Raw genomic sequence first — 72,089 nt, forward strand, 5'->3', positions numbered from 1 at the left:
CGTGCTCCTGCGGTGCAGGGTTTGGTGAAGTATGGTGAGTATGGTGAAGCAGGCGACCGTTCGTCCGCGACATCGCGGATTGCCGCTATCACTGCACGGTTTGACGGGACGCATCCCTGCTACAGTAAATACTCAATAATAATAACAACAATTGCTCTAGAATGGTTTTGTTGCTTTTAGTTCATTGTCCTCCCCCCCCCCCCCCGCACCTCCGATTAACACGGTCGTCTGTGTACGGTACAAAACAGTGCAACATACAAACACGGTCCATTGTTAGCATTTAGTAAAATGCCATTGAGATACATTTGTAGTGGCCTTATTGACGTCGGAGACTGTTCTTTGGAGGCAACACGTATTTATTACAGACACTTCAATTACAGTGGCGAATCTGATACTTTAAGAGGTAACGGCCTCTTCACCCGTACTCTATAGAGGGAACGTGCCCCGAGCTTTAGCCCACGCTAGCTCCCTGGTTCCCTCTATCCTGGTCCTCTCTCAGGAGGCTATCTGACCTGGCACAGCTTCGGCGCAGGTCCCGATCACCAGGCACACGAGTCCGGCCCTCAGAAGGACATCGGCACTCGTGGCTCTGGGGTCGCACCCTGGCTTGCTTTGCCCGGCCCTCAAAAGGACAGCGGGCCAAAGGAGTTCCAGAGTCTAGCTAGTCGATCTTCTTTCTTCACTGGCTCTTCATCTTGCTTGAGTCGAACTGCCCCTCAGCTCCTCGGGTCCCCCCTTTTATACAGTCCCTCTCTGAGGGGCGGGGCTGGGAGTGATCACAGCCTCCCCCACAGTCCCCCAGGGTGGTGGCCGTAGCGGACGTGTTTGTGGCCACCGCCCTACAACCGCGTGTCCCGCTCCCGTAACACCTCTACGCAGTCATCTCAGTGGCGCAGTAGCGACATCATCAACTGTGGCGGTGCGGCAATCGGTCAGGTGGGGCCCCAACACTGCGACTGAAAACAAATCTCGTGGTGGTCGTCAAGGGGGGTCCAGCTCGTAGCTTTGGGGGGGGGGGCACCCCCTGTCCATCGCTCATGACGCCGCTGGTTCATCTACGATCTCAGGGACCTTGCTCGCAATGCCATAAATGTTGTACCAGTTTCCTGAGCAGCTCCATAAACAATTGTCAACCTGTCGTGCCGACAGGTTGTTCCTTTCACCTGAAGAAGGCCACTTGTGTTGTGGCAGAAACGTCGTGAGAATTTTATTGTTTTATTTTATTATTTTATTCTCATTCTACGTGACTTTACCGAAAGAACCAAAGAAGAATTGTCACGTTGCTGTCCAGCAGCATCGCTAATCTCTCACCTCCACCTTGTTCACCTGCACGCGCCTACTCGTCCATTTGACAATTTCATTGTCTGCATTCTCATCTCTCTGGCCTCTCTCCCACTGCAACACAAGAGCTGTTTCCAACACTGCGTGAATATAATCACCACCTTCATCACCGAGCCGCGTGAACGGAAACGTATACGCATGCACAGTATTCTGCTCATGTTTCATGCGATGTGTTTTACATCAGCGTAGTAGAATCCTTTGGCCGACATGGTGACCTACTATTTGGTTGCTAGTCTTTGTCACTGATACGATTCTGCTAGTGGCTCGTATCAGTGACAAAGACGGCGATTGTGTTTGGTTTTGTGTCCTTCCTCTATAAAAGGCGAGGGTGCAGCCCTGCAATTACTCGCTCACTAAATGCTGGCGGGTCTCCACTTGAAGACATTTGGCCTACTCTTCCATGCTGGCCAGATGTCTTGAAAGAGATGGGTGTATTCTAGATTTGAAGCTTTCGTGACTGCAAGGATTCATACTCTTTGGTGTTTTCGGTAAAGTCACGTAGGTAAAATAAAATAAATGAAAACAACTAATATAGGAATAGGTTTTACCCTTTTAACTGCCACAAAAACTGACACCTTTATTCAATGCATCATGTTTGCAATAACCACAACACAAGCAGTCAAAATGCAAACAAAAAAGACAACTCTGATAATTATATGCGCTGTCCTTGAATTTGATTGGTCCACACCCGAGACGGCTTTTCTTAGAGCCTAGTCTCCATTGGTGTTGGACCAGAAGACGCCAAAAGGCGTACAACTCAAAAACAGTGCACTATCAGAGTATTGAGGGCTCGGGGTGAGCATTTACATTATGAGACTTCCTTTGCCAGTAACAAGATATAGGAATAGGTTTTACCATTTTAACTGGCACAAAAACTGACACCTTTATTCAAGGCATCATGTTTGCAATAACCACAACACAAGCAGTCAAAATGCAAACAAAAAAGACAACTCTGATAATAATATGCACTGTCCTTGAATTTGATTGGTCCACACCCGAGATGGCTTTTCTTAGAGCCTAGTCTCCATTGGTGTTGGACCAGAAGACGCCAAAAGGCGTACAACTCAAAAACAGCGCACTATCAGAGTATTGAGGGCTCGGGGTGAGCATTTACATTATGAGACCTCCTTTGCCAGTAACAAGATATAGGAATAGGTTTTACCCTTTTAACTGGCACAAAAACTGACACCTTTATTCAAGGCATCATGTTTGCAATAACCACAACACAAGCAGTCAAAATGCAAACAAAAAAGACAACTCTGATAAAGGTGTCAGTTTTTGTGCCAGTTAAAAGGGTAAAACCTATTCCTATATCTTGTTACTGGCAAAGGAGGTCTCATAATGAAAACAACTAAATTAAATCACGACGTTTCGGAGGCAACACAAGCTTCCGTCTTCAGGTGGAACAGTCACAGCAGAATAGCTGTATCAAGTGGAGAGCTCTGAGACAACCGAGATTATATACAGGTTAAGGGGGGGGGAGGAGCCAAGAAGGGACGTGGGTGGGGGGGAGGGCTGAGTTAAGCCGCCTTTTGTTATGCTGTAGGGAGTTCGGGGGGAGAGATACACGAGTACACGCAACCCACTGAGAGCAATGGAAATGGCTTTACAATTATAAAGCAGCTAAAGTTTGACTTGGTTTATAACATCTTTCCAATGGTTGCTCAATTTGAAACCATCCTCTCGGTTGAAGTTGTGTCTGTGTTTGTATATCTGGATGGCTTCATGGACAAATCTCTGGTAATAACCGGGAGGTTTGCAGATAACTTTGGTATCAGAGAAGACAATGTCATGAGAACCCGCTGTGTTGAAACAATGATCAGCCACGGCCGAATAATTCGTTCTGCCGTGTTTCAAATCTGATTTGTGCTCGCGGAATCGGTCAGAAATATGTCGTTTCGTCTCCCCGATATAGCAGTCACCGCAGGTACAACTCAATTTGTAAACACCGGGGTACTGTAAGTCAGGAATGACATCCTTTACGGATGGGATCAGATCACGGATTTTGTGTACTGTATTGAACCGGACCTGGATCTTGTGTTTGTTTAAAATTTTGGAAATCTTTTTAGTAACGCCTGCTATGTATGGTAACGTGATGATTTTGATTTCGATTTAAAGCTTTCGTGACTGCAGGGATTCATCTTCTTGGTTCTTTCGGTAAAGTCACGTAGAATGAAAATAAAATAATAAAAATAAAACGTAACAAAATAAGATTCTCACGACGTTTCGGCTACAACACAAGTAGCCTTCTTCAGGTGAATAAACAGGACTGTCCAGAAGACAGCGCTTGAGTGAACATTGCCAAGCATGGACCGCGTCTTTTAAGCTGTAAACTGGACTACTATACAGTACAATATTATACCTTCCAATCTAAACTACATGGTATAATATCATATCCATAGACAAAATTCCACCTTTGAATTATACAATGCGTTACTATACACTACCCTATACTTTAGTCTCTAAAATACTAGACTTGTAACATTACACTGTCTTATTATATCAACCCTACTATATACCACACTGCTGTATATTCACTATACAATTACGATACTATATATGTTGCCTTATGAATTATGTTAAACATTACAATGGTATACTATTTATTATTATACCACATGCTATAAACCATACCATTGACCGTCGTGTGAAAGGTATTAAGAGGCAGTGCCAGCGAATGGACTGCGGTCTGAAGATCATCGTAAAATACAATCAATTAAGAACCGAAATGGTTTATAACATCTTTCCAATGGTTACTAAGCCAGAATCCATCTTCTCGGTTGAAATTGTCTCTGTGTTTGTATATGTGGATAGCCTCATGAACGAATCTCTCATGGTAGCCGGATGGCTTGCCGAGAACCTCCGTCTTGGAGAAGTCAATGTCATGTGAGCCCACTGAATTATAACATTGATCTGCCACGGCTGAGGAGTTCGTCCTACCGTGTTTCAAGTCTGCTTTATGTTCACGGATGCGGTCCGAGATATGTCGTTTGGTTTCTCCAATGTAGCTGCTACCAGGTACTGTATGTCTGGAACCACATTTTATAGACTGGTTCCGTCTGTAAAAGATATGTCTGGAACCACATCTTTTACAGACTGCGCTCTTCAATTATTGTTATGGTGTCAGGTACTGGGACCTTGGTAAACAGAGAGACCACATCAAAGCTGACGAGGATATCGTCAGAAGACAGTACAATGTCCTTGCCCATAGCAACCAATTGGGTTGAGTTAAGTACTGCTGAGGTGGTCTTGCCAGTGAAGGGAAGCAGAGTGTCCGATAAAAAACGGGCTAGTTTGTAGGTAGGAGAGTTGATCGTGGACACGATGGGTCGTAGTGGGGTACCTTCTTTATGGATCTTGGGAAGACCATAGAATCTGGGAGGTCTTGCAGCCAAGGGTTTTAGGGAGGGAAGTTTGGATGGTTCGGTCAAGGAAGTCGAACTAGTGATGATCTTGTTGGGTGTATCTTCTTGGGTGTATCTTCAATGCACCCTATCACACACTGCAGAATAGGAATCTTTATTTATCCTGGAGAAATCCGATGAGCTATAAAGCTCTTTTCCACAGATGTCCAGTAGACAGATTGCAAAGTGGAGAGAGGCGGGGGTGGTAATAAACTTGCACCATTCCTTCAAATGTCGTGCCGGAAGATCGAACAGGCGACCTCAGTATTGAAAGCCCAGCGTGCTGACCATGACACCACGGCAGCATCTGAGCGTTCTATTCGCATAGGATGGACAGCAGGAAAGTTAAACGTGCGTTGTTGTTCAGAAAAATGGAGGGAACAGGAAAGAGAGGAAGATCTACCAGAGATTGTCTTGACGACGACGACCTCAGAGATTGGTGCCAGAAAGATGTGGCCACTACTTGAGAATAGTGGCACTGCAAGAGAGAGGAACGTGAACACAACAAGACGAAATGTGCAGTGGACACCTACGGACTATCTGTCCATGGTTCGTGATGAAGATTCCCATAGGAAGAGCGCAACGCAAAACGTTTCCACAACCTCCATAAAAGAGGAGCACCCGTTCACATTTGGCTGGGAAGCCCTCCTGCATGCACAACTTCCCTGGCAGACGCCACTAGCGTGCTGGTTGCGCTCGTTCACCACCAGCGACTGCCGGGGCAAGTCCCTTGATGTACGCGAGGGATGGAAGATCAGTCCGCTTTAATATATCTCAAACGGCAAGGAAGTTAAATAAATTAAGGCTCCGGCAATTACAGTAAATGAGACAAAGGTCTGCACAATAACTCTGCTCGTGCGCTTAATTGGCTCGGACAATCGCGGTTGCTTAGCGGGTAATGCCTCTCGCATCGCCTACTGCAAACCGCACACCATTCATGGCTTGTATCTTAACACAAGACTTCGGTGACAGCAATGAATGAGTCACACCTGCAGCAGCAGCAGCAGCGGCGTCTGGGGCAACATGACCCCATCTGCACGCACTGCGTGCCTTTGAGGAGGGGAGGAACAGCGTGGGGATCACACAAGGCCCGTGGTGCCCGTGCTCTGAATGACCGAGCAGGCTCCACGCATGGATGGCTCACGGGACCACGTGTGCCGCGGGCGGGCGACGTCACTACGGGCTCCGTCAGTCACGCGGGGGGTTGTTTCGTGTCCCGGAGGGATGCCCTCCCGGCACTGAATAACGTGAAGCCAGCAAAGTGCTGCTCATCATTCTCCGACATTCTGCGAAGCCAAACGGCACGCCACACATCCCTACGCGTGCAACATTTGAGGGAGGGAGCGAGAAGGGGTGGCGGGATCAACGCTCCCCCCCGCACCACCGGGCATTGTCAAGGCAGCAGGGGGATGGATTTGGCCCCGTGAACTCTGGATCCATGAGCGAGTGTAATCACAACCGGCCAACCAAATAAGCACAATTAGGGGTATGCGCACCGCCTGGTGAGGCTGCCGGAGCTCAGCGGGAAGGCAGCAAGTGGTGGTGGTTGATGAAGAAGAGCGAGTGGATGGGGTCCAGTTTAGATCATCCGGCATGATCACGACGACTGGCGCAGAACGGCCAGCGAGATTGAGCACCACCAGTGCTCTCAAGGGTACCGGGAGAGATTCTCCACAAAACCTGCGGATAACTTCAATGCATATTCAGTATTCATCAATGTGTTCACAAAGATTGATTAAATATCGTACTATTCGAGCTCACTGGTCTATTACTTTTAATTAAGCATGGCTTTAAAAATACTCTAACCAGCTTTCGTACGCCTCTTTATTTAATCATTTAGTTTCTGCTTCGATTTCAACAGCTGTCCTGGAGGGAAACACATTCATGACGTGCGCATCATACATGTGGTCAACTCATGAGGAAAATAAAAGTTAATTGAAAATGTGCGCACACAAGCATGAAGCGCTTCTTGTAATGACAGACGAGGAACACGAACATTGGAGAGCACACGCAGGACAGAGACAACATTCAAACTGTTAAGAAAGCGGCCTTGGGCAGAACACGTCGCGAGAAGGAATGATGTGGCCGAGGGTCAGGAAAAATGACAGAGTGGCAGCCAAGAGATGTAAAACATCGGAGAGGGTGTCCATCATGGAGATGGAGCGACAAAAATCAGCTCGCGTGCAGCTGCTTGGCGGACGGTTGCATCGCACGATCGCAAGGTATAGCGGCGGCTTGGGAAGGCCTTCATTTCAACAGCGGATTGACCCGATTACGATGACGAACATATTGATGCGTATGCAAATGCGTGCATGGTGCGAGCGATCCATTCAGCGGCTGGGTGTGGTGGCACGCGCCCTGATCCGGCGTCCGTTGGCGGACCTCGTAGCTGCAATGCGCGCAGCATCCCCTCGCCCTTCAATGGCAAGAGCTGACTGGTGGTCACGTGAAGGATCTCAAATCGGCTTCTCACCTTTTCCGTGTTAAGTGACAATCGTCGTCCCCTCGCACGTGTACTGTGCTATGCCACTCGGATGTTTTTTTTTTACCACGTGTAAGATGTTTGTTAAGAAGTTTGCCCAATAGGTTGCTCTTGAAAATACTGCCCTGCGATGCTGTGAACGTTTCCTGGATCAAGAGGTATCTCACAGTGACTTTGTCAATCCAATGCTGGACGAAGGCCACGTCGGTCGCAGGGGATGGTAGACCACAATTGCTCCTCACGCGGGTCAGTGTGGTACTGGTTCAGATATTACTTGCCACCGACGTTGCTGGAAACCAAACTAGGTTCAGAGCGCAGTGCGCAAACCGCACTACTCCCACGTCAATAAAATGAATTATTATGATTATCACCTAAGATAAGTTGCAAGTAAAGCACACATATCATGATCCCAGGTTCCCTTCTGTTAATCATTGGCAAAAAGGAAGTAACGAATGTGGAAAGCATACCATGTGCGGATAGGTCACGCTCATAGATTTTATAAAATAAAAAAATATACCCGACACAGGAAGGCGAAAGTGATTCCACGTGTACAAACCACGAGGCACCTTTAATACGACATTCAACGTTTTATGGTCGACACAAACTTAACACGGGAAGATGTACTTGACCGGAGTAAACTTGTATACGGGGAATACATCCAGCCGATCACGTGCCATTTCTTAAGCAACGTCAAATACACACACCAGACGTACACATAAATACACAATCTCTGCGACGGTAAGTCAACTTTCGACATTTTGTTACGATATCATTTGGGTTCATGTAGCATCAATATAGTCTCTCTGGACATTTTTCATAATACTTTTCTGGCGTCACATAAAAGCGACGTACGTGCAGGATACTTGCTTGTGCTTATACTTGCTACGGCAGGCGGCAACTCTAAAGCATCTCCTACCAGCTCACCGTCACACGCCCACCACGTATCGGGGAGACAAAACGGCTTTGCCCGAGCAAGTACATTTACAAGGAAGGTATCGACATTTGAATACAATCTTGGTTCATTCTAATGGCAAACCCATTATCAAACGTGTCAATGTCACAGAACAAAGTGCTGTAAATGTCTCAAATAGCAGGGAGCTGTTGACATTAGACAAAAGTCAGGACTTGAAAGTGAAAAAAGAAATGCGGCCATGTTAACGTGTTAGTTATTTTTGTGTTTGTGCGTGCGAGTGAGCATTTAAAATAACTTCAGCAATGTCCGTTAATAGGGTTACGTGATTAACATCTGATTTGCAAGATTAACATCGTTGCGCCATTGCACATATCTCAGCACATGGAGCATTGTAAAACAACGGTGCATGCCTCCACGTGTAATTGTTTTACTAGTTTCATCTTTGTTATTTTAACTCGTTAGTAATTTTCTCAGTTTTTCACTGTGATAAATCAACTTTACAGCTTTAAAGCAACAATCGTTCCCCATCCACATCTTGCTCCATCTGCCCCTTGGTTCAGTGGTCTGTCACTAGTTCTATTCATTATTTGCCATCTCTTCCAGTGGATGAGTGCTGCTCAAAGCACTTTTCTCAAAGCCGGAGGAACAACGTCCCAGGCTCTTGTTTGTTCTCCAACCCATGCGTTTCTTTTCCGGCTTCTTCGAGCGATTCCACACGTGAACTCTACCACGCTGCCTTGACGGCTATTTATCTTTTGTTCCAATGCGCCAGTGACCACGTAATTCACGAAATAAATAATACATAGACGAGGGGCTTCGAGGGGGGAATAAATAACGTGTAAGAATAATAACAACAAAAAGGCTCTCTTTCAAGTACGGCCCAAAATCTGGCTCAGAACGACAAAAGTAAAACTCGAGGACAAACACACCCTTCACAACAAATCTAATATCACACAGACACATTAAGATAATGTTAATTTAAGACAATGTATTGCACGCCTTAAATGTGAACCTCGCACCTTGTTCAATTAGCTGAATCCCTTCAATTAGCACATCCGTGAGCACCTACCACCTTGTTGTACGTTACATGACTGGGTTCCCTCTGCCTTCAACTAAACTCCTGGACTACATTTTAATGAGGTTGCTTGTGCTTGTACAATAGTTGCTCTTTTCACAGTCACTGCAGAAACATGCCTCCTGTCCTACCCAAATTCCTCTTATCAATGTCAAACGGGACAGGACATTTTTTTCGAGAGCCGTACAAGTGCTGTGCATTGTCTGCCAACCCCACATCAGCCGGTGCGCGAGCGAGACAGAAGGCAATCACGCTGCCCAGGAAGTGACAACACCGATGCTGCCTTGGCACGACGCATCCGTCAATGCAGCCCACGGCAAGCAGGCCTCTCCAACATTACCGCCGCCGCCACCGCCGCCGCCATCACATCCCACAAGTCCAGTGTCCTGCGAGCCGGGCCCTCCGACCTCCGCGATGGACGACGACAACGAGGAGGAAGATGAAGACGACGACGAAGTGGCGGTGGCGGCCGGTTCGGCGCTGCCGCCGAGCGCGCCCATTGCCTCCTGCAGGCTGTCCCAGGCGGAGGGCTCGGGCGAGCGGGCCGCCCTGCAGAAGAGGCGCGCCAGCTGACGAAGGTGCTCGAGCTCGCGCTGCGCCTGCCCGTTGCGTCGCAGCAGGTCCTTGGTGCGCATCGTGATGTCGAGCAGCCCCGAGCGGCTCAGAATGGACACCGTGTTGTGGAAGCGCTGCTCGTGACCTCCGGCGGAGAAGCCGTCGCTGCTGCCGCCGCCGCCGCCCTGGTCGGCGCCGGCGGCATCCCCCGATCCGTTGCTCCCTCGACTCTGCTCCTCCCCTCCTGAGTCATTGAGAGCGACGGGCAGCACGTCATTACTGCTTTGTAGATTTACGTCGCACCTCGGATTAGTGCGGTTGGCTACGTACGGTGCAAAAGAAGTTAAACATACATACGTGGTTGTGCTGTACTGTATAGCTCTCTGATGTGTAAAGCCGGAAAATACAGTACATCACAGAAATATTTTTACAGAATTTATGATACATAAGCAGGCAGTATCTTTTTTTTTATCATACAGATTACAACAAATATTGAATGCTTGGAACACTTGTGGCACAAACCTCTAGTCCAGCGCTTTGGAATCAAGGGATGGGTGGACTACTCAACCATTTGTGTTGCGAGGTGGTCGGTTGACAGTACAGAACAAGCGAGTTAGAGAACCCGTCTGTGTGGACTTTGGCACGCATGGGTTTTCTTCAAACGCTCAAGTTTCCTCCCACATGCAAAATAATCATTAAACAAGAACCGGCTAAAGATCCCAAAGAGCCTTCATACAAACTGATGCTTTTTATTGTCAATAAATTACATTATTCAAGCATCCCAGTAGGATTTCTTAAAACTCGGGGTCCAGAAAGCTTAGTGGACGAGGGAAATTTTATTTTATTTTGGCGAGGAAGCCAATACCTTGCGTGTTTATTTTTATAAGTACTTTCAACCTACTGGGGCCACAGCACAATTATTGTTTTAATGATTTCACCAGCTATATCCCAACAGAGCTATTGGTAATCAAGTATGTGTTGAAAGCATTTACACTGCTAATCTCCCTACAGACATTGCGCAATAACCTGAAAATTATATCTCGAGCCTGCGCAGTGCATCGACTTAACGGTCTATCTCACACAATCACAAAACTGTGTGCTCTTACTTGTGAAGACGCATTCAATGCTTTCTGTGTAAAATACAAAGAGGAGCAGTGGCTCTAAGTAGGAGCTCCGTGACCCCGAGTTCAAATCCTGGGCACAGCTAAACTGGACTGGCTCATCCCCACTTGAGCAACCCTGCACTGACTGTGATGGTGAAGTATGGTCAAACAACCCCCCATGATCAAAACAGTGCAGGGGGACGTTCATCCAGGAGTGGATGACTGATAAAGGACTGTTATTAATTATATTATTATTAATGAACAGTTATATTTTTTTATTTACTATTCTATTTACCAGGTAAAGCCCGCCGAGCTATTTGCTCTTTTGAAAATGATAACTCAAGGAAGTGGCTCATCATGTGGAAATTTATAAAATCCAAATAATTTAAACACATGTTTCTAAATATCGAGGGGAACACCAGAGGACGTTGAGAAAAATTCACATGACGACGGAGAGAGGCGTGCAAACTCAAAATATACAGGTGTCAGGGTCGGAATCAAACCCGCAACCTACTGCATACCAAGTCAGGGAGATAACATCTCGTCACCATGGTGCCCTATACACAAAGGATGTCTCAACACGGGGCTAACTGAATCAAAACCCAAAGCACACGTTTACGATTTTTTTTATGGCTTCACGTAATCAAACCTGCGAAAACTGGCTGAATCTTGGGCGGCTGCCCAACACGCGGTGCTGGCCCTGTGATTCAACACGTGAACCCGTAAATCTACGTGGTGCTGGCCCTGTGATCCAACACGTGCACAGCATCCGCCCCCAGCACCACCTCTCTTTTCCATCTTTATTTATAACCACGCTACTTATCATTCGATGCATATTCCAATCTTGGGCCCTATTCAGTCCCGATGATAGGAATCTTTCCATCTGGTTTAGAATTAAAAAGGCACTGATGTTCGCAGTGCCACAGTTTGTCCCAGACACCATGATCGAGCCACTGTAGGGTATTACGTCGACCGTGCACTTTGAAGCAATATGCGCTGTCCTTAATCTCTCATGCCACTCTATTTCGTATCATATAGAGATGAATAAAACCTTTTTTGCACACATAACAGGAACACTATGGCAAACCCAAGGCCGGTCCTCCATCATCACGACCATTAAACACCCAAACCAATTATACATTTGCAACTACAGCATGACTCGCTGAAGGATTCGTGACTTTTACACCATCACCTGCTTAGCTTTCACGACATTTTTTTTACGTTATGAGCTTTTTTTATGATGTATCTTCACCCAAACTCCAGAGACCATCGCATAAATATAAACCCAACCTTGGCCTCAATAATTCTGATCCTAGGTGTTAAGTTACAGGTCGCAGTGGGATGTCTGATACTGGGGCTGACCAATGTTTGTTAGCGGTTTATCTTACCACTGAAAAACGCAAACTTGGCACTCCTGTCATTCACACAGCACTTGTACAAAGGTTGCAGTCTCTGTGCCAGCGTCAGCAGACTGGATGACTTAACCCCTCGCAGAGTGATTACGTCGATTCCCTCTCCCAGATCCCGATAACACTGCCCCCCCCCTCATCTCACACGCTAGGTGTCGCATGCTGGGCTCACGGCAGTGCAGACAAAGCCTCGAGCAGGGCACACAACAACGAGGAGCCCGAAACCGTTGAGAGGTTGATCACCTGAGAAATAGCCATTGCTTGACAAAAACACACGTACATACATACAGCCTGTTGTCAATCCACTCCAGGATGAGGGCCTCCCCATGTCTGTGGTGCATATGCGACCATACTTCACCACGCTGATGAGTGTGGGTTGGAGAAGGTGGAGGGAGTGCAAAACGATGGATTTTGCCACAATGCCCTCTGCACTATTCAGGTTCAACTTGTTTAACTTCTCAGATATGACAAGATTGGGTTCACCACAGGTGATATTGGTCAGAGAGAGAATAGATGTGGAAAATGTAGTTTGAAGCAAGGTTCAAATGCTGATTGTGAGTACCTATTAAGATACGCTACATCTTCCTGTGTTTGTTAACACAAAGCACCTAACAGGGCGCTGCACACCATAACACCTTCCATTTGCGTTATAGCTTGCGGGAACCAAATGCTGTTAGTCAGCACAGCACAGAAGGGGGTGATACAGACAGCAGCACACCCGGCAGCCTCAGTGCTAATTTTCAAACGTTGCCAGGGCCTGGAACAGGTTCAGATTATGATTGCCACTCATGTGCACTCCGAGACAGGGGGATACTAACAGGAACTACCATAATTTGGCAGGAGGCAAGGTACGATTTGAGGCCAAGAAGGTGGCAAAAGTTGGACAACGGAAGGGGGACACTCAGGTACTGTGGGTTTACAGACAAGGACGAATGACAAATACGTAGACACCATAATCGCACGAACAAATGTACATCCTCAAGGGGGCCAAAGAAAGAATGCGAGTGTTTCTGGGTAAGTGATCCAAAGAACAAATGATAGAGTGAGCGATGGAGTGAGCAAGATTGCGAATAAGCAACTAGGAGTGAAAGAGTGTGAGTGCAATAGTGAATGAGCAAGCGCACGAGTGATTCAGTGAGTGAGTGGGTGAGTGAGTCATGGGCCCTACCGTGCACGTGGCCGCCTGCTGCTGCCCCCATGCCCTCAGGCCCTAGGGGCAGCACCTCATCGAGGAAGTCCATCGTCTGAAGCTCATCCTCGCAGAGCACTGGAACCGGCACACAGGGTGCGATGAATGGAACCATCGCTGCTGGAAGCAGCGGGTCGTCAGCCACTACCTTGCACGGGGCCGGCGAGCACAGGGGCGACACCGCGGGTGAGCGGGGAGGAAACGCCGCGCAGGGAGGGGGCGCTGCTGCCGACACCGCCGTTGCCACCACCGCCACCACCACCTCCTCCTCTGGCGCTCCCGCAGCTCCCGCAGCTCCGGCCATGCCAAGCGCTGCCCCCCGAGGCTCTGCAAGTGGAGCAATCGGGATGGATGGCCCCGCTGAATTGAGGAGAGATACAAGTGTGGTAAACTGCTGACTCAGCGGTGTGCGGTCCCTGTGCGACACCTTCTTCATGTGCCTGTGGCGGCTGCGGCTGTGCTTCTGCCGATGCCTCTGATGCTGCTCCTGCTGCGCTGCATGCTGGTGCTTACTCCGAGGCGTGAGGTGCGTATCACGCATCGTCACAACGCTTCCTTTTTTTTTGCTCTGCTGCTGCTGATGCTGCTGCTGCGGTGGCATCGGGCTCGCAGCACCGGCTGCTGACGCGACAAAAGCTCGGGCTCCTTCACCGTTCGCGAACTGCGGGCGCTTGCTGCTCCACGGCCCCCCGTCCACGCGACTCTGAGGAGGAGGAGGCAGTGGAGGAGGAGGTGACCCCGACGGTAGCAGCGGCGATAGCGGAGACGGTGGCACTACTGACTCGGGAGCGGCGCCCTCGGCCTTGCCGGGTCTCGGCGCAATGCGCTGGTACGAGTTGAAGATGGGCAGGTAGCCGCTCGTCTTGGCCTGCGGCTGGTAGGCGCATGGCTTCGGTTGGGAGGAGGGTGAGGGTGGCAGCAGCTGCTGCTCATGAGGTGTGGCCAGCGGTGGCCCTGGGACCAGGAGGATCTGAGAGTGATCGCCACTCCAGGCCTTCAGCTGTGCGTGCATCACTTGGGGGTCAGAGGTCATGCACAAGGGCTGCTCATGGCAAGGCCGTACATGAACCAGAGAGAGAGGCATGGGGTCAAGAAGGGGGGGGGGAGGTCAGGGTGGAAGGGACAGAGTCGGGAAAAGTGGGGTCAGTGAAAGACAGGTCATGTTTTTGGCAAAGTGTAGTCTGACATTCGCACATTCCCACAATCTCGGTAATTTACTAGAGTTTTATGTTGCGAAGGCTTTTGCGCAAATAAGCCACACCCTAGAAATAAAAAAAATAAGTCAAGAAGGTAATGTTGAATAAACAAAAGATCAAACCAGATTAACAGGATGAAGAACAAGTTTCCAAATTTGCGACAGTTGTATAGATATGAACCTTAAAGTTTAAGACGCACAAGTTCAAAGTGAAATCCATTGTAAATCTGTGTAACAAACACCTGCCTAGTTTGCTGAAAACAATGCTTTATTAAAGATGTATCTGTAGTTGAAGCATTTGGGTTACAAGGAATTATTTGGCACTAACAATGTAAATGTATTCCTAAACATGAAACTCAGCAGGAAATCATATTTCACTGTTTAAACACCAGGCTTGCTATAGACTTAAAACACTCCTGTAGATATTTTAGTGTCACCCCTAAGTATTACATTTACATGCTTACCTTCCAAAAAATAATCATGAAGTGTTGTGTGGAATGTTAAAAACAAAATAATGTCTCCTCCTTCCCAGAAGGCCTGTGTCCAATTCATTATGTGCAGAGACACATTTGGAAGGAGGGCATTTATTTATTTTGCTATCTTCTCCAAAGATTCACAACTGCTTTTTACAATGTATTGCTTTAAAAACTGAGATTTTTACCAGGCTCAAATATGATTGCATTTTTTTACTTCACCATTTTAAATCATTGCCAACTATTCTCAGATGCTCTCGTCTAATGAAGGGGAAAGACTGCAATACTAAAGTGTTTAGCATGTGTGTCAGTTCTGCAATCTAGAATGCATTCTTGTGAATGTTGCTCAGTATAGTTAGAACTGGGAGTATTTGAGACAGCTGGGTTTAATGCGATGTAGGGGAGTGGTTTCTAATTTTTATTCGTAGTTACTGTTAAACCAAAATAACTTTTTTACTTTTTTGCCCAAGTGAGTTGTTTAGCCTATCGGCTACGTATGAGCTCTTTGATGAGAGTGCCTACGTGCGGTGCGTGCAAACGGCTGCTGGTAACGTCGTCAACATACAACTGTAAACACCCCAAGCCGAAGACAGCTATTGGTTCCCCTACAACAGGCCGACGTTGTTTGCAGTATCTCTCAATTTGCATGACACTGCACTCGGGTGAGTTTCTGACACCAGACACAGACGCACAATAATGGGGCAACTTAACACAAAGAAACTTGGAAGGGCTCATGATAATTAAAAGCTGCTGCATTTTACACTCAAAATTTTCCACGCTGCCCATTGATTTGGTCAAGGCTAATTAATTTAGATTTAATACTAATGTATTAGCTAATAACTTTTATGCAGCACCACCCCGCATGCAAGTAAATTTGGTGTGGACACGTAACGCATCCTTTCTGCAGGTGGGAGGCGGGTCGGTGAATAGTACAGAGATCATTGTGTCCGGGACTTGTACAAGCAGGGCAAAGAGGTGGCCACAAAAGAGGCAGTATAGCAAATTGAGCGCTGATGAACATTGTGTGTACGAATGTTTGAATGTTATCCCTCTCAAAGTGTTGGGTGACTCATCTGCTGCCCATTATTTGGGGTCTATGAAAACTGCATGACCACAACCATGAACAAAATGCAACGCATGCCCTTTATGCGGCATCTTTCCCCTTGGGGGGAAAACCTAAACGACTGCTGTGTTGTGCTTTTCTACGGCAGACTTTTGAAGTGGCCTACATTGTCTTGTGCCATCGTCATATTTTGTAAGACAGTTCATATTCTATAAAATGTAACCGTTTGTACACAAATTCCCTGCCTATAACTATGGGTAGGTGGGTAATTAGAGTGGTAGATAGATATAAACAAGAGTAGATGGCAGGAAATTAGGTACTGGCAGGCCATACACCTCCGATTAGCACGGGTGGATACGTACGGTGTGAAAGAAGTTCAACATACATACATACAGCTCGAACATTACTTTTCTAAAATGTCTTCATTATAAACGCAGAGAGAAGGCTACCGATTACTAAAATGTATCAAATTAAATAACAAGGCAAGATGTAACAACAACACAGTTGCGTACACAAACACAATTGTACACATTTGCTCTACTAACACGCCCCAGTTTCAAAGTTGAAATGACCGGTTAAAAGCGTTCATCGTGAGCCCAACGCGCATGAGAAAAAAAAAAGTCTCGTCTGAACACGCCGGTGAACACATGACCGTAGAGGGCAACCAAAGGGTATTTGTCAGACCGGCTGGGAGCCATGAATCCACCACCCCCACTGCCCTTCGGAAATCACACAACAGCACACGCGCTCAGGGGCTACTGCAGTTCACATCTCATTCCTTAGACGCTTACCGGGGCACCCACACATCCATTTTTACATATAGTTACTTCTTAAACAACAAATCTGGTCTATGAACAATGATGATGCACCTGCCATTACTACAAGGCTCTTTACCAACAACAACAAATGTTGACAATGCCTATGAGGATTGCTTGAAATGGAGATGCTAAATACAGAAATAGTTTGTATGTCAGTAGCTAAAACTTATAAAGCCTGCAATGGTGCACCGTGAGCTGGCAGAATGAATGAAAACAAAAATGAAATGCTCATTGAGCATGCTTTAATTGCTTGTTGTAACATACTACGGACTGAAAGGAATTGGTGCCGACTCTCGATGTGCCATTTCATTACCGTGGGGGAACGCAAGTTAAAACATTTATACATGTAAATACCAGTTTAGAATGAAGCTCAAGGACAATCATACAAGTACACACAACGGACAAAGTCAATTCTAATAGGGCTGCGTGAAACTGACAGGTATCACATTCTATAACCTTGATACCAGGGCTGGTAATACTTGGAGTTGTCATTATCCAGATGTCACTGCATAATAAGCAGACAACATTGAAATCCTGGCAAGTGCTACCATCATAATTATGACTGGTGATTCCAGTTTTTAAGTGCGATAAAGGTATTGCTCAATATCACAAGGTTGCATTATTACAGATATAAAATCGGTGAAGAAATCAACTTGTGCCTAAAAAATTCTGCATGCGTCGTATCATATGGAGAAAAAAAACGAATCCATTTGTGAACTGAATCGTGACCCTCAAATCACAATAAATCATCAAACCGTGCACAAGACGCTTTGCGATGATTTCACCTGGTTGATGAAGATGTTCTTGAAGATGTAGAAGGAGTGCAGGCCAGGTTGAGCGAAGGTGCTGGTGGACTGCGCGACCGCCTGGGGCTTGGCTCCCATGCCACCACAAGCCCCGTCGCCGCTGTCCAACCCTTGCCGGCGGACGCCTCCATCTCTGCACTCCACCAGGCTGTGATGCTCCGAGCTCGTGTCTGCCAGGCACCAGGTGGGCAGCGCAGGTTTATTAAAATTATTTTCAGTTGCCGCCCCCCACCCGCCCTCCCCAATCCTGCCACCCACCCAATTATATTCCAATTACCTATGACCAAATCATCTGAAATGCATCTGGGCGCCACGGTGGCGAGACGTTAACTACCTCGCCTGGTATACAGGAGGTCGTGGGTTCGATTCCGATTTTGGTGCCTGTATATATGGAGTTTGCATGTTCTCCCCGTGGTTACGTGGAATTTTCTCCGGTTTTTCTCTCCACATTTAGAAACATGCGATTATGTGTGGCCAGGTCGCTTCTGAAAAAGAGCTAGAAAGCTCAGTGGGCCTTACCTGGTAAAATAAAAAGTTACATTTTTTTAATCTTATCTTGTCAGTTCTCAGAAGATAAGCAGGGTTGAGCCTGGATAGTGCTCGTGTGGGTGACAACAATACACAATCAGGTTGTCCGAAGGTTGTGAAGCTACGTGGTGAGCAACACAGGGACGTGCAGTGAAATCCACTGGGTGTATCGCACGTCTCTGCACCCACGCTTATGCTCCCTGCCTTCACCAACCCACTCTCACCAGCGTGGTGAAAGTCAAATAGCCTCACAGCCGCACGACACGTGGAAGTCCTTATCCAGCAATGGATTGACAAAGGGCTACATATCATTTATAATGTTAATGAGTTACAAGACTTGTACATAAATCGATATGCATAGAACTATTAAAACATACGAAATAGAATTATAATCGGCCATTCTAATCTCCCCTTGTAATTGCAAAATACGTAAGCTAATGCTATATTAGTAAATAAATGTTCGTGTTGTGTTTAGCTCATATCAGTAACAGCGCACGTGTTTCCATTCACCTGTGAGCATGGACATGTGTTGTACAATATTAATGCACACGAAGCCTTCAACAACTCATAAAAAGGTATATATTTTTTGATATACACCCAACTGTTATTCACTCTTCCTGATATCCATGGCCCTTGAATGCATGGGTGGAACTTTCTATTGTATGCCTGCTTAGTCTAACTATTATATGTGTTTACCCACAGATAAGAGAAGTAACCTGGAAGTGAGGCCAAATTCATCCCACTGTGCGTGTATCTACAGACTGCATTGAACTTCCAGACAGCGATAAACTGTGCAATGCATCGCACTTTTCCTATGGTGCCGAATATCTTCATAAGGTATGTTGTGGATCTGAGTGTGAAGGCAAATCTCAAGAGATTCTGCCCCCTCCAGCCCACAACTGACCGAACAAATACCTTACCATCCCTCATTCTACCACCCTCTCATCATACACCCAGGCTCTCTCACCACACACCCTGGCACCACTTACCACACTCCTCAACACCTCATATCGCTCACAATGTCTTGCTTTTACTTACTGTCTTGAAGTAATATACCCAGCACAGCCCTTAACCCCCCAGGCCCACCCCCCATCACCTAGTGAGGGCTTGCAGAGTATACACTCTCTGTCTGCCGCTTTTATCTCTCTGTCTGTCTACCTCTGATTCTGTTTCCCTTTCACCATCTACCTCCTCCCTCTCCGACTTCCTGTCATCCTCTATATCCCTCTTTCTGGCTCCATATCTCCCTTGTTTCTCTCCAGCTTCCATCCCGACCCCTCCACTTCTGCTACCGTTCGCCGCAGCATTCTCGATGCACCACCGTTCCCCGTCCTCCAGCCCCACCCAGCAAGAGCCGCTGGCTGCTGTGGTCATGTGATTACGGCGCTGCACAAAAAATATAAATATCCTCCTTCGAATTACTTATTGATTTTCCATCCGGCCAGATCTGAATGTAAAATGTCTGGCTAGATTCTGGCCATATTCCATATTTGAAGAGAAAATTCAGGACACCCCTACAATAAAGGTCAGCAATAATGGTGGTAGAGGTGAAGGTACGGGTGGTAGTGATGGTGGTGGTGGTACTGGTGATGGTGCTGCGCTGGCCCGGTCAGTAGTGGGTGGTGGCAAGGCTGTTCGTAATAGCTTCCGCACATACGAAAAGCGTGCCGAATTTTTAGTATCATCCTCGGCTTGTCACGGATAAGAGAAGTATTGTGGAAGTTGGTGAAATATTCACCCTAATGCCTATACGTGGGTTTGACCTGACCTGACAGTGACCCAAAAGTTGTCTACTCGAAGTTTAACATTAATTCAATTATTCACGCTCAAGTGAATGTAAGGAGTAACACCATGGGACCTCCAGTTTCAAAGACAATGCATATACTGTCAGAACATGTTTTTTGTTTGTATTTTCACCACAAGTATCTGTGGTTAATGCAGACATGATTCCTTGCAAAAAGTTTCAGTTTGGTGTTTTAACATCTTAACACCTATTCATATTCTTAGTTTTTTCGGTAAAGTCACGTGACTTTACCGAAAAAACTAAGAATATGAATTACTGCAGTCACGAAAGCTTTAAATCAAAATTTAAATCTTAACACCTGTTTTGTTGCCAGAATAAAAAGGAGTAACCCTAAAAATTCAAATTATTGTCCATGCTGCTTTGAGGGGATGAGGTGTTAAATGCGGGAATAAGCACAGATAACTGAATTGACTAAAAAACTCCCCCTGTATCAGTGCGGAGAAGAGGAGTTTCACTGTATTCACAAATAGCTCTCCAGGTATGAATACATTATATTCCCTTTGTTGACAAATTCTGGCTCAAATGATTCTGAATGACAGTCAGAAGGTCACATGACACTTAAAAATATTGGTCAACCAATTTAAAATCATTGGTCAACCAATCTTTTTAATGGTCATGTGACCTGCTATTTATAGGAGAGGCTATTTATAGAGGCTATTTATAGCCTCGACTGAATGCTCTATAACATTAATTTCACGAGTGTGGATGCCTTACAATGGTGATAAAACCACTGTTCACCCATCACATAATGCTCTGTGGGAAATATGGATGGATATTTGTGCAGTCCCAGAGGCGGGACAAGAGAATGGGCTTCAGTCATGCCTGTCCCCTTTGTGGTTGTATTTATAGCAGCGCTCACAGCAACAGGCTGTCGCTGAAGGTCAGTCGCAGCACATAAGCAATCTCTGCAAAGCCACTCGAACATTGTTATTCACAGAGACAAAAAAGAAACACTCGACAGGACTTGACGTGAATTTCGGTGTCGACTGAATTTCACTCGAGTGCTCTTTGAGAGAGTTACATAACAGTATAGGAAATTAAAGTAAAAAAGATGAAGAGTCTGAATTAGGCATTTATTTCAATTTTTTTCGGGCCTACGCGTAGGTACTCTGACGATATGGTAGGTGCACGGTTATGCAGGTATGTAGGTAGATAGAAAACTGGTCTTTAAAATTATTGATGTGAGACCCCATTTAAATTATAAAAGGTGAGACTTCATTTAGACACCATATATAATTTTCAAGGGAAACCTGGGATAAATTTAACAAAAAATGAAATACAATCACAAGGGTTCTGGGATTAACATCACTATACAGGCTATACAAAAAGCAGATGTAATGCAAACAGAACCACATGTGCTGGTCAGTGATTATCACGTGCATTTTTGAATGGAAAGCTACCAGAGAATCCAGAATCCTGCTCAGAAGCAGAGCTGGTAGGAGCTGTGGCCTTGGGCAGCGTGGACCGTGGAGTTCCTTCCTTGTGCACAGCCTCCATCGCGCGTCGCTGCACCGCCCGCACACCTCTGTTGCAACGCCACACAAAGACAGGAGGCAAATACACTCCCTATAGTCGACATGGACTGTTGTAACAAGTGCTGTAAGCGAGTACCTATGAAAACCGGCATGGCACATAAAGGGGTGGTATAGCCCACACCACGCCAGGCTGTTGTTGTCTCCCCTGTGCTGATGTTTTGCATAATGCAACCTGGTACTCATTTAAGGCTGAGTTGACATAGAGGATGTCCAGGACCAGGATAGATATTCGCCACTGACATTAGCCATGGCTGGGGATTAAACCCAGTTCAATGGATTTGTATAGCAGCACTAACCACCATACTACTGCTCCACGATAGCACACCACCTACATTTTAAACATATCATTCAGACATGTATAAGTAAGTGATTTAAATATACATTTTTTTACAGCTGGTTGAAAATGAATTGTTTTATACCCTTGTCATGGCACAGTAAGTGTTTACACATGGGAGCTAAACATGAACCCATTTGACGCGAAGCTCATATTCAGTTTTGAAGGTGTGTTCCAAACACAAGGGGGGAAGACTGTCGACAGGACTGGTTCCTCCTTGGCCAACCAATACCAACTACCTCGCCTGGTATACAGGAGGTCGTGGTTTCAATCCCAACCCTGATGCCTGTATATTTGGAGTTTACATGTTCTCCCCGTGGTTGTGTGCATTTCTCTCTGGGTCCTCCGGTTGTTCCCTCCACATTTAGAATCAACGTCACGCGTTTAGAGTATTTGGCTGCTGCTATAAATTTCCACATGATAATCCACTTTGTTGAGCTGCCATTTGTGGCCAGGATGCTTCTCAAAAATTGTTTAGTTTAGTTTGGAATCTGTAATGCTACTGCATGGGTTTTTGGGGGTTCCGTTGTATAGTACTCTATCTTTGTGATGGGCTCTTGCCTTGTACCAAGTGTTATTCAGAATAATGTAAAACTCTAAAAAGCACCAGAGCAAAATGCATGGAGCATTAATGCATCAGCAGTACCATGCTGAAATATTTAATAACAGAGACGAATTGGATGAGGTTTTCTCCTGCCCAAGGTAAATAAAACAGAGCTAGCTCTGAGGGGGGTCATCTCAGACCAGAATAGGAAATAATCATTAGCATCACTGTGATAAATGTAAGTCACAAAATCAATAATCATGCACTACTTCTCCTTAATGTATCCGTCTCTCCATGTAAAACACAATAACCCATCGGCTGTACATTCTTTTGAGGGAGTGCATCATTTCAGCGGAATTGATTCAGTACGAAAAACTCTGGACCGGCTTTAAAATATGTTGTCTCATCATCATTCAGGCTTGCTTTAATCAATGCTGGAGAATTTCCAGGTGTTACCGACAAGGTCCCTCTTTTTAACATATGACTAGAACAGACTTTAGTACGTGTGTAGCGATATGGAATGGGTCACTACGGCATGTAGCGCTGGCTGCTGGCAAAAAGGAGCTCGGCTGCCATGGCAACACTGTCGGCCAGCAGGTGAGGGGGTAGGCGGGACGAAGGGATGTGGGGAGAAGGTGACGGAGGGGGTATGGGAGAAGCCCGGGAACCTTCTAGGAGATTCTAGAAGGGGGGCGTAGCCAAGGGGGAGCGAGGCTACGCTGGGAGTGGACCCCTGGAGCCTGTCAAGTCCCGTGCCCTTGCGGTTTGGTCGTGCAGACACCGCGGGGGGAGTTCTTTTGACCCCTTCCAACAGAGCGGTTCGGGTCTCACATTGGTGGGGGCCCAAACGATAGTGGATGGGGACCAGGAACCCTTCCTACAGGTGGTACATGTGGGGCTGGGTGCCGCGTTTATCCAGGCAGGTACGGTTCTCGCACACGCGACGGCCGCGTTTTGCCAAGAGACCAGTGATGTGACCACTCAGGTTGTGGCCACGGTGGAGCGGGGAGTCGAGCCGGATGAATCATGGATGGATGCGCTATGCTCAGAGAATCCTGATTTATCCGGCGAGTAGCGAAGCGAGTTGCGTACTTTGCTCCGAGAATTCTCGCATATTTTCAGTCAGGGCAAATATGACATTGGCCGCACGTCCCTGATGCAGCACCACATTTACACAGGTAACGCTGCTCCCATTCACCAAAATTCATATAGGCTTAGCCCTAAAGAAAAGGACCACGTATGCCAGGCAGTTGATGAGATGGTGGCCGCCGACATCATCTTCCCTTCCACCAGTTCGAGGGGAGCTCCCATCACGCCTGTTAAAAAGCATGATGGGAATTTGCGATTTTGCGTTGATTTTCACAAGTTGAACAAAGTCTCCGTGGCGGATGCATACCCGCTCCCACGGATGGATGATTCATTGGATACCCTGTCAGGTGTGCGGTTCTTCTCCACCCTTGACATGTTGTGAGGGTTTTGGCAGTTGCCCTTGGACGAGGGTTCTAAACCAAAGACCGCGTTCCAAACGCCACAGGGATTATTCCATTTTAATTAACTTCCCATGGGATTTCTCGGCCCCGGCCACATTCCAATGACTCATGGAGCTGGTTTTGACGGGCCTCCAATGGGACTCGTGCCTTATTTATCTGGACGTGATCGTCTTTAGACGCAGGTTCCAAGAGCACCGACAGAGGTTGAGGGCAGTGTTCGTCAGAGTACGGGCGGCCTACCTTAAATTAAAACCTCAAAAGTGTCACCTCCTGCACAAATTGGTTTGCGACTTGTGGCACATTGTTAGCGAATCCGGTATAGCCACGGACCCCGACAAAACTGCGTGCGTACGTGGACAGGGAGGACAGAACGGCTGCCTCCAGGTTCCTCTTCTGTCCCTTCATCTTCTTCCCGGGAGGGGCCGCGCCCGTTAGGCCACCTTCATCAAGTTGTCCCCGGGGTCCCCGGGAAACCCGCCCTTGTCCGCCTGGAGGCCCAGCAACGAGGACCCATTCAAAAACTCTACGGTTTAAATAACCACCCCGGTCGTCCTATTTATTCCGCCACCATCTGGCAAGTGGTCACAGACACGAGCCGGGCTGTGGTTGTCAGCTGAACTGGGTCGTTCCTGGGTTCGTGGGCTGTGGCATACCAGCGGTCGTCAGGGTTGTATATAGTCTGGGGGTTGGATTATTACGGTGCGTTCACGAATGTTTTTTTTCTTCTTGTTTTTGTGTTGACTCGCGAGTGGGATGGCGGCTGTTGTTGGTGGTTGTTGTTATTATCCCGCTACGTGAGGTATAGAGGTCAACCGGGACGGCTGTTTTTTTTCACTGGGGGGGGGGCTAATGTAGTGATATAGATTGGGTCACTACGGCATGTAGCACTGGCTGCTGGCAAAAAGGAGCTCGGCTGCCATGGCAACCCTGCCGGCCAGCAGGTGAGGGGGTAGGCGGGAGGAAGGGATGTGGGGAGGTGACGGAGGGGGTATGGGAGAAGCCCGGGAACCTTCTAGGAGGTTCTAGAAAGGGGGCGTAGCCAAGGGGGAGAGAGGCTGCGCTGGGGGGATATATAAGGAGGACCCCAGAGAGGACTCAGGGCCGTTGCTGGAGTGGACCCCTGGAGCCAGTCAAGTCCCATCAAGTCAAGTCTTCGTCATCAACAACATCGTCTTACCCTTGTCTTCAGCGTTGTGTGTCAGGCAGCCCAATGCTGTCCTCACCTTACTGTAGTATTCCCAGTGCCTGCGAAGGCTATAAATAAACGGAGTGCCTCCTGATATAGGGTCTCTCTAGTCTGTCACTACACGTGTAACACCCTGCTGTGAATGCTACTAATGTAGACTTCAGCGGGTCTGGTACAAGCTTTGACACACTACACTTAACGCCCCTTAAATGTGGTGACTTTACTTCACGAAGAAAACGTGATGCATTATGCATTATGCTGGATTAAGGTTGTTTCAATATTGCGCTTTAGGCTAGCCACGTAAATACATTTCTGCTGATTTCACTTTTAATACTGTTAACATGCGGGTTTGGATTATCATCATCAGTTCTAGTTAATCCACTGTTGGATGAAGGTCTCCCCAAGCTTGTGCCACCTCTGGATCCTGCAAACTAATTCAACTTGTGCCTTGCCAACTAACTGATTTCATCATTCCACATTCTCTGTATACATCCTCTTGGACTGTATTCCATTGTTTGGCTAAATATTAGTAGGTTTAACCTAAAGCATAATCGGGTTTTATATAAAGTGGCATTAATGTGTGCACACGTTGTTTTTAATGAACAATACAACCATGTATACATTTTTTTTAATGGTTACACTTTTGAAAACCGAAAATATAAATTGTTTTTTTCTGTAGCAAGTTGGGTCTGCATACAAATTGCTATTGCAATTGCAAAATCTGCCATAATAATACAGAAACCATGTATACTGTTTATGTTGGCTCTTAAGGCAAGAGGACTCGTTTAAGATTTTCTTCTTTGGCATGATTTTAAAGGATGTACCTGTCAAGCTTTATTTTGGGGCTCCTCTAGGGCTGGTAATACACCCGGTGATGTCGCTACATAGCCAATAACCTGACAGACTTTGTGTTTAAAGTTCTTCGCAAGAAACCCTGCAGTGTTGTCACAACATACCTAACGATAGCTGGTTGTGAACCTGTTTTAATGCTGCACTATTGACATTTAGTGCCCATAATGCCACTGATATTTTTCCTTTCAAAGCCCACTTTGACTAAAATTATTCAAATGTATATGAAAGTATATTAAAGGGTAAGACCGAACAGATGAGTGAATTTAGATGCAATTATAGCAAATTTGAGTGACATGTATTTAATATCAAGCATTTAGGCTAATAAATAACTTAAAATCCTTGCTCTAATAGTGTGGTTTATCTATTACAATGTTCCAACAATCATCATAGGTTTCTGTCACAATGGCACAGAGTGAAATATAATACAAATATAGGTCTGCAGAGTTCAGCTAATCTGATTGAGGAGTTGGTGTTGGGAATGTGCAATTAGTTCATTGGGGCACACCAAACTGCACAAAATGTCAGAATTGTATTGACCCATGTGCCCCTTGCAATAGCAGCTTCTTGTGTCAATGCCTTCTTCCCTGGTTTAAAGTCAAAGTGTTCATGATGATGGTAGACTGGCGTGCCAGGACTACACACTGGTTCCTTATTCAAGATTAATTGAAATACTGTATTCTTATGCATCATGATCATGAGGGAGAGCCATGGCCATTGCCATGCCTCGTGCAACAATCCATATAGCTCCTGCACACAAGGTGATATCATTGTTCCATCTCCACAGCTGATGTCATCCAGGGCATAGATTGGACCACCAGCCATATAGCTTTCTCGTAAGTTTAATATTTCTGAAAAAAATATCTCTAATTCATGTTCTTCAATCTGTATCTCAACGGTTATTCCAAACGTGCAATTCTCTATGCTTCTTTGTGGACTTTTCAGATAATTATATAATTGTATTTCTCAATGTCCATGTTTATAATCCATAAAACAATCAAGTATAATGTAGAAATAGCTTGTATTGACAAGAATGAAGGAAAAGTACCTATTGAATAAGTCTCAAAGCATCCCCATTAAAATCAACACAATATAAAAAAAAACATTAAGAGTACAATGTGAGTGAATGGCACGGCTGCTCTAATCTACAAAGGCATCTTGTTCTCCCGTGGAAAAAAAAACACACAAAAGGAGCAGGACTAAGCGTATGTTGCATCAGATCCTCAGAATTTAAAATGTGTGCGTGTGCTTAGTGGTAAATCACTGGCTCCTTGCTACTTAGACACAACAACGGTATCCTGCTTCTGTAAAAGGTTCTATAGCAAAGTGCTAATCCACCTAAAACTTCTGAACTGAACAAATTGTGCTGGATTACTGAACTTATCGAAACCCTAAAACATAACCATTATTTAGATGGCATTGTTAAAGTTTTGCTTTTTGTAAAAAAAACTACATCACCCCTAAGCATGTTATGCTTTCTCAATTGTATCTCTTACCCGTATATATTAGGGCTGAACGATTAATCGATTTCAAATCGAAATCGCAATTTGAAACAATGCGATTAGCTAATCGCAAACGTTGCGATTTATTTCGATTTGAAAAGTCCTATTACTTTCTTATTGGAATTGTTTTTTTTATAATTATAACTTAATTTAACTTAACAATTGTTCTATGTTTGATTGTTCTATTTTATTCATGAGCGTGTGGCATTTTGGTAAAACTATTTTCATATTCAGTATTCATTCTATAGATATAAAACAGGCACAACTTTTACTGCAAAGATATAAACATAACATTAAGAAACTGGATAAAATAGGTGATAATTTTCGAGTAAACACGATAACACGAATTAAAACCAGTACATAATTTTACATAGCAGCCGGTCGGATTAAGGAGATCTTCACAATGGTGGAACAGACTTTCTACTTTAGAATGAAGTGCAAAGCGAATTGAAAATCAGGTCTTGACATTAAATATCACCAATAGCCAGTCATTCTGTGCGAAAATAAATACAAATTTTGTTTTAAACAACACGTGAGACTGAGGTATTTATTATATAAAAAAACTCGCATCTTATTTATTAAAGAGCCATTTTGGCTCCGAGGACTTTCAGCCGATTTGAGGGGTTCATTTTTGTAAACACCGATTAGCTGCGAACGGTGCGAAGGAAGTTCAGTGAATCCGTTTTATGGTTTTAATTATAAACCAAAGCAACAGTTAAGTGGTTTCATACAATACCGTATGCGATGCACTTGTAATCTACAATTATTTTATTTTAAAAATGTAACGCAATCCCAGAACTCAGTTGTAAAAAATTAAACGCGTTAAAGGGATATTGCTGCTTAGATGAGTGGAAGTCGTAAAATACTAAAGCCTCACTTGTGAGTCATTTCGACTCAATAGGCTCAGGGCTGGCTTTAGACACTCAACATAAAAGCTCAAATAAAACACGGCAGTTGTGAAGATTAAACAAAAAAAAATCAGCAAACGTCAACAATGGACAGTTCGCCAAACCATTCACATCAACATCGCCGGGATGAGCACTGGCACCGCGGCGTTGTTTATAAGCAACGCACAGAAACCGCACCCATTTAACAAGCGTCGCATATAGCAGCGAGGCAAAAGGCTCGTGCCGTATGCACAAGCATACAATATTAAATGAAAAATAGTTTTAATTTAAATGAAGCAATGGTGGACGGCACTGTACACACACACACACGTACAGTAGAGCATTAAGATTGCTACTCACCAGCTGGCGCGTTTACACAGCGACCGACTCGCGCGAGTATTCTGTCTTGATTAAACGCAGGCGATTACCTTGACCATTGACTCCGTTCTGTGTTTCGCAATTCTCATTTATATTTACGCTCAATATAAATTAAAAACAAACGCGCCGACTGACAGCGAAGGAGCAACTGGCCTCGTGCCAGGCGGTGCGTGGTGACGTCACGACGCGGCGGCTCATCAAAACGCGGTAACGTACCCGTCAGCGCGATGGCGTCACTTAAACGCGATGGCGTCAGAAATCTACGCACGGAGGTGGTTTGGGGCCCTGTGAGGCCGACGACGCTGATGCCGGAGCGCGTGACGTCATGACGTTGGAAGCGCGGTGACGTCACGACTCGCATGTTTCGCCTCGTGCAGAGTGTGGAGGGTTGGGCAAGGGATTATTTTGAGATTCTTAGGTTTCCAAGCCATACAACTCACAAAGCTGTGATCCCCCTACTAATTAAGTATGGGTTTAACACCAGTTACCCATGTCATCAACAGCAGCAGCAGTCAGGGTCAATCCACTGCTGAATGAAGGTTTATAAAGAAGCTACTTTAAGGACGGCAAATAAACAGTGTTGTACACCAGAAAAAAGGAATGGAAAGCCTCTCTGTCTCATGGGTCCCATGGCTCTGACAAGATTACTCCTGTATCGTGTTTCACAATTGGGGGCCATGATTGTTATGTAAAATCCAATTGAGTAATTTGATCTCAATCGAGGAACATTCACCGGGCACTTTTGCAATACCGTGCAATATAAGTCATAATTACTGGGTAACTAAAGGCATGGGATCAAAGGCTGAAAAGTGGAAAAAGAAGGAATGCATAGACCCATGGGAAGGAGAGGATCACGCCGATAACTGAACATTCGCAGAATTAAGATTCGTGTAAAGTACATATTTTTGTGATACTACGTTGGCAGTGGTGCATAAGCACAAATACAAAAAAAAACTCAACACATTTGGCAATAACAGTGTCCTAAAAATATTTTATTTGAATCATGATCCCTTTCATTTGCAGTCAAAGCGCTAACACCAGTGGCAGGTGATATCTGAAGCAGCCCTCGGTTCCCACCCACCCATTGTCTCCAACACGAACTGGCCAGCGAGGTGAAGTAGAGTAAAATAACCTCTATCACCGAGAAGGCTGGGGAAGGCTTAGATCCAGACATTGATTGGTAAAGGGCCGTAATTAATCTGATTGGTTACAAGGTTTTGTTAGGCAGTTTGATGTCTTCACCAGTTTAAACTTGGTCACAGTTTCTTCATTTTTAAACCGTGAAGTAAGGTAAAGGCGGAGCCCTGCGATATCCTGCTCACAGTACCGCTGGTGAAACAGCCTCGAGTCGAGTGTTCAAGAGCTCCGCTACTAAAGGGAATTTTCCCTGCTCTCCCACGCCGTCCAGGCATCCTGTAAGGGTGGGAGAGTACCCAACACTTTACCCCACCACACATAACCTGCCCATCGACCGTGCTCTACCCATGCACAATACTGCTGGGCCGATAGAGGCGGCGGGATTTAGGTAAATGTGCACCGCCGATGTTGCAGCTGCCGGGGTGGGAGATCGAACCGGTGACCTCTGGCTTTGCCCTGTCCAGTGCGCTCACCATTAGACCACGCCAGCGTCATAAGACGACGTGGAAATTCTACCCAGCACAATCCTACACACAACACATGGAAATACTGAGAGCCAACAAACCCTTCAGTAACAGTCTTCAACATGTTGACGAGAATTCACCGCAACAAAAAAAAGAATAGCGATGTGAGTAAAAAAACATGTGATGTAAATATTGTAATGAAAAGCATAAACGCCGCGTGTTCCTAATCCATACTGGATGTGGGGAGTGTTTCTGTACCCTCCACGTGTCACAGACACGTGTGTGTGTGCGCGTCTGACTTTCACGACGCACGAACTACAACAAACCGAGCCATGTCATGGGGATCTCGCACGTGTTGAACCACAACCCCTTGATATTAAAGCGCCTTTATATAAATAGCAACCCTTTTAAGCCAAACATGTGCTGGCTAACCCAGCCCGCGGTGATGTGTTTTATATTCCTTCCAAGTATGACCCGAAGCCAACTCCAGCCGCCCGATTCCATATCGCGGTCGTCGTCCTACTTTCGGGTGGCCATTTTTCAATATTTGTTCAATGTACTTACGGATTTTTTTTATTATTACAGTAACTTGCAATGCACGTGGGCTATAATTATGTGATTAAGATTTCAACTCCGTTGGTATAGCAGCAAGGCTCCGCAGCTATGAGATTATAAGTTTACATCCTGTCAAGGGTCGACTCAGCCACATCATCAATTATCACCACATTCATCACTGTTATCCACACCATCAATTAAGATCATCATCGCAACCATCATTACCATTATTATAATATGTCCATCATCTATTAATCATCAACATCAATCACTATTATCATACTCATCATCATTACATCAAGTATCACCATCATAATAAACCATCATCAGCATCGAATAATGTGCAGGAGGGATGTGTCGAATACCATAATCTTTAAATAATGCCCCACTTTGTCCTGGAGCCAGCCTTTGTCCTGTAGATAGACAGGTCTCTGCCATACGAACGTGAAATTTCCACCACTGGCGGAGGCCCACCAATTAAGAATAAGTGTTGCTCCACATTCACTTGAGCAGAGATACTTTGATTTGACTTGATCTATTGTGACAATGTGTTTTCAAGATAACGTTACAGTTCTGAGACTTTCGTATAAGCTTCAAATCAAGATTTCGTATAATCATTTACAGTGGGGGAGATGTTAACTACCTCGCCTGGTATGCAGGAGTTATGGGTTCGCTTCCGACCCTGACGCCTTAGAATCTGTATGGTCTCCACGTGGCCGGGTAGATTTTTCTCTGGGTCCTCCGGTTTTCCCCTCCACATTTAGAATCAACGTGCATTTAGAGTATTTGCCTGCTAGTAATATCCACACAATAAGCCAATTTGTTGGCCGATCATTTGTGGTCAGGTCGCTTCTGAAAAAGAGCTATATAGCTCAGTGGGCCTTACCTGGTACAATGGTAAGTTGTTTAGTTTTATTAGCATCCCTTTGCCAATTTACTGCTGGATGAAGAACTCTCCACCACGGCACGTTAGTCATGAAGCTCGTTGTGCCAATGCTTCACAGCGACTGGCAGTGTCGGTGTGGTTGTGTCGCGGTTAGCGCTGCGCTAAGAATCTAGGGACCCGAGTTTGATTCTAGCTCACGGCCAATACCAGTGACGATAATATGAACCAGGAACCAGTTCGGGGCCTCTGCTAAGTAGACTCAGCCTCAAATGAGTACCTGGCATGGTGTGTAAAAACATCGCCATTGGGAAGACAAAGGCGGTCGGGCGCGGTGCTGGTCCCCCACCCCCTGGTGTGCCATGCCGGCCTTCGTAGGTGCTCGCTAACAGCACTTGCCCCAACAGCATATTTTAAGTCTATGCGGGGGATCTTTGTCTTTGGTGAAGGGCGTGCCCAAGGACAAGTTGAGCTAACACATTCCTGCGGAGGGAGCTGGTAGGAACGTTGGGTTACTCGGTCAATGGCCAGGGTCAACGGCGGCGTGGTGTATTCCGCAAATATGCCCGACTGTGAGGGCGGGCACAAGCCGGCGTGAGTAGGTGAAACGTTGAGTTTTATAAGGGCACCACGGGGTGACCAGCCCCTCCCCACCCAGCCCCTCCCCACCCTCCCCACCCAGTCCCACCCTCCCCACCCAGTCCCACCCTCCCCACCCAGTCCCACCCTCCCCACCCAGTCCCACCCTCCCCACCCAGTCCCACCCTCCCCACCCAGTCCCACCCTCCCCACCCAGTCCCACCCTCCCCACCCAGTCCCACCCTCCCCACCCAGTCCCACCCTCCCCACCCAGTCCCACCCTCCCCACCCAGTCCCACCCTCCCCACCCAGTCCCACCCTCCCCACCCAGCCCCTCCCCACCCAGCCCCTCCCCACCCAGCCCCTCCCCACCCAGCCCCTCCCAGCCCCACCCATTTTTGGATGCACGACGGAGGGACACAATAATCCCCTGTGGGCTGATGTAACCAGAGGTTCCTACCAGTATAACTTGCCACTGCTAGCTAAGGCCTCCAGGCTAATAGTACAATACGTGAACTACCGTCTGTGCCACTGCTTCACCACGCCTTAGAATGTCTCTACATACATATACAAGTGTGTTCACTCACAGACATTTGATGTGATATGAAAGATCTGTTGTGTTTTCAGTCGTATCCAATATAATGACCTGCAAAGGCGCTAAACCCTGGAGCATTGAAGTATCGGATGCACATGCACACACTTCCAAATATATACACAAACCGCCGTCTTTAGAAATAAAAATGTATTTCAAGTCCCACTTTCTTTGAAATGCATAAAACAGTACATACATTTCACGTGTTTCATGAAACGTGATATTTTTTTAAAAAATATATATAAATAACTTACATGTTTTAATTACAATGTGGTAACGAAATTTAGTTGTGTTTATAAATATTGCCTTAAATACACATAAAATAAATACTAGAATGTTTACAGATGACAAACATTGTATCTCTGGAAAAAAGTGCCTGTAAAGTTATCTGATGTTGGTAATTCTCACAAGTACAAATACGCATGATAATAAACCATTAACTTATTAATTCTGGTCCAGCATCAGAAGAAGCTGCATAAACTAAATACAACGGAGATATTTAAAAAAAAATGTCATGAGGCCGTAATATCCTACCATATGTTTAAAGAATAAAAAAACAACAACTTTTTTTACCCCAAGTATTAGTTGTATTGCCTCCACGATGAACAATAAATGCCCATTCAAAAATCAAACATTTATACCGTATTGTACTTATATTATTATTAGAAATGAGACATGGGGCATTGTTGGCAGTCCATCAAATAGAAGTGTTAAAAATTGTTCCATTTCAAAGCAGTCAGCTGGCATAGCTTTCTAAATACTACCCCAGAGAGCCATGGTCGTGACCAATTATAGAGGTTAAAGTGAACTGAAATGTGTGATGTTAAAACAGCAGTTGCCCCACACAACTACGCACTTTTTGGGTGACATTCCTCGTCTCGTATTCTGCAGTAGAGTATATACAAGAGACATTTTTTGTTGTATAATTTGAATGCATCAATCATTACTTTTGTGATGCATGGATTATTCTTTTTCAGTAACAAGTGTATTGGTTAAAGCAACTTTTACAGATTGCATCTGTAAGCCCAGCCCGCTGAAAGGAATGCAATTGCTCTCGACTTCAGCTTTTTATTCAAAGGCCTTGTCTCAAGGTGTTTCGACACAGTAATGGTCTCTGGCGAGACTGGTCTCAAGCGTGGCATTGGTCACCTTGTCACGCATTTTGCTGAACACTATCAATCGTAGATTCGATTTTCTGTATCGTAACAAAAAAACTCGTATACATTTTATTATTGCTTCTTTTCCAAGTTCTTTCTTTTAGTTTTTATTTATTAAAATACTGTTAAAATGTATTTCTCATTGCGCTGACAGATAAACAAAAATGCCTAAGTGGGTTATTTTGTTAGTTGTCAAACATTATTTTTATTGAAGCGTTTAAACTCTAAAAGATGTGCTGCTGCTGTGCAACTTCCCCCCACCCCGATGTCTCATTTTTCTGCACTCAACCACTGATACGACTCGCTCCACACGAAACACACACTCCCACGTCACGTCTGTGTCCACAACACGTTCGAAAGCCACAACACGAGTTAACTTCCCACCGACGACAACGTAGTTTTACATTTTGGTTCCTTCGATTCCAATGTGTTCAGGGATGTCGAAAAGCAGAAACCTTTAACCAGTTGTATGTACGTATGTACGTTGAACTTCTTTCGCAACGTAAGGAGCCAACCACACTTACACATCTCTCCAATCAATTCCAGGCTTCAAGGTTGTCGTAAAAATTACGTTCTTCAATTCACATGGTCCTGTCCAAAGAATCCACGAGGGCACACCTCATTTGCAGATACATACACGTAACTTTTGACAATGCTTTTCTGTGATCATGTCTGTGGCCACCGTGCTGGGCTGTAAACAAGAGTAATCTGGAGCCCGCTGGCCTGCAGCAGCGCCGAGACTGGGGAAGCATCCAAGTGGCCTCATCTTCTCTAAGCTCCGGCATGAATTAAGTCGCACTGGCGGCGGCCTGGGGGAGGCCTTCATCCAGCAGTGGATTAACCATGGCTAAAGATGACGATGATGATGCTAACGATGTGTTGCAGATGCCGTTGAGCCAAACGCTTTCAGAAGCTCCGTGTTGAGCATCCATCACCTCCGTGGCTTTTCACACCTGGGAGAGAGGGAGCAATGAAGGTTAGGCCCTGTCACGGAGAGACATGATCTTTAATTTGTTTGCGATTGAATTGTGAATAAAGTGACTTGTTCACAAACGAAATAGCTTGAAAGCACTATAATGCACACTTTCATTGGAGCAACTTTCATATGGTTAACTACAGCATATTATACTCTTTGTGTCTTTCGGTAAAGTCACGTAGATAGACAAATAATAGATCACGACTTTTCGATCGCAACACAGGCAATCGTCTTCAGGTGAGAGAGGTATATTAATAACCATACTGGCATGGACGCGATCTTCCTATTAGTGTAGTTAATATAACAGTGTAGGTAATAATCTCAAAGTGAATTAATGTATATGCGTTGTGTTTGGTTGAAAAGAGGCTACGTGGCCTTGAGCAGTGTTAATAAACTGTCAGCAACAATGGCCAATGAACGAGAAGAGTTCCAGGTAGCACCAACAAACCATCTGGGAACTTCACAAAGAAAAATAACTATTTTTGTCTCTTCAGCAATGTAGGAATGCATTTTGTTATATACATGAAAATTTTTTGCGCCAATCCGAGCCTTACATGGACCTCGCTGCCAAGGATGAAAAGTTACGCGGAGAAAACCCGTGAAGTAATGTTGACATCATGCCAAGGTGCGCTGGGAGGTGGAGTCCTGGGGGAGTGATTGGTGCTATTCGAGTGTAACGATGACGAATGTTCATTCATAATACTACTCTTGTTGTTGTGGTGTTTTTCTTTTTAATCAGTTGCCGAGCACAGACCTTTTTTAAGCTAAGCTAAGCTTTGCAGGCAGAGCTTAGCTAAGCTTGCAAAAGAATACCATTCTATTGCACGAATCCTTTAAACAAGAGCTTCAGCGTGAATTGAGTCACACTAGCGGTGGCCTGGAGAGGCCTTCATCCAGCAGTGCATTAACCATGGCTAATGATGATTATGATGCTGACGATGCATTGCAGATGCCGGGGTCAGGGGCTTGGTATTGTTGAATCGATTGTGGCATTCCATTCACACGAATGTAAAGATTTTGACATGGGAATTTCCAGGAGACTAATATTGTTTCCCTAGGAATCGCCTGGCTCTGACGAGAATGCAGAACTTGGTAAGGAGATGCTGCTCACAAAAACGGCTCTGCCTCCCACGCAGACACTCACTTGCAGGTGTGTTTATTGAGCAGGAGCTTGTGTTTGCACACCATGCGGCAGCTGCACCTGCAGGTGTCGGGGTCCTGTTGTAACCGCGGTCCCGAGCAGGGCCTGCACCTACAAAGCACGGAGCAGACGGACGGCAAAAAGACGTGAGCTCAAACGCTCGAAAATAATCTCTCGCATGGGGGGGGGGGGGGAGTCACGGTTCACAAATAATAATTATCATCATCGTCGTCGTCGTCTCACAGCTGCTGTCATCAGCTGCTTTCACACTGACTGCACTTAATTAAAATAAAGTGAAACTCGAAAACCAGCCATGCTTTATCCACTGCTAGATGGCGGCTTTCCCCCCTCAGCGGTGTGGTCCGTGACGTATTCGGGACGCTGCCGGGGTTCTAATAGTCGGCACACTGGGCTAGCGGCCCAGACATTGGACCCATCCCCCCTGGTGCAGCGACGGTTAAAGTTTCTTAGATCCCCCGACCACCGCCTCTGTCACCCAGCAATGTAAATGGGCACAGCCGCAGTTAGTCGATCGGCAGGTAGCGTGTGGTGGGATGAAGTGTGGGTAACGCCCACCTATTACAAGACTTCTGACCGTTGCGGAAGATTAGGCCAAATATTATCCAGAGGGGCTTCTCTCGAGCTCCCTGTAGTGGAGGCTCTTCTGCCAACAGTGGCGGTGACTAAGCAATTGCAGGGCTGCACCTTTAACTTTTTACTTAAGTTTATTGCCTTCGTTAGCTTACGTTCAATCTTTAGTTAATGTGTAAGTGTACCTATTACAGTGCCTAGCACTAGCATGGCCTGGGGGCTTTTGAGTCATGGAAACGAAAGCAGTTTTGCAAATGGCACTGTGACGAGCATTGAGAGAGTATTAATACTTGTCGGAGAGAGTGTGCATGGTGATCCATTCATAGATGCCCCACTAAAATACCAGTGATAATATCAGAGAGAAAAACAAGATTTAATTTCAAAGCCTCGACATCTCCCCCACAAACTTGCAATAATACACCCATTAAATCTTTTATCAATGCCACCTCTACAAGATCTAGTTATCGCTTTCACAATATTCAACCATCTGTCCATAAGAAAGAGGGTAAGAGGGTGATTCGAAATCACTAGGGCCTCTGTGAATCGGTCACCCTGTATAATAAATTATCTCGTTATAGAAGCACAATGGCCGTGAGGTAGCGGGCACGCTGTGTTGTGTCTAGCGTAGCGACGGCGGTGCTGACTACTCACCCGCACTTGCAACTGTCGTGTTGGGCGAAGGACATCTGCTCTTTGCCTCCGCTGTGGAAAACGTTCAATTTAAATACCTGCAAAAGGCAAGAAACACACAGCGGGCACGGCCGCTTGTCACCACGAAGCGAGGACAACGCATTATTGCTGCCACAGCCATGAAAAAAATCACTGTTCTTTGCATTCTTGATATGGGGCAACTCTACTCAGCTGCGTTTAGCTCATTTGCAACTCTCATTTCTATTTGGTAGTCCTTTGCTCTGATGTGTATTCGCTTATTTTATTGTATTTTATAGTCCTCGACTTGACACATTTCATAACACTGACCGTATGTGCATTTAAATATAGCAGATTATTCTGTTCCGACTTACGAACCGTTCGAATTAGGAACGGGTCTCAGGAACGGAACCAATTTATTTTAAGCGATTGGTTTTGCCATTTTGGTGACCCACGTCACTCTTGCAAATGAGGCTCTCACTACGTCCGGAGTTCTCGCCTGGTTAAACAAAGTAGGCTTGAAACGTGCCCTGCTACGGAGCGTCCAAAGATCAAAATTCCGTCATGGCCAAATCCATTAACGGCACCAAACCTCGCTGGTGCATCGTTGTCGACCTTCTGCGCAGTCGACGCGCGACCTCCAAAATCTTCCCTAAGAGTTCTTCCCATCATCTGCTCCTGGATCTTCCCCCTTGGCTGCCAAACTCGTGAAACCCATGCCGATGAGCCAAAAAGTTTGAGCTTGGGTGCGGAAGTATTTTAACATTTGTTTGTTTAGACGGATGTAAGGTCATGATTTTTATTAGGTTCGTTTAAACCTCACGTGGTGGGCGCAGAGGACATTTTCCGCTATTAATAGGCTGGAGTGAAACATTGGCACAGTGGTTAGCGTGCTGCTGCGCGGAGAACCCAATGACCCCAAATTGATGACCGGCCATGCCCACCATCATTGGCGAGTTACAGCTGAACCGGGCCTGAGCCACCACCACCCCCTCCCCACCACTGACCAGCGGGGTGAAGTATAGTCAGACAATTACCACGACTAACATGCCATTGGGAGGCTTTCATCCAGCAGTGGATTGTCATCGGACTTTCCTTGAAAGTAGTATTATTATTATTCGTACCATTACTCTCATATTGCTCAGATGTAATGCTTAACAGGTTTATATGGCATGGTTATGCCAATGCAGGTCAAAGATCACGGTCATGTGAAATGCAATATACCATTACCAGTCCAGGAGGTTTACCTCGAGTAATTATAACCGTAGAGGTGATTTATTTACATAAAAACGCACTTCAAAGAGCAGTATTTTCACTCCAGGAGAGTAGATGGAGTATTTATGAAACAGTGAGCTGGGGGCACAGCCGTGGTGTGTGCTTCTATGCAAAGTAGCGTTCAGAATTTCCCTTTGTATCACCCCGCCGGCGTTGACGTGACGACACGCTGCTCAGGTCAGGGATGCGCTCAGAATTCACCTTCCACTGTACCCGTGGTATAATGTCAATAAAAACAATTCGCTTCGCGTAGAAGATTACAATCGTCGTGCTTGTGGAGACACCGCGGTGCCGCAACGCGGTCTGCAAGGCGGCGTATCCAGACACGTGCCCTGGCGCCATCGGGGACACGACGAACCCGACGACGCTACCGCGCCGTTGGAACGGCGGCCTCTAGAACGCCGCTGTGTGTGCGAGCGCGTGCTACTTTGGAATTTCAAACACTGGGACCAGGACCAATATTTGCTTGTCTGGGCCATAAATAGCTGTCGTGTGCCACTGGGAACCTTCCACTCGTGGGCAGAGTTCAAGGTTGGCGGCGAGGGTGTGGGAATGCACGTTTCACACGTCTCTAGCCTCCGGCCTGGCGGCCAATCGCGCTGCACCATCTCGGCGACTCCCTCCGTTGTTGCTCTCCAGGAAATTGACTCATCGGTCACGTGGCTCGACGGCAGAGGGTTTCAAGATCGAATCCTGGAGATACAAAGGTGGCCGTGCGTCTGTGGCGATGGCTATCGTTTGTGATCGCCAGGTCGCTTCTGACAAAGAGCGATATAGCTCAGTAGGTCTTACCCTGGCGACAATAAAAAAACTAGTTTAGTTTAAATAGCTTAGAGCGGCGTTTGGCAGGGCGAGTGGTGGGTGGCAAAGGAGGAGGAGAAAGATGCGAGAGACGACAAAGACTAAGACAAATATCCCCCATATAGCCTAAACAGACTGTTGGGGCAAGTGCTGTAAGTGAGGACCTATGATGATCTACCTAGGGGAGGCCCAGGAACGGTTCAGACAATCGTCCCTGGTGCCGGTCGCGAGCAGGAATAGAATTCGCGTCCGCCGGGTTTGTAGCGCAGCGCCAAGCGCTGACGAGGCTCACCTCGAGTGTGACGTTGGACTTGGCCGTGGGAAGGCACTCGCGCGTCTCGTCATTGCAGCAGCCAGAGCAGCGCATGATGGCGACGCAGGACGGGTGGTAGCGGATGTCCGTGTCCCCCGGGTACTCCGCAGCGACGCTCACGAGCGTCTCGCGGGGCATGCACGCGCTTCGCTCCATCACCCGCTCCAGCGGCACCACTGCTTTCCACGCCACAGGGCACGCACGTGGACGTTAATGTGTGCGTCAAAACGCGTGCGTACGTGTTGTGTACGTGCGGGCGCGTGTGGGTGTTCGTGCTCAAACGTGATCAGCAGTGCAAGTGTGTCTGTGTGTAACGCAGCAATTGGGCCGAGCCCCGCTCTGTTGGTGGCCCAGACTTCCATGGTCCTACGGTGGCGATCTGTTTATCCAGGGGAGCTCATGTGACAAACCCCAGAGAGATAATGGTTGCTGATGGTGATGGGTAGTAATGGCTACTGATGACGGTTGATAATGACGATGGCGATGATGGATCGGAGGCTCCAGCTCTCATGAGGAGAGCCACTGCCGGCGTGACCCCGCTGAGTGCACCTCACCAGGTGCTGCTCATGTTATTGACCCTTGAGGGACGACGGGGCCCCGAGTCGACTGATGACTTCACAGGCATTGGCTCCCCCTGCTCGACTGCACTGAATAGAATGAACCTATATGAGATGACCGGGCATATACCGACCTCCACCGGTGTTACTCTTTGGTTTTTTCGGTAAAGTCACGTAGAAATAAGAATTTTATTTAATTACTATTTCTTATTTATACGTGACTTTACCGAAAAAACCAAAGAGTAATTCCTGAAGTCACGAAAGCACCAAATCAAGTTCTCCACCGGTGTGGTCCACAGCCCCAACTGGCTCAATAACCTTCTTACAGGAGTTCAGCCTACCAACTTACACACGGGTTGAGCACGTGACGTTGAGGTCAAAGGTACACTGCACGTCCCTGACCCTCTGTGTTACCCCTAAAGAAAATGTTGACACATGCCAGTATAGTGAATGAGCATTATATATTTTTTACACCACACCGTCACTATCGCTAACCTGCTGCTGTTGCTGTTCGTCGTTTGTTTTAGATGTGCATGTGTTCGTTTGTATGCGACATTGTTTGCGCGCAAGAAACGTGTTTTGCCAGGTTTTAAAAATTACAAAACGATATTCAATTCGCCCAACCGGGGGCGCTTGGGACACGTTGAGGCACACCCAACCCTCCTTAAAAGTGCGTTTCGAATGTTTACAATTCCAATATCCACGGTTTATTTAACATCAAAAGTAGATTTTTCCACTTGAAGCTACTGCTGTTCGTCTCGGCGATTACGGTCACCCTGGTGCCCAAACAGACCGGCGCCGTTTGGCATCTTACAGGTGGGCGACTCCGATGAACGGTGATGTTCAACAGTTCCGGCCTCCCCCACCTTTACCAGTATGCACCGAGCAGCGTGGCGAGGTTTGGTCAAACGACTAACTCCCCTCCCATGTGGTGGGAGTGTTGGCGAGGTATTTCATCTTGCGGTGAATAGGCAGAGGGCTGTATCACAACACGGCGGGTAATGTGGAGAGATTTACCTTCTACTGAACGGCGAGATGCGAGGCTCTTGGCCTGAAAAGTACAGAGAGAGAAAAAAAAGGGATCACTTAAACCACCTCCAATCACAAAACGTCTGCCCTGCATTTCATTTTCCCGTCTGCAGCATATCGCGCATAGGCGAAATCGTAACACTTTAAACACCTCCCCCACACAATTGTATTCACGCAGCAAATCGACAAAGGCTTGCAAAATGCTCTGCAAGGCAACGAGCGGCGTAGCCATCGAGAGCATGGAGACGGTGCAACTGCCCTGGGCCACACGGCTAGAGGGGGCCCAGCCACCGGGCTACCAAGAGCCTGAGGTGGCTGGGTAGCTGGGTGGGTGGGTGGGGGGAGAATTAGACATGCCCCCCCCCCTTCTACCCCCCTCATCCCCCTCCCTCCCTCCCATTTCATTCATTTATTGCACCACCATCACCAGGTCCCATGCCAACCACGCTATGCCACTGACGGCAACCGCAACCGACATCTTGTCGAACCCAAATCCTGAAATGTTTGGCAGTGGTTTATAAAGGAAAAATGCATTTTGAATTAGGAAAGAGGGACTTTTGAGTACCTAAAAGCTAAACAAAATGACGTAAAAATATAAAGAATGTACAGTAAAAACCAACATTTCTCTCGGCTCAAATGAGCACTGGGCAATGTGAAACGCTCTGCCACGATGCGCCGTATTTTCCCCGTTAATCGAGAGGCGTTATCCGAGCGTGGTCTCTCACCCTGGCTGACTCCCGATCTATGCGTGAATGGCAGATAAGGCAACGGGGAAATGGCCGGGCTGTGAAGAAGGGGGCTGTGGTCAGGCACGGCACGGCCCAGGAAACGCGACGTGGTCGGGCTGGGGGTTGAGCGGCGTGCGAGAGAGTGGTGGCAAGCGGTAGGCCTGCAGGGGTTTGGTAAATTTCCACAGCTCGCGGAGGCCAACGCAGGTGATTACAGGGCGCTCGCTATTGTGTCTGGCGAAAATAAAGACCGTGTGGGGCGTTATTTGATTACGCCCGCTTTGTCTACACACCGGTTCTGGGAATGAAATTCGGTGGAAGGAAAAAAAAATACCCAAGCAGAAGTCTTTTCAGCCACCTTCCACATTTCCAACTCGGTCAGCGCGATGTTCTGAACTCAGTGACAACTACATCCTCCCCAATCTGTTTAAATTTCACAGTTGCGGTCACCAATGCAGGCAGCCCCGACACCGCACTCGCCACGGTGAACCGTCTCCCTGCCTCGCCGTGGTTGGGCTTGTCCGTGACACGTCGCCGTTGCAATCCCCCCCCCCCACCCCCGCGGCCCCCCACCCGCAACCCGGCCCCTCTGGCACGCGATGCATTGTTCAACATCTCTCGCGTTACCGCGCAAGTTTGCGCAGTTGTGATACCGCGCGGCTCCACCGGCGTGCGTTCGCGTCCCCCGTTCGGCAGGATGTCCCGCGTTTTTGGATCCTCAAGAAGCTCCCGGTGCGTGGAACAAAACGTCGGACATCATGCCGAACGGGGCGCGGTACCACCCAAAACCACGTTGGAGACCTGTCGTGCGATTTATTATTATTATTATAAAAGACGCTTCTCATGAATTAAGCGAAAGTGTCTTCTGGCGAACCGAGCAAAGGGGTGACGCTCATTTCCGTTAGTGGCCCTGAGCCAGCGGTGGAAATTCCAAATTCCCACTGTGGGTGCACATTCTATCTAAAATGACGATTAGGAGAAACCTTTACGTCACCGCGTGATTAACACCTCTGTCTACCAAAGCGAGTTCATTTATTTGTTTTCCTTCGAACTTAAAAGTGTGGGTCCTCCCACCTCTTCCGAGACATCTTGGCCAGCGCGGAGCCGAAGGCAAGGTCCCCCGTAGAGGGGGCACCCTACAGTCTCCTCGAGGTGAAGGTCCTGCTGAGCAAGAGATTTCAGGGCTGCACCTTTATCTTATAGTCGCAAAGCATTTCCCAACACACCAGGTGTGGCTGAGCGCCCCAATGGAAAAATCAACACCAGGTGTGGCTGAACACCGCTCATGGAAAAATCTTTTTTAAATCGAGATTGAAAATCCATTTCTTTCGAGCTGCCGTTTGTGTTGAGTGTGTTGCCTTTACCCCGCACCCCCGATTCGCGCCGTTGGCTACTATGTACGGTGCGAAAGAAGTTCTACATACGTGCACACAATACTTTCCCAAGCAGTTCCTGCCACTCCCAAGCGGTGTAAAAAAAAAAACCCACACACAAAGCTTCTCGCAGCAATTACACTGTCTGTAGACTTTGATTGTCATAGGGGGATTGTGCTTGCACAGGTCAGTACAGCAAGTAGGTTAATGATGGGTTAAACGTTTAGATCTTGAGAGATATCTTTACAATCAAAGTTGTAAAAAAAAGTGTTTAATCGATCAGCACTTATAAGTTGTATTGCCGTGAACTTTGCAACAGAGTCGCAGGGCACTAATAACACATGCATCGTACAGCCCAATGCCTACTAGCTAGCCACTTAAAGGCTTGGGGGCAATTCCCTGGTTATTAAATGTTATATATCTCTTAAATTACATATATAAAAAAAAACGATATAACTGCATTGGCAGCAGTGCACACGATAAAAACACACAAAGTCTTCGAAAAAATATATTCACATAAAGTATCTGGCAACATTTCAGGTAATGGCCTTTATTCATAGCAGAGCAAAGACAAATATCCCCCTATAGCCTTTAACAGACTGTTGGGGCAAGTGCTGTCAGCGAGTACCTATGCAGGCCAGCACGGCACACGACGAGGAGTGTGTGGGTGGTCAGCACCATGCCCGGCCGCCCCTGTCTCTCGAGTGTCAATATTTAAAAGACCGCGCCAGGTACTGATTTGAGGCTGAGTCACTCACACCAGAGCGATCAATGCATCTCCTGTAATGGCTTTACGTGAATCTCCGCCTGGCGGAGAGCACGGGAACTGCACTGTAGTTCCCGCATTGACCGCGGGTAAGAGCGGGTGAGGCACTGCACGCCACGTTGTGCGGTGTTCAGACGCTACGTTCCTGCAGGCACGTAGCCCCTGGGCACACTCACACAATCATAAAACCCTCAACAGCGCTGTTTAAAGTTCCTTTTGAGCCGATAACAACTTACCACTTTTAAATACACATATACACAATGATACATGATGGATGTTGTCTGGGTTAAAGTCAAATGCCAATGTGTTTCCTATCAAATCAATCAATTATAAAAGCTCTGTTCAGAGCCTGAACAGACTGTTGGGGTAAGTGCTGTTAGCGAGCACCTATGAAGGCCGGCACGGCACACGAGGGGGTGGGTGGCCAGCACCACGCCCATCCGCATTTGTCTCCCCAGTGGCGATGTTTACATATCACACCAGGTACTCATTTGAAGCCGAGTCGACCTAGGGGAGGCTCAGGACAGGTTCAGATAAACGTCACTCGTATTGGTAGCCGTGAGCGGGAATCGAACTTGGGAGGGCCGGGCTCGTCGGGCAGTGCACTAACCACTGCACTACCGCTCCCCATTATGTATATGTGTGTGTGGATATATATACACATTGGTTACTATGTGGATTGTCCAGTGATGGTATATCGATTGAGGTTCCATGCTTATTCTTTTCAAAATGGAAAATCTATAGACGTTTCGGTATGCTGGGCCCTTTTCAGGGTATGTAATTTTAGAACATGTAATTGTGGGATTGTGACATCTCAGGACCGTGAGAGATGACAGGGACGGGATTGGGGAGACCTTCATCCAGCGGTGGATTGATCATGGCTGCGGCTTCTGCTGCCCATGAAGTGTGATGTAACTGGGAGCCGAATAGAACCTTCACTCAACCCACGGTTGAATTGGAAGTTGACATTGATTTAAATAGCACGTGATAACGCGTGATAAGAAGCAGTAAAACACTAAATTATTAATTTATTTGACAAACGCCGGCATGAATCCACGCCAATGAAGGACTCACGCGCAACCCAATTAATTACATGATCTCGTTTTTTTTCACTGTGGGAGTCCTGAGAGACAATTTTTTTTATCGACCTAGCATCAGCAAAGATATTTTTTGTCGTCACTTTGTTCAATATCCCGTGGTTGCTGTGAGAATAAAAAAAAAACCCGGTCTAATCTTGGAAACTGGGTTATGATGGTGGAGAATATGAATGTCCTGTGAGCCCAGACTTGATATTTCACTTGTTGGTACCACATGAAGCTTGCATTAATTGTGGCGGTTACAATTTCTCGATGTGGACATTAACAATGAATTAACGTAAGGACAGTTAAAAACAAGTGGGATTATCAAGTAATTCGCTCTTATCAGCCGTGTAAATAAATGGATGCTTCTAAAGATGTTGTCGATACCTTAGGTGGTACCGATTTCTGCTTTTGCCTGTGGACTATGGATGGCAGAGCAACCGACTAAAACGACTCCAGTTCAGCACAGCACACTCCATCCACTCTGTGGTGGAGTCCCAACTGACACTGCGAGATGCAGCTGGGAGTCACATCGAACCATCGTCTCTGTATTACTCAACAAATTCACCGGCAATGGGATTCGCCAGCCAACCTTGTGTAGGTTACACTCCAAAGGAGACGAATTACTCAGTTCACCGATTATGCCACGCGTACGAGGGGACACCCACCGAGGATGACGGGGAGGAGATGATGTTGGTGGACCGATGAAGAGATGATGATGATGATGGAGCGATGAAATCGGTTTACGTGCAGGTGTCGGATGGATTGTTGCATCGCAAGATCGTAAGATGTGGCGGCGGCTTGGGGAGGCCTCCATCCAGCAGTGGATTGATCATGGGTACCGATGACCGATTAAGTGGGACCGCATCTATATTTGCAGGTGTGTGTTTAGCACGGGGCTTAGAGTCATGCAGCGCTCAAGGCTGCCTCAAAAGTGTGAAAGCAGTCAACCTCTAGACCACAGTTTTTGGGTGACCCAAATTGGGAAACGCCAAAACTGTATTTGGTTGTTTCTAGTTACAACAAATGGCTCCGCTACAAGTGCCACATTTCAGTTCCCTGGCCCTGTCGACATCATTAAACTCTGCATTAGTCACTCATGCACTCACCAAGTCACGATCTCCCACCGATACGTGCTACAGAATCATGACGTGGGGCCCACCATTCCAGCTGCGAAACAGATTTGTCTACGTCTGCTCTTGTCTTTAGCGAGTCGGATCGCTTAGCCTCCAATGGCAATTCTGAGTCGCAGGTACAAAGTGAACGGCTTAACAATCACCGAGTGCTATTGTACAACGTGGTCTATGTATACATACCCGACCGGTTTCTCGTAACTCTCTTTAGAACACGTAGTTCAATTAGGTTAATATGAAAGCGGTTGGCTCCATATCTTAGAGTTTTATCAATTTGAATTCGCGTATTCCTGTATTGTGATTGGTTGGAGACACGTAGAGGCTTAGCGACATTTAGGTTACTTTAGTGGGGTATGTATACTATACAGTATACGGTATATTAATTGATCACCCTGGTTTTAGATGCTGTATACATCGCATATTGTACAAGATCATAGACGAACCGAATTTCCTTCTGCGTTCATCATTTAGCCCCATGCAGAAGCTGTCCACACCACGCACATTATCCAGCAGCACGTGTTTAAGCGCGCAAACTCCGCGCCGGTTTCGACCTCCTGGGTCTCATCGGCACGAGTCGGTCTTGTTAAACGAATGCCGCTGGCAGTGACGAGCGGATGCCGTTCGACGAGCGGCACTGAGGCCGCGCGAACTCCGCACAGCAGCCCCGCTGGGGCCTCTCCTCACCTGCAACACCGGCGTGACGTACACGACGAGGAAGAGCACGAACCGCGTCGCCTGCATGTTCCCTTCCGACAGCACGTGTCTCTCCGGGTGGTGATGATGGTGGTGATGGTGTTGTTGTTGTTGCTGCTGCTGCTGGTAGCTGTGATTATGATGACCCTCCAAGGATAACATTGATTACCGCGGTTAGAATCCTGCGTGCTCCCAGCAGCGATCTTCACACATTGAAAGTCTTCTGTATTTGTAAATCTTCTGTCGTTACTTCTTTAAAGCTGCCCGGTCTTCGGAGCCTACTTGCGTTTCTTCTTCTATCGTACGATTACTTGTCTTACAGACCCTAAAATGTAACCTTCTTTCGAACTTCGCCAAGCTATCGGCTGGATTCGCGTGCGACGATACAGCCGACAGCACAGACGAACTGACAGCATCCACGACTAAGATGCCACGCAAAGGCAATTCAAAGCTGGCACTTTGTAATTAACTCACAGTGCTCGTTTGGGACAATGCTGCTTTACACTATCTCTAAATGCCAACAGCTCCCTGTATTCGCTCGTCCTGAATTCGCAGCTGTGGTGCGCGCACAGAGAGAGAGAGAGAGAGCGGCAGAGACAGGGGACGCCGTTCGCTTGCTCGCGGCTACTGTCGCAGTGATGCGCTGTACGCGAATTGGCATTCTCGTTTCTGCTCTTATAGCCTCGGCAGAGGGAGGAGGAGGGGAAGGGTGGGCCAGGGGAGGAGCCGTCGCCCGCTGAGGGTGGTGGGGGTGGACCGCTGATGATGAACTGAGCCTAGTCCCGGGACTCGCTTAGGTCTACTCAGCCTCAAATTAGTTGCTGTACCTGGTGTGGTGTGTAAACGTCGCCACTGGGGGTGGGGGGGACGAAGGCGGCCGGGCGTGGTTGCTGGCTTTATCCAACCCCCGCCTCGTGTGCTGCTCGCTAACAGCACTTGCCCCCAGCAGGCTGTAAAGGCTACACGGGGGATCTTTGTCTTTGGAGCGACGCCAGCTCCAGCACTCGTGGTGGGATAGCGGTTGGCTCAGGGATCGCCAACCCGCGCCTCTCGAAGGACCGCTTCGTGCCGTCTGATTCCTCGAGGGCCACCGGCCTCATTCACGGGTGCCATCGCGGCTCCGCACATGTGGACGGTTTCCTTTTTATTTTTACAGAATGCGAAAAAAAATTCTCCGCTCATTATTTCGGACCTGCCAGCAGCTTAACACGAGAGGGGCCTTCTTGCACGGGAGGCTTGTGTTGTCATCACAATACATCCGTTTAATGTTTCTCTAACTTAATTTATAGTTGTACTGTGATTAAGTAAAACAAAAAAAAGACATGTCTGGCCGAGCCGACTTACGCTTCAGGGCAAGAGTTATTCGATGTTCGTTGACGTTTGTGCACTTTGATTTTCCGTTTTCCGCGTGACCGTGACCCGGATCACTCTTGCGGGTTGAGACTTCTTGTCCTGGTCTCCCTGAGTTCCCACCGAGTTAAACAAACTAAAACGTGGACGATGAAACGTGGACACATGGCGCGCGAATCCTCCAGCTACGTGACAGGCGCCGCAGAGCCGGAGGTCAGCTGCGACCGCACCGATCATCAACAAAGACCGCGAAACCCTCTCCTGCCTCCCCCATCTATAGCTGTAGAATCACCACTTGCCCTTTACCATCAGCAACAGCAGCCACGATCAATCCACTGCTGGATGAAGACGTTGTTAGTCGTGGCGGAGTTGCGGTTGTTCTGCGCATACTTCGCCACGCTGTCGTCTGTCCAGCCACCTGGTTCGGAACTGGTGCCCTGACCCGGGACACGGGAGCTTCTGACGCCACGTCAAGCCCGTGGGCCGGTGAAGAAGCCAGACGTTGCGACGTCAGAGCAAACAAAACGACTTCCCATGTGCGTGTGAGACGATGAGACGTACACTCGAGAAGCTGTCTTAATCTCCGGATTTAAAGACGCTCTGGAAAGTAAGACGCACGGTTAGAGTACACCCTGTGTCAATACAGCTATACAAGTCTGGCCACACACAGTTACCGGATGATAAGAGGCACCTCTAACTTTTGCTTTAAAATGCAGGGGTGGAGGTTGCTTTTAACATTTACAGAGAATACGGCAACGCCAGTCATTCTTGGAGGTGAGAATGCTGTCGATAATGTTTACATGATAAAGATCACGCCCGTGATTATATTTACCAGAAGAAACCCTACGCAAACGCGGGCACGTGTAAACTGAGATTAATTGACTGAAAACAGCGTAGTACTGTATGAAACATCTTAATATAGAGGACTGCAGAGCCTGGGCAAACGTTTATCGCCAGCTCACCGCCTGGCTGCTTTTCAACTTGTCTCTGGTGATTGTGCGATGCAAATTAATACAAATCTCTCTATATAATGGTAAATAAAAACACAAACAAAAACAAACGTTATAAATTACAAACTTCTGCGAAAGTATTTTCAGGAACTCGCTTGCTGTACTGCCATCTCCTGGATAGTCAGTAGTCAAGCAGGTCAGGGAGTTTCACAAATCTTGATATGATCCACCGGCCCGAGCCTTCTCCGAGCCGCATGGCAGGCGGCGTGCCACGCCACTCAGATTGATTAATGCCCTGTTTAGATGGTGGCAGGCAGCGGTCGCGATTACTATGTATAATGGTTATTGCGATTATAATTGACAAAAACAATCATACAACAATGCGTTTCAGTGTGAAGACATCACAGCGGATGATAATACGATGTGTTTCATTGTTGATACAATTTATTATTGAGATGTTTGTTTTATGAAATACATTTTTTTCTGGTTGAGAGACAAGGAGAGGAACACGTGACTTCGAGAACATACGCAGGCAGGTAAATGGCAATTCAAACCGTTCATAAACATAAGCGTGCTTGGGCAGGGCACGTCTGGGCAAGTCAGGGCTCTGGTTAAGAAACCCGACAGAGTGGCAGCTATGAGAAATGGAACGCGTCCCAGAGGCAGTCCGCCAATGAGATGGAGCCATGCGATCAGCCGGTGTGCAGGTGGATTGTGACATTGTGCTTGCTAACAGCCATTGCCCCAACAGTATTTCAAGGCTATACGGGGGATCTGTGTTTTTGTTACATGGTCGGATCGTGGTGACGGCATTATAACAGCTGTACATTGACTACGGCTGCTGCTGATAATGACTTGTCATCGCCACGATTTGCCATCGTTATCTATGCGGTTGTGCGTGCGATACAGGGAATTCATACGAGTATTTGCAGCCTGACCCCATTCCCACTGCCCTTCCACGCAGACCCGTATAAAAAAAGAAGAGTGCAACAAAAGGCACGTGGATGAGGTGGACGTGGTGGCGCAGCCAGTCTCGTGCTTTCAAGCCGAGTTCTCAGGTGACAGCCACGTGCCCGGTCACCCGATCCGCCCTTGCAGGAGCAGCAGCGGCAGCGCAGTCACGCAGGCGGGCCAGCATCGCGCTCCCACACTCGGCTTACGTGGATGTCTGCACGATTTCATCACTATACTGATGTCACGTTCAACAATTAACACGCTCGCTAGAGGCCCATTCATAATAATACAGGATTATTGCTGCTGTTGCTGGAGCTAATGATGATGATGATTGTGTTGGTTGTGGGTGTGCTGCTACTGCTGCCGCTGAAGATGACACGATTGATGTTATTTATAATGCGAGGCGATGATGGTGATTGTGGAAATGGTGGTGGTTGTACTACTGATGCAGCAGCTGCTGCCGATTGTGAGCCAATGCAACTTCATTCCACCGAAAGCTAAAATTTCAGCAAAATATATACCGTACATGTAATAGATTAATCAATTAATTAATTATTTTAAGAAGACTTACATGAAGATATAAATATACGAGGCTTAATGTCACATGTAATGTTTTCTGTAGTTCAGCCCCAGACAGCTCCGGATGAAATTTAGCCCTGATAATGAGAGCCCCGTTTGCCCATTAAAAAAACAAATCCATGAGTAAAAAAACCTCGTAATTTATGACCACATGGAATAAAGAACGCTCTTCATGCGTTCACTCTATTGCTTGCAGTGCTAGATTTGGTTAACTTTACACAATGATGTGTATTACACTGAATGGATTCATCAATTAAAGTAAATGCTAACGCTCACGACACATGCTCGAGAACAAATGGATGATTGCAGATGTTATTACATTGCTTTATTTATTTATGCAGGAGAGGCACACTGAGTTCTAGAACCCTTTTGCAGGAGGGCCCTGCATTTGTTTTTTTTATTTTAAGTTGTTTGTGTATATAAGTGCGAGGGGACAACGCTCTATCCCCTAGTACAGATGGAAACCGATGGCGATTAGTCCACATGCTGTATCGCCTTCTCCTGGCGAGCCAGGGGGCTGGCACCTCGACACCCACTGGAAGGGAGTTTCACGACACGTGTGTGATCCAACAACCCTCGCCGCTGCCTCCACAGTGCTGCATGGATCACAGGCTGCCACCTACAGAGCCACCCACCTGCTAATGGGCCAGCATTACGCCTTCCGTCACTAGAATCCGCTACGATCATCACGGTGGAAAAAAATATAAATCGATTATTTAACATAATCACGACTCCCCCGTGACAATGTAATGACGAGGTGGCATATTAATTATGACTGATGCGTAGGTAGAGAGTGGGCAGAGAAGCACCTTCATCCCGTCACCTGTAAGCGTCCGTCATTACGTGTGATGTAACATTGCAAGGCTATTGGGACTCGCGCCCGCCCGCCCTCCCGCCTCTTGTTGACATTAGTCCGTGATGCAGCTGCGTTGACAGTACAAGTAGCAAACTCACCAAAGTTCGTCATTAACACTGCCCTTCATTCTCTATGCTATATGAAGGGCCATTGCCCGAAATGTCGCCTATTATATTTATTTAAGACCACTGTTATTGACGAATGTGTTAAGTCATATGTACTGTATCGGGTTTATATATATACATTAATATAGCTGTTTCATGTGGCAAAGGTAAAACATCCGTAGTCATATCTTAACTTAAAGATTTCGCGACTGCAGGAATTCACATTCTTTGGGTCTGCATTCACGAAAGCTTTAAGTAAAGATTTAACCACCTCTACGGGGAGGGTTTCCACACCGATTTCTGTATTATTTTTTCTATCTACGTGGCTTTAGGGAAAGGCCCCAAAAATATACGTAGTCATGTTTAAGAATAATACAAAAAACTTGGGGGGGAAACCCAACACAGAGATCCCCCATATAGCCATTGGCAGACAGTTGGGGCAAGTGCTGTTCGCGAGCACCTGTTAAGGCAGGCACGGCACACTTGGGAGTGGGTGGCCAGCACCACGCCCAGCCGCCTTTGTCTCCCTCGTTGCGACATTTTCACATCACACCAAGTACTCATCTGAGGCTGAGTCGACGTAGGGGAGGCTCAGGACCGGTTCAGATCATCGTCACGGGTGTTGTTGGCGTGTCGTAGCGCAGCGCGCTAACCATTGCTCCACCGCTCCCCATGGCACACCCCACACTTACACACATCACCAACTGATTCAGTTACGCAACGACCACGTAGCAAGGGAATCGTCTGCGACTCCTACTTTCTACTCCAACATAAATGTTAAAACTTTGCTTTTGCTGCGTGATGCTGGCCATTTTCTAAAGTTGGGCAAATGCAGAAAATGAGTTTCGCTCCGCGTGTGCGATGCCTGTTCCACGCAAATCGAGAGCAATCCTTGCATCATCACCACCACTACCAACCCTTCAAGATCCAGTGGTTTGTGACGCATGCCTGTCCTCAACCCCACCCACACGACCCTTACACGCCGGATATTAATTATATATACACAGCATGTATTTACAATAGATCATGCATTGAATGGGAGTTTGTCTTTGAGTCGGAGCCCTGATTGAAAAAAGCTTCACATTTTTGGACCCCATCCCCTGCGTTTGGAAATGTTTCGATCTGCCACTCTCCATCTGTCGTGTTAGAATTCTAACACGAGCGCGGCACGGACCACAAAGGGGGGTGGGGGGGGGGCACAGAAACTCCACGGACTCTGTGGCCCTGGCCCCAACCAGGTGGGGCCCGCCAACGGGAGCGGGGATTTGTATGGGAGGAAGGGGGGAAGACGAGCGAAGACGAAGCAGCAGCAGCACGAGTAAGGGGGTAGAAGGGACCGCGAGGGGGAGGGAGGGGGACGCTCAGGGGGGTTCGATCCGCCCCTCTGATTGGTCCGTGCCGCGCCCGGCCCCTTGCACGCGAGACTCCCTGCAGACGGCCTCCGCATCGCGCGGAGCTTCCACGCGCGATGCGGAGGCCGTCTGGAACGCTCTTGCGTCCGATATTAGACAGCCGCCGGAGCTTTGCACTTTTAAATAATCTCGGTTGAAAAATAATTTGTTTATAAACTGCTTTTGTGTTTAGTTTGTTGTCCTTCACCCGTACCTTCAATTTGCACGGTTGGCTACGTAAAATCCAGGACATAAAGGGTTATTATATATTGTAACAAATCGCATAAGGTTATTTCATTTATTTTAACGAACGTTAATTAACATGAATGCATGATCCATGAATTCCCTTTTCCAATTAATGTAGACCTATTTTATATAGATTACAACTGCCATCTTTAGCATACATACAAGCTAATTGTGCTCGTCCATCTTTAGTCAATTTTCTATCAATTTTTAAATGCCACCTTGAAATGGAGAAGATTTTATGACAATAATGAAAATAAATTAAATATTAACGATTGCATCTGTTATGATTCATGATAGTTGGCTACGCTTGGTGTTAAAGACACTCTTCTCATCATTATCATCATCAGCAGCAGCCATGATCAATCCACTGCTGGATGAAGGAAGGCCTCCCGCAAGGCGTCATTATCTCTCACGACCCTGCCATGTCCAACTCGACCGTGCACCTAGCACGGACACCGATTACAGGCGTTCTAGCTTTGTAACTCCTGTAATATAAAATATGAATACAAATATCCCGGCAGCCAACACCAGTGACAATTATCTGAACCGGCCCTAGGCCTCCCCTAAGTCGATTCAACCTCAAATAAGTACTCCGTGCGATGTTTATAAACATCGCCATTAGAGAGACAAAGGCGGCCGGGTGTTGTATTGGCCACCCGCCGTCATCGTTTGCCGTTCCGGCCTTCACAGGTGCTCCTCGCGAGCAGCCCTTGTACGGGGGACCTTTGTCTGTCTATGTGCCGCGTGGATCGTTAGCGACACGTGCCCCAGTCAGTGTAAACTCCACGTGGGATTGTGGTTGTGTGAGTAAGGTGAGATATAGTAAGAGTGAGATAGTAAGAGTGAGATATAGTAAGAGTGAGATAGTAAGAGTGAGATAGTAAGAGTGAGACAGTAAGAGTGAGATAGTAAGAGTGAGATAGTAAGGTGAGATATAGTAAGAGTGAGATAGTAAGACGATATAGTAAGAGTGAGATAGTAAGAGTGAGATAGTAAGATGATATAGTAAGAGTGAGATAGTAAGAGTGAGATAGTAAGATGATATAGTAAGACGATATAGTAAGAGTGAGATAGTAAGAGTGAGATAGTAAGAGTGAGATAGTAAGATGATATAGTAAGAGTGAGATAGTAAGAGTGAAATAGTAAGAGTGAGATAGTAAGAGTGAGATAGTAAGAGTGAGATAGTAAGGTGAGATATAGTAAGAGTGAGATAGTAAGAGTGATATAGTAAGAGTGAGATAGTAAGAGTGAGATAGTAAGGTGAGATATAGTAAGAGTGAGATAGTAAGACGATATAGTAAGAGTGAGATAGTAAGAAGTGAGATAGTAAGACGATATAGTAGGAGTGAGATAGTAAGAGTGAGATAGTAAGAGTGAGATAGTAAGACGATATTGTAAGAGTGAGATAGTAAGAGTGAGATAGTAAGACGATATAGTAAGAGTGAGATAGTAAGAGTGAGATAGTAAGACGATATAGTAAGATGATATAGTAAGAAGTGAGATAGTAAGACGATATAGTAAGATGATATAGTAAGAAGTGAGATAGTAAGACGATATAGTAGGAAGTGAAATAGTAAGATGATATAGTAAGAGTGAGATAGTAAGAGTGAGATAGTAAGAGTGAGATAGTAAGAGTGAGATATAGTAAGATGCTATAGTAAGAGTGAGATAGTAAGATGATATAGTAAGAGTGAGATAGTAAGGTGAGATATAGTTAGAGTGAGATAGTAAGATGATATAGTAAGAGTGAGATAGTAAGAGTGAGATAGTAAGAGTGAGATAGTAAGACGATATAGTAAGAGTGAGATAGTAAGAGTGAGATAGTAAGAGTGAAATAGTAAGAGTGAGATAGTAAGAGTGAGATAGTAAGGTGAGATAGTAAGAGTGAGATAGTAAGAGTGAAATAGTAAGAGTGAGATAGTAAGAGTGAGATAGTAAGAGTGAGATAGTAAGACGATATAGTAAGAGTGAGATAGTAAGAGTGAGATAGTAAGAGTGAGATAGTAAGACGATATAGTAATAGTGAGATATAGTAAGAGGTGAGATAGTAAGAGTGAGATAGTAAGAGTGAGATAGTAAGAGTGAGATAGTAAGAGTGAAATAGTAAGAGTGAGATAGTAAGAGTGAGATAGTAAGAGTGAGATAGTAAGACGATATAGTAAGAGTGAGATAGTAAGAGTGAGATAGTAAGAGTGAAATAGTAAGAGTGAGATAGTAAGAGTGAGATAGTAAGATGATATAGTAAGAGTGAGATAGTAAGAGTGAAATAGTAAGAGTGAGATAGTAAGAGTGAGATAGTAAGAGTGAGATAGTAAGACGATATAGTAAGAGTGAGATAGTAAGAGTGAGATAGTAAGAGTGAGATAGTAAGATGATATAGTAAGAGTGAGGTAGTAAGAGTGAGATAGTAAGATGATATAGTAAGAGTGAGATAGTAAGAGTGAAATAGTAAGAGTGAGATAGTAAGAGTGAGATAGTAAGAGTGAGATAGTAAGAGTGAGATAGTAAGAGTGAGATAGTAAGATGATATAGTAAGAGTGAGATAGTAAGAGTGAGATAGTAAGATGATATAGTAAGAGTGAGATAGTAAGAGTGAAATAGTAAGAGTGAGATAGTAAGAGTGAAATAGTAAGAGTGAGATAGTAAGAGTGAGATAGTAAGAGTGAGATAGTAAGAGTGAGATAGTAAGAAGTGAGATAGTAAGAGTGAGATAGTAAGAGTGAGATAGTAAGAGTGAGATAGTAAGACGATATAGTAAGATGATATAGTAAGAAGTGAGATAGTAAGACGATATAGTAGGAGTGAGATAGTAAGAGTGAGATAGTAAGAGTGAGATAGTAAGAGGTGAGATAGTAAGAGTGAGATAGTAAGATGATATAGTAAGAAGTGAGATAGTAAGACGATATAGTAGGAAGTGAAATAGTAAGAGTGAGATAGTAAGAGTGAGATAGTAAGAGTGAAATAGTAAGAGTGAGATAGTAAGAGTGAGATAGTAAGACGATATAGTAAGAGTGAGATAGTAAGAGTGAGATAGTAAGATGATATAGTAAGAGTGAGATAGTAAGAGTGAAATAGTAAGAGTGAGATAGTAAGAGTGAAATAGTAAGAGTGAGATAGTAAGAGTGAGATAGTAAGAGTGAGATAGTAAGAGTGAGATAGTAAGAAGTGAGATAGTAAGAGTGAGATAGTAAGAGTGAGATAGTAAGAGTGAGATAGTAAGAGTGAGATAGTAAGACGATATAGTAAGATGATATAGTAAGAAGTGAGATAGTAAGACGATATAGTAGGAGTGAGATCGTAAGAGTGAGATAGTAAGAGTGAGATAGTAAGAGGTGAGATAGTAAGAGTGAGATAGTAAGATGATATAGTAAGAAGTGAGATAGTAAGACGATATAGTAGGAAGTGAAATAGTAAGAGTGAGATAGTAAGAGTGAGATAGTAAGACGATATAGTAAGAGTGAGATAGTAAGAGTGAGATAGTAAGAGTGAGATAGTAAGAAGTGAGATAGTAAGATGATATAGTAAGAGTGAGATAGTAAGAGTGAGATAGTAAGAGTGAGATAGTAAGAGTGAGATAGTAAGATGATATAGTAAGAGTGAGATAGTAAGAGGTGAGATAGTAAGAGTGAAATAGTAAGAGTGAGATAGTAAGAGTGAGATAGTAAGAGTGAGATAGTAAGAGTGAGATAGTAAGAGTGAGATAGTAAGAGTGAGATAGTAAGACGATATAGTAAGAGTGAGATAGTAAGAGTGAGATAGTAAGATGATATAGTAAGAGTGAGATAGTAAGAGTGAAATAGTAAGATGATATAGTAAGAAGTGAGATACTAAGATGATATAGTAAGAGTGAGATAGTAAGAGTGAGATAGTAAGAGTGAGATAGTAAGAGGTGAGACAGTCAAGTGAGATATAGTAAGCGGCGTATTTCCTACATTGGGGGGCCCGAAGGCAAAACCTGAATCTAGCCCAGCCTCATGCGGTGGTGACTCATTCACAAAAATTATTTTGCCTTCCACGGCTGAACTTCGGCTGCCCTGTCGGTTACGTTGGCATGTTCACCCCCTGTAATCTCAATCTGCAACCCCCTCCCCACACACGTGTAAAACTGTAAGTGGGAATATTAGCGAATGGGCGAATGTCGCTAACACACCCGCCTGGTCGCCTCTGATTTCCTGCAATCACCCACGGCACCACAAGAGGCTGAGTGCAACGCGCTGATGTCATCGCTCAATGTCACCGGCCGATAGCCCGGGTCGGGAATCTAACCCAGGGAGGGGCTATCGAGTGTGTGGCATTTATTTTAGTTTAACCTGCTGAAAACTCACACAAACCAGGATATCCACGTTTGCGGGAGTCACCTGTGGCATTAGTCTGCGAGTAGAGGGCTGAGTACTAGACTGGACTGTCGTAGCATATTTTATGAAGGGGCCCTACAATTAAAAAAAACACATACACATTAAAAATACATGTTTTACTTGCATAGTAAAGTAATTGTATTTTTACTCTTGGTTCTTTCGGTAAAGTCACGTAGAAGGGAAACAATATAATAATAAAAAATATATTGTTTCCTTTCTACGTGAGTTTACCGAAAGAACCAAGAACATGAATCCCTGCAGTCACGAAAGCTTTAAATCAAAATTTTATTGTATTTTTTCATTTGCTATACAGCCAGATAATACGACAAATCGCTAACTCTAAACACCCAGTCGTTCATAAAAGTTGAAGGCAGTATAGTACTATAGTAATAGAGCAAGTGCAGAATCGCTGAACCGGAATTGATTGCTTGAAATTATTTAGCGCGGGACTCTTGAAAGTGCGGGGCCCGTAGCTACTACATGTGTAGCTACTTGTTCTACATATGTATATGTAGAACAAGTAGGTACACATGTAGTACATATGTAGAACAAGTAGCTACACATGTAGCTACACATGTAGTAGCTACTATGTAGTAGCTAATACGGCTCTCCACGCACTCACACACACACAGGAGCAGCCAGAAGCCCCGACGCAGCTTCGTGGGGAATATCCCGTGACAGGCACGGCACCGATGTGAATGTGTAAATAAGTTAAAGTCGAGACGAGGAGGCGTTGAAGTACTCATATCCTGGCTACGGCTGTTCCTTAAACACAGCCGTAGAGACGAGACGACTGACTAAACCCTGACAAAGATTCAGGGCAAAAGTGAGCTGTCGTCTCAAAGCTAATTCATTTAATGGTGTTTGTTTCCTGCTAATGTTGCAGCTGTGGTTACGTAATTAGAGCACTGGACAGTACATCTGGTCAATCACACACACACGTGTATATTACACACACGTGTGTGTGTAAATCACCAAACACGTGTGTGTGTGTATATCACACGTGTGTGTAAATCACACACGTGTGTGGCCTCTTGTATGTCATTATCAATGACATTACTTCGAGAGGCTTTCATTCAGCCGTAAATTGATGACAGGTGATGATCTTGATGGTTGAATGATCTCGCACAACGAGGTTGGTGCGAAAAAAGGTAATGGAAATTTCACGCACCTACATTGCCCTGTAATTCCATAACCGTGGAATGGCCCATATGCCATCATTCCCTCAGGGTCGATAAGGTAAGAACTAACAATATAGGGGAAGCCCGACAGTAGTCTTGTAGAAGGATTGCACCTCTGGCTCAACAGAGGAGCGCCACTTAGTTTACTCCTTTGAGCAGGGAGAATCACTTTGGCAGGAATGTTCCCGTTCTTGTCGAATCTCAGAAGCTCATCGGGGTGGAGGCTGCTTTAGCACTGTCCTGCATCTGTACGGGTGACTTCTTGGGGAAACGAGGTTTTGTAAACTTGTGCTGCGAGGTGGCCAGAAGATGAGAATTCGGATACAATTGATGTTGGCATCTATCTGTGTGAGTGTTATCCCCTCGTCTGTTCGGTCAGTTTTCTCCGGGTACTCCAGATTATTTTCACGTGCCAAACAGTCATCATCAATGTAAATGACAAACAGTAAAATAATAATTCAATTTAACACGTAGGCTTTTTTCAATAATTTTTTTAAAAATGTAAATATGTAAACATTTTCTAATTCAAATGTATAATGCGAATTCCATCCTAGGATCTCAATGCGCAATGCATGAACAGCAGGAAACAAGAACAGAACCAGGACAACCGACAAAACTGACGAGGGAAGGCCACTTTAAAGCGATGAGGTTTCAAAGCGGACTTTGAATCTATCTGCCGACTCCGATTGCCTTCCACAGCTTGTGGGTGCCACGCTAACAAAAGGCCGATCACCAAAAGAGCACAACCTACACCTTGGGAGTGCTGAGCAGCTGGAGATCAGAAGATCTTAAGGACCTTGATGGAATATATAAATGTATTAGTTCCTGCAAGTAATGTGGGGTGAGCTCTTTTACAACCTCATAAGTTCATAGCAGTGTCTTAAAATCTACTCGGAATTTGACTGGCAGCCCATGAAGAGATAAGAAGACTCGTGTAATGTGTTCACGGAATGGTGTACGTGGTGTGAGCACTCTAGCAGCTGCATACTGAGCAAGCTGGAGTCTGCCCACTACTTTGCTCGATATCCCAGCCAGTGAGGCGTTGCAGTAGTCGAGTCGGGACAACACAAAGCATTGACCAGTCTTTCCAAGTCAGCAGGTGACAGGAAGCGATGCAATATTTTTTAGGTAGAAAAATGACGTTTATCCACCTTAGAAACATGTGCCTCGAAGGAATATGGTTGGTTAAACCGAATGACAAGGTTTTTGACCTCCCGCGACGGACTAACATCCCAATAATACCAGAAGGACCCTTCTCAAAACAGTCTTGAGATTCAGTCATACTATTCTCGGTGGAGTGCATCATTACTTATTACTTTCTGGAGACATGAGAAGCGGGACCGGCTCGAATACAACTCGCCACTGGCGTCAGCCGTGGGCAGAAACTGAAGTCGCGTGGCTGGATTCACAAAGCGGTGTTCGAGACACGTGCCGCCACCCTCCACACTCCCATCACGCCACCCATTACGCCACCCATTACAGGCCAACCTCGTAAAAAAATAGGGTTAGTTAAACACCCGTACCCTTAAATTACGACTGCTGTCCCTCCCGGCCATATCTAGTGCTACACTCAACTCTACAAACAGCTACCCTCATTACTTTGCGTCCATACTTGTTGCTCTATTTGCCACTACACCTGCAAATGAAACAGCTCATAGACACTTCTACACTCCATCTTTGTATCCTTTTAAACCCTATCTTTGCCCATTACTTCACCAGCACTCCTTCCAAACTTCATTCTGCTCTTAAAAATAACACCATCTGCGAGCTGCTTACTATTCGTCCAAGGTTCGCCGCTCTTCATCCTTTCACAGAAAATACTTGTGCAAACTATTAATTCCACTTTTCTTATTTCTGGGTGGTATTGAACTTTATGCTGGCCCAAATGTAAAGAACTCGTATAATTCTGCAGATTTTTCTGGCAGAAAAGGTGTTGGTGTTCTACATGTCAACATCAGAGGGCCTGTGACTAAATTAAGTCAACTATAACTAGAAGTGGCAAATCTTGACCTGGACATTTTTTGCTTAACAGAAACATTTCTCACTCCTGCCGTCAATGACTTGCAGATTACGATTGACAACTACAACCTTTTTCGGCTTGACCGAGGATCTAAAGGAGGTGGAATTGCCATATATGTTCGTAATACTATTGCATGTTCACCAGCTCACTCCTTGTTTAAAAAATGTTGCTTTGAAGGTTTAGCTCTCAGAATAACTCTCCCAAATAATCAACAGATATTGGTAATGTGCTGCTATAGACCGCCTAGTGGGAAGGATGTTGAAGCTGCATCTGCACTGAGAGAGCTTTTTGAGGGCCTCCCAAAAGGTGAAATAGTTTTAGTGGGTGATCTAAATTGGAATTGGCTAAACCCGCCGGCCGTGGCCACAAATTTTACAGATGAATTTAACCTGTTTCAATTATTAAATGTCCCCACAAGACCCAACCTAAAAAATCCGGGACAGTCAACTCTGCTTGACTTCCTATTGACAAATGCCCCTCACAATTTCGCACTGACTGGTGTTCTGGGAAATAACCTTAGTGATCACTCCTTCATTTTTGGGGTGAGATCATCAGCCAGACTCAAAGCCCCCCCTAAAATTGTTGAGAAGCACTCTTTGAGGCACTTCAGCACTCAGGCATTTACTAATGATTTGCTTCACTCGTATATTGACAAGGTCTGTGATATCCCCAACCTGACTACGGCTTGGGAGACTTTCAGGTACACGTTTCTCCAAATTCTTAACAAACATGCTCCGTTGGATAAATTTAAAACTAAAGGCAACCGTCTACCATGGTATGATCCTTTGATTACAAAGCTCATGAAAACTAGGGACAATGCTTGGGCATGTGCTCAGAAAAGTAATTTGGTAAATGACTGGCTAGAGTACAGGATTTTAAGGAATAGATGCGTCAAAAAAATACGGCATGCAAAAAATTCCTACTTTTCCTCCACTCTCCTGGAATCACATGGAAATGCCAGGATTTTTTGGAAAACAATCAAATGTATCGAAAAGGCATCCAAAACAGACAATCTGCCCGTTGAGCTAAACCGAAATGGGGAATATTTTTCAGATCCCCAAAAAATAGTTGACAATTTTAACCTTCATTTTTCTGAAGCTGGTAATCTTTTTGATAATGTATTGGGAGTCACCGCTGCTCATGCAAATTCCTACACCCCTGTCCAAACATTAAACGAATTTAGTTTCCAGCCAATCCACGAAAGTAGTGTTCTGAAACAGCTCTTCTACCTCAAAGGGTCCTCCTCTACCGGAGCAGATAGTTTTCCCGTCTTTGCTCTACTAACTGTTGGTCAACTAATATACAAACCTATAGCCCATATTTTCAACCTGTCCATCAAAGAAGCATCAGTTCCTCTAGAATGGAAACATTCCTATGTCCGTCCACTTCACAAAGGGGGCCCTAAAGATGATCCCAATAACTACCGACCTATCTCAATTTTGTCCCCATTGATGAAAATTTTTGAAAAATTATTGAACTACCAAATTAGCAGTTTCCTGTCCACCAACAATCTACTACATCTAAAACAATCTGGGTTCCGAAAAAAATGCAGCACCACATCTGCTGCATTAGACTCTCTGAATCAAATTTACAGTAGCCTTGATAATAAGCAGTACTGTGCCTGTCTTTTTCTTGACCTGTCCAAAGCTTTTGATACAGTAGACCACAACACCCTGCTTGGTAAACTAAGTTGCCTCGGTTTTTCCAAAAACACAGTAAAATGGTAAAAAAATTACCTCTTTTCTTGCACCCAAACTGTATTCACAGATGGTTGGAGGTCAAACAGTGTTAAGATAACAAAAGGGGTTCCACAGGGTTCCATCCTCGGCCCCCTCTTGTTCTCTCTTTATGTCAATGACTTGGGCACTGACCTGGATCATTCCAGGGTAAATCTTTTTGCAGATGACACGATACTGATTACTGCTGGCCGCTCTCCGGATGACGTGATTGCTAAGCTCCAGGGTGATTTCAACAAACTACAACATCAGCTAGTTGCTCTTAAACTAGTCCTAAATACCTCCAAAACCAAGGTGCTATGCTTCTCACCGGGACTAAAGCAGGAAGTTATTTTTCCCAAATTACATTCCTTAAATAATGATCAAATAGAGCAAGTCAAGTTCGATAAGTATCTTGGGGTCATCCTGGATTCAAAACTGAATTTTGAAGATCACATTGATAATATTGGTAAAAAGACAAAAATAAAAATTGGTTTTCTGTATCGACACAAGCACTGCTTCCCCCCTATGTTCCGTTTGGAATTGATAAAAGCTACCATACTGCCTCTACTTGATTACTGTGATATCGTGTATAAATCAGCCCCAAGTACTGTACTGAAGAATTCTGATTCCATCTATCACTCGGCCTTAAGATTTGCATTGAACTGCCCATATAGGACTCACCACTGTGATCTCTACATTGGGTCAAACTTAACATCTCTTAATGTTCGACGGCTTGTACACCAGATCTTATTTATTCACGATGTACTTACAAAAAAATCCGCAGACTACCTGCTGGATCTCCTCTCTGTTTCAAAGAACAAATTTGACCTCAGGTCTTCGCTCATCTACCAGCTTCACATTCCATATTGCCGTACAAAAACCGGAGGAAGGGCCTTTGCTATTGATGCCCCCAGGGTCTGGAATGCTATTGCCAATAAACTGCAACTTGAATCACTACCTATGAGATCTTCACTCAAAACTGCTCCAGAGGAGTTGTACACCCCTAGCTGCCACTGCTATTCAGTGGCCTAAAATAAAATAAAATGTTTCGCTCCGGATGACCGCTGCAAAGTATTATCTGTATTTTGATTTAGTGTGCTGATCTTAAAGGTGCATTGAAAAATGTGATACTCCGACTGATGCTCCTGTTGTTTGTGGAGTGACTCATGCAGCCAGCTATGGCTCTTGGGTTTGGTGTTACATGTTATTTATGTAGTTTATTGTTAAAAATTCGGTCACAGTTCCTATGATCACTGTTACATTGCATTTATGGCTTTATTTTGGTGATTTCTAAAAGTTTTTTGGTTTGACCATGTTTTTGTTTATTGTAGTACGGAGTTAGACTGATGGCCTTAATCTAAGTTTTCTTGTTGTTGTTGTTGTTGTTTGACTTGCATACCACTGGGATTTTTGCACACAGCGTTGGTGTACGGTGCTATTTCAGGAATATTTTGATGTTTTTTCCTGGAATTTCTGTTTGCACATGCACAAAGTCACTTTAAGATGTTTTCTTGTTCATGTTTTTGTTTTTTTGTTTGTTGCGGTTGCACCCGATTCAAGAGCCGAATGGCTCACAGGGCTATACCAAATAAATGAAACTATGAACTATGAAATTGACCTGTTACCTATTGATTATAAATATTAACGTTGTAAACTCGCCCGAGCATGATGTAATAGTCCACCTCGCTCGTGAACACGGCGCTCCGTCTCCTCGTGTCACGCCCTCTCGGGCGCGTTCCATTCTTCGGCTCACACAGAGCAGTGACAGTCGTCGATTGTTCACGCCGTCAATCAGTCCGCGGCAATGCTAAAGGTGCAGCCCTGCAATTGCTTTCTCACGCCACTACTGTGGTGGAAGCGAGAGAGAGAGAGAGAGAGTGCGCAGAGCAGGCCGCCTGCAGGGTACCTGACCGACCCTCTCACATCGACGAACTGCGAGCGTCCGCCCATTGCTGCTGCTGGAAAGTCGCGGTCGACGTTTTTCCACTGCCGTGCCAGGAGACGGACTCGAACCGGCGCACCTCGTCATTGCAATAACAAAAACATCTCCACACGTTTGTCAATAAGGCCGTGTTCTTACACCAAGACATATCTATATATACCCATGTAGGTGACGGTCCGGGCAATGGCCCTTCTCCATACTACTGCATTGCAAGAGCAGAGCGCTAACCCTGAGGCGTGGACAGCACCCCCAGCAGAGAATGAGATCGCAGCGAAACGGGGGCACTCCGCAACATTCATCCTCTTCATACTATTAATACTATTAATACTCTTCATACTCTTCATACTCTTCATACTCTTCATACTATTAATACTATTCATCCTCTTCATACTATTAATACTATTCATACTCTTCATACTCTTCATACTATTAATACTATTAATACTCTTCATCCTCTTCATACTATTAATACTATTCATACTCTTCATACTCTTCATACTATTAATACTATTAATACTCTTCATCCTCTTCATACTATTAATACTATTCATACTCTTCATACTATTAATACTCTTCATCCTCTTCATCCTCTTCATACTCTTCATACTATTAATACTCTTCATCCTCTTCATACTATTCATACTATTCATACTCTTCATACTCTTCATACTATTCATCCTCTTCATACTATTAATACTATTAATACTATTCATACTCTTCATACTCTTCATACTATTAATACTATTAATACTCTTCATCCTCTTCATACTATTAATACTATTCATACTCTTCATACTATTAATACTCTTCATCCTCTTCATCCTCTTCATACTCTTCATACTATTAATACTCTTCATCCTCTTCATACTATTCATACTATTCATACTCTTCATACTCTTCATACTCTTCATACTATTCATCCTCTTCATACTATTAATACTATTAATACTATTCAACCATCTTCATCCTCTTCAAACTCTTCATACTCTTCATACTCTTCATACTCTTCATACTATTCATACTCTTCATACTCTTCATACTCTTCATACTCTTCATACTCTTCATACTATTCATCCTCTTCATACTATTAATACTATTAATACTAGTCAACCATCTTCATCCTCTTCAAACTCTTCATCCTCTTCATACTCTTCATACTCTTCATACTCTTCATCCTCTTCATACTATTAATACTATTAATACTATTCATACTCTTCATACTATTAATACTATTAATACTCTTCATCCTCTTCATACTATTAATACTATTCATACTCTTCATACTATTAATACTCTTCATCCTCTTCATCCTCTTCATACTCTTCATACTATTAATACTCTTCATCCTCTTCATACTATTCATACTATTCATACTCTTCATACTCTTCATACTATTCATCCTCTTCATACTATTAATACTATTAATACTATTCATACTCTTCATACTCTTCATACTATTAATACTATTAATACTCTTCATCCTCTTCATACTATTAATACTATTCATACTCTTCATACTATTAATACTCTTCATCCTCTTCATCCTCTTCATACTCTTCATACTATTAATACTCTTCATCCTCTTCATACTATTCATACTATTCATACTCTTCATACTCTTCATACTCTTCATACTATTCATCCTCTTCATACTATTAATACTATTAATACTATTCAACCATCTTCATCCTCTTCAAACTCTTCATACTCTTCATACTCTTCATACTCTTCATACTATTCATACTCTTCATACTCTTCATACTATTCATACTCTTCATACTCTTCATACTCTTCATACTATTCATCCTCTTCATACTATTAATACTATTAATACTAGTCAACCATCTTCATCCTCTTCAAACTCTTCATCCTCTTCATACTCTTCATACTCTTCATACTCTTCATCCTCTTCATACTATTAATACTATTAATACTATTCATCCTCTTCATCCTCTTCATACTATTAATACTATTAATACTCTTCATCCTCTTCATACTCTTCATACTCTTCATACTCTTCATACTCTTCATACTATTCATCCTCTTCATACTATTAATACTATTAATACTCTTCATACTCTTCATACTCTTCATACTATTCATCCTCTTCATACTATTAATACTATTAATACTATTCAACCATCTTCATCCTCTTCAAACTCTTCATACTCTTCATACTCTTCATACTCTTCATACTATTCATACTCTTCATACTCTTCATACTCTTCATACTATTCATCCTCTTCATACTATTAATACTATTAATACTATTCAACCATCTTCATCCTCTTCAAACTCTTCATCCTCTTCATACTCTTTATACTCTTCATACTCTTCATCCTCTTCATACTATTAATACTATTAATACTATTCATCCTCTTCATCTTCTTCATACTATTAATACTATTAATACTCTTCATCCTCTTCATACTCTTCATCCTCTTCATACTCTTCATACTCTTCATACTCTTCATACTATTCATACTCTTCATACTATTCATACTCTTCATACTCTTCATACTATTCATCCTCTTCATACTATTAATACTATTAATACTATTCAACCATCTTCATCCTCTTCAAACTCTTCATCCTCTTCATACTCTTCATACTCTTCATACTCTTCATCCTCTTCATACTATTAATACTATTAATACTATTCATCCTCTTCATCCTCTTCATACTATTAATACTATTAATACTCTTCATCCTCTTCATACTCTTCATCCTCTTCATACTCTTCATACTCTTCATACTCTTCATACTCTTCATACTATTCATCCTCTTCATACTATTAATACTATTAATACTATTCAACCATCTTCATCCTCTTCAAACTCTTCATCCTCTTCATACTCTTCATACTCTTCATACTCTTCATCCTCTTCATACTATTAATACTATTAATACTATTCATCCTCTTCATCCTCTTCATACTATTAATACTATTAATACTCTTCATCCTCTTCATACTCTTCATCCTCTTCATACTCTTCATACTCTTCATACTCTTCATACTATTCATACTCTTCATACTCTTCATACTCTTCATACTATTCATCCTCTTCATACTATTAATACTATTAATACTAGTCAACCATCTTCATCCTCTTCAAACTCTTCATCCTCTTCATACTCTTCATACTCTTCATACTCTTCATCCTCTTCATACTATTAATACTATTAATACTATTCATCCTCTTCATCCTCTTCATACTATTAATACTATTAATACTCTTCATCCTCTTCATACTCTTCATCCTCTTCATACTCTTCATACTCTTCATACTCTTCATACTATTCATACTCTTCATACTCTTCATACTATTCATACTCTTCATACTCTTCATACTATTCATCCTCTTCATACTATTAATACTATTAATACTCTTCATACTCTTCATACTCTTCATACTATTCATCCTCTTCATACTATTAATACTATTAATACTATTCAACCATCTTCATCCTCTTCAAACTCTTCATACTCTTCATACTCTTCATACTCTTCATACTATTCATACTCTTCATACTCTTCATACTATTCATACTCTTCATACTATTCATACTCTTCATACTCTTCATACTATTCATCCTCTTCATACTATTAATACTATTAATACTATTCAACCATCTTCATCCTCTTCAAACTCTTCATACTCTTCATACTCTTCATACTCTTCATCCTCTTCATACTATTAATACTATTAATACTATTCATCCTCTTCATCCTCTTCATACTATTAATACTATTAATACTCTTCATCCTCTTCATACTCTTCATACTCTTCATACTATTCATACTCTTCATACTCTTCATACTCTTCATACTATTCATCCTCTTCATACTATTAATACTATTAATACTATTCAACCATCTTCATCCTCTTCAAACTCTTCATCCTCTTCATACTCTTCATACTCTTCATACTCTTCATCCTCTTCATACTATTAATACTATTAATACTATTCATCCTCTTCATCCTCTTCATACTATTAATACTATTAATACTCTTCATCCTCTTCATACTCTTCATACTCTTCATACTATTCATACTCTTCATACTCTTCATACTATTCATACTCTTCATACTCTTCATACTCTTCATACTATTCATCCTCTTCATACTATTAATACTATTAATACTATTCAACCATCTTCATCCTCTTCAAACTCTTCATCCTCTTCATACTCTTCATACTCTTCATCCTCTTCATACTATTAATACTATTAATACTATTCATCCTCTTCATCCTCTTCATACTATTAATACTATTAATACTCTTCATCCTCTTCATACTCTTCATCCTCTTCATACTCTTCATACTCTTCATACTCTTCATACTATTCATACTCTTCATACTCTTCATACTCTTCATACTATTCATCCTCTTCATACTATTAATACTATTAATACTATTCAACCATCTTCATCCTCTTCAAACTCTTCATCCTCTTCATACTCTTCATACTCTTCATACTATTAATACTATTAATACTATTCATCCTCTTCATCCTCTTCATACTATTAATACTATTAATACTCTTCATCCTCTTCATACTCTTCATCCTCTTCATACTCTTCATACTCTTCATACTCTTCATACTATTCATACTCTTCATACTATTCATACTCTTCATCCTCTTCATACTCTTCATACTCTTCATACTCTTCATACTCTTCAAACTCTTCATCCTATTCATACTCTTCATCCTCTTCATACTATTAATACTCTTCAAACTCTTCATACTCTTCAAACTCTTCATACTCTTCATACTCTTCATACTATTAATACTCTTCATACTATTCATACTATTCAACCATCTTCATACTCTTCAAACTCTTCATACTCTTCAAACTATTAATACTCTTCATACTCTTCATCCTCTTCATACTCTTCATACTCTTCATCCTCTTCAAACTCTTCATACTATTCATACTATTAATACTCTTCATCCTATTCATCCTCTTCATACTATTCATCCTCTTCATCCTCTTCATCCTCTTCATCCTCTTCATACTATTCAAACTCTTCAAACTCTTCATACTCTTCATCCTCTTCATACTCTTCAAACTATTCATCCTCTTCAAACTCTTCAAACTCTTCATTCTCTTCATCCTCTTCATACTCTTCATCCTCTTCAAACTCTTCATCCTCTTCATACTCTTCATCCTCTTCATCCTCTTCATACTCTTCATCCTCTTCATCCTATTCAAACTCTTCAAACTCTTCATACTCTTCATACTCTTCATCCTCTTCATACTCTTCAAACTCTTCATACTATTCATCCTCTTCATCCTCTTCATCCTCTTCAAACTCTTCATACTCTTCATACTCTTCAAACTCTTCATACTCTTCAAACTCTTCATACTCTTCATACTATTCATCCTCTTCATCCTATTCATCCTCTTCATACTCTTCATCCTCTTCATACTCTTCAAACTCTTCATACTCTTCATACTATTCATCCTCTTCATCCTATTCATCCTCTTCATACTCTTCATACTCTTCATACTCTTCATCCTCTTCAAACTCTTCAAACTCTTCATCCTATTCATCCTATTCATACTCTTCATACTCTTCAAACTCTTCATACTCTTCAAACTCTTCATACTCTTCATCCTCTTCATACTATTCATACTCTTCATACTCTTCAAACTCTTCATACTCTTCAAACTTTTCATACTCTTCATCCTCTTCATACTATTCATACTCTTCATACTCTACATCCTTCATTCTTCATACTCTTCATCCTTCATACTTTTCATCCTTCATACTCTTCATTCTTCATCCTTCATACTCTTCATCCATCATACTCTTCATTCTTCATACTCTTCATTCTTCATACTCTTCATCCTTCATACTCTTCATCCTTCATTCTTCATACTCTTCATTCTTCATCCTTCATACTCTTCATTCTTCATCCTTCATACTCTTCATACTCTTCATCCTTCATCCTCTTCATTCTTCATACTCTTCATCCTTCATTCTTCATACTCTTCGTCCTTCATACTCTTCATACTCTTCATCCTTCATGCTCTTCATCCTTCATCCTTCATACTCTTCATCCTTCATCCTTCGCCGCCACTCCTCATGCCTCTTATTCAGTGTCACCCCGCCAGGTTGTGGCACTTCGGTCTGTGACCCCCACGGGGGTGTCGAAGCGAGCCCCGAGAAGGCCGTGGAGGTGGATGCGGTGGCGCAATGAGGTGCGGGTTTCGGGTGAGACAATCTTCATGGGTTCACGAAATTAATCGGCAGACAATTACATACATTCATTACACATATGTACCTCCACACATTGTATTTGTACACATCACATCCGCCACACGGCCTTCTTAGGAGTGCATCACTGCGGTCGCATTGGTTCAACACGAAACAAGTTCTTGACGAAGTATTCAGACAAAGAGTGTATCGTCATCGTTTAGAATTAACGCGCGTTTCGAGTATTTGGATGCTATAAATTTCACCACGATAAGCCCACTTCGTTGAACTATCGTTCCTGATTGCCATGTCGCTTCTGAAAAAAAGCTCTCTAGCTCAGTGGGCCTTACCTGGTAACATACTTAACATACTTAGTAGACACTCTTTGGGTCTTTCGGTAAAGTCACGTAGGTAGAACACATGGGCTGTGTCTCACTGGCGCGACCACCGTAGGTAGAAACATGGGCTGTGTCTCACTGGCGCGACCACCGTAGGTAGAACACATGGGCTGTGTCTCACTGGCGTGACCACCGTAGGTAGAACACATGGGCTGTGTCTCACTGGCGCGACCACCGTAGGTAGAACACATGGGCTGTGTCTCACTGGCGCGACCACCGTAGGTAGAACACATGGGCTGTGTCTCACTGGCGCGACCACCGTAGGTAGAACACATGGGCTGTGTCTCACTGGCGCGACCACCGTAGGTAGAACACATGGGCTGTGTCTCACTGGCGCGACCACCGTAGGTAGAAACATGGGCTGTGTCTCACTGGCACGACCACCGTAGGTAGAAACATGGGCTGTGTCTCACTGGCGCGACCACCGTAGGTAGAACACATGGGCTGTGTCTCACTGGCGCGACCACCGTAGGTAGAACACATGGGCTGTGTCTCACTGGCGCGA

The 72,089-nt window shown here is 44.8% G+C and overlaps 2 protein-coding genes across 5 annotated transcripts; both read right to left on the bottom strand.

The window, feature by feature from the left end:
* Positions 1–7,759: 7,759 nt before the first annotated feature.
* On the bottom strand, positions 7,760–29,066 carry LOC142929703 (uncharacterized). The gene is made up of 5 exons (XM_076071413.1): positions 28,846–29,066; positions 21,559–21,683; positions 17,806–17,996; positions 13,451–14,513; positions 7,760–10,014 (listed from the first exon to the last, which is right to left on the bottom strand). Exons 2-5 carry the CDS (start codon positions 21,653–21,655, stop codon positions 9,464–9,466), a joined length of 1,902 nt encoding a protein of 633 aa, XP_075927528.1. The 5' UTR covers positions 21,656–21,683; positions 28,846–29,066; the 3' UTR covers positions 7,760–9,463.
* Positions 29,067–33,208: 4,142 nt separating this feature from the next.
* LOC142929704 (placenta growth factor-like) lies at positions 33,209–47,964 on the bottom strand. 4 transcript variants are annotated; one of them, XM_076071414.1, is made up of 7 exons: positions 47,325–47,964; positions 43,364–43,450; positions 41,550–41,583; positions 39,955–40,154; positions 37,590–37,666; positions 36,351–36,458; positions 33,209–35,183 (listed from the first exon to the last, which is right to left on the bottom strand). In XM_076071414.1, the coding sequence occupies exons 1-7, from the start codon at positions 47,493–47,495 to the stop codon at positions 35,162–35,164; spliced, it is 699 nt and encodes a 232-aa protein (XP_075927529.1). In that variant the 5' UTR covers positions 47,496–47,964; the 3' UTR covers positions 33,209–35,161. The 4 variants fall into 4 exon arrangements, with proteins under 4 accessions (XP_075927529.1, XP_075927530.1, XP_075927533.1 ...); XM_076071415.1 differs by having other exon boundaries at positions 39,955–40,151; positions 47,325–47,963; XM_076071418.1 differs by lacking the exon at positions 43,364–43,450 and having other exon boundaries at positions 47,325–47,961.
* Between the last annotated feature and the right edge of the window lie 24,125 nt (positions 47,965–72,089).

This window comes from Petromyzon marinus, chromosome 33 (genome assembly GCF_048934315.1).
Source record: "Petromyzon marinus isolate PM22_M1 ecotype Great Lakes invasive population chromosome 33, UKy_Petmar_22M1.pri1.0, whole genome shotgun sequence".
In the NCBI taxonomy this organism is placed as follows: Eukaryota; Metazoa; Chordata; class Hyperoartia; order Petromyzontiformes; family Petromyzontidae; genus Petromyzon; species Petromyzon marinus.

What these genes read in the sequence shown, in the direction of transcription:
- LOC142929703 (XM_076071413.1), bottom strand. Translation starts at nt 21,655, where the DNA reads ATGGAGGCTGTGCACAAGGAAGGAACTCCACGGTCCACGCTGCCCAAG. An exon ending in GCAGGATTCTGGATTCTCTG is followed by an intron (nt 17,997 to 21,558) that starts GTAGCTTTCCAT and finishes GGTGCCTGGCAG; the next exon opens with ACACGAGCTCGGAGCATCAC. An exon ending in AGAACATCTTCATCAACCAG is followed by an intron (nt 14,514 to 17,805) that starts GTGAAATCATCG and finishes TGCCATGAGCAG; the next exon opens with CCCTTGTGCATGACCTCTGA.
- LOC142929704 (XM_076071414.1), bottom strand. Translation starts at nt 47,495, where the DNA reads ATGTTATCCTTGGAGGGTCATCATAATCACAGCTACCAGCAGCAGCAG. An exon ending in AGTCCAACGTCACACTCGAG is followed by an intron (nt 37,667 to 39,954) that starts GTGAGCCTCGTC and finishes TGCCTTTTGCAG; the next exon opens with GTATTTAAATTGAACGTTTT. An exon ending in CACGACAGTTGCAAGTGCGG is followed by an intron (nt 36,459 to 37,589) that starts GTGAGTAGTCAG and finishes CGTGCTTTGTAG; the next exon opens with GTGCAGGCCCTGCTCGGGAC.